The sequence below is a fragment of the Elephas maximus genome, chromosome 13 (genome assembly GCF_024166365.1).
Source record: "Elephas maximus indicus isolate mEleMax1 chromosome 13, mEleMax1 primary haplotype, whole genome shotgun sequence".
Lineage (NCBI taxonomy): Eukaryota > Metazoa > Chordata > Mammalia > Proboscidea > Elephantidae > Elephas > Elephas maximus.
The window spans coordinates 60,589,107-60,661,195 of NC_064831.1; positions in this window are offsets into that span (position 1 = coordinate 60,589,107).

Sequence of the window (72,089 nt, forward strand, 5' to 3'; positions counted from 1 at the left end):
GCACATTTCACTGTATTATCTTTCCAAGTTTACAGATGGGGAAACAGAGATGCAGAGGTGATTTCAACTCATAGCAACCCCGTGTGTTACAGAGTAGAACCGCTCCACAGGGTTTTCTTTATGGAAGCAGATTGCCAGGCTTCTTCCACAGTGCTGCTGCGTGAGTTCAAACCTCCAAACTTTCCATTAGTAGTCAAGTGCGAACCATTTGTGCCTTAGGGGCTGCAAACCCTTCAGGACCCAAAGGGCTGAAGTGATGACTAGCAAAGAGTGGCTGACCTTTGGGGTCAAGGGGAACATTTCCAGAACTACCTTCCGAGTCCTCAGGATGGTCTCCCTGCTCCTCCTCTTGCCCTGTGAGCTGCTTTCCACTATCAGTTCTATTCTTATCAACTACTGGTTATGCAGTGTCACTCCTCTGCCCAACGCCCTCCAAAGGCTCTGCATCACACCCTTTCCCGGTCCCACATGGCCCTCCACCATGTGGCCCTGGCCTGTCTCTCTCAGCTCCTGCTTGCTCCTCTCCAGTCACGCAGGCCTCCCTGCTGCGCCTTGAACAGATGACTTCATTGACTGCTCAGAGGCTACGCGCCAGCTGTTCCTCATGCTGGAACTGCTCCTGCCCACCTCCTTGGAAAGGCTTTCCTTGAGCCCACTGACGTTCTCCCTTCCCTCTCCCCTCTCCCGTTTTCTGTTGCCAGCCCTGCTTTATTTTTCTTCATGGCACCTATCACACTCGACACTGATTGGCACGATAGATTTGTCCCTCTGTTTGTTGTTTGTCTCCCCACTAGAAGATGAAAGCACTGTGAGCTCATTGCTGGATCCCTGATGTCTAGCACAGTGCCTGGTTACAATCGATATTCTGGAGACAGTGTACTGGACTCCTGCAGGCTTTGTTTCTAAGCTCAAGTTGCTGCTAGGATAGTGGCATTTCAGGCACCTAGATAACAGGCAGGGCTAGGGGGGAGGGAACCCAGCAGTGCTTCCTCCTCTTCTTCTGTCTCCTCCTCATCTTTTTCATTGAGGTGAAGGTCACTTAACATAAAATTAACCATTGTAAAGTACTCGATCCAGTGGAATTAGTGCACTCACAGTGCTGGGCGACCCTCACCTCTATCAAGTTCTAACTCATCTTCATCACCCCAGAAGGAGCCCCCCATCCATTAAGCAGTCACTACCATTTTCCCCACATCCCCAGCCCCCAGCAAATGCTAATCTGCTTTCTGTCTCTATGGGTTCGCCTACTCTGGGTAAAAAAATCGAATCATGCAGTATGTGGTCTTTTGTGTCTGGCTTCTTTCGCTTAGCATAGTGTTTTTGAGGTTCACCCATATTATAGCAAGTATCAACACTTCATTCCTTTTTATGGCTGAAGAATATTCCCCAGCAGTTCTTCTTCATCAGTGTGGAAGGCAATGGTCCATTACCTAAGCAGGGCGTTCTCTGAGGTTAGCAGGTGGATACAGAATGTGTGACATGAATTCAAAGAGAAAAGGAAGGGAGGGAGCAAGGAAGGAAGGAAGGAGAGAGACGGGGAAGGAAAGAGATGTGAGGAAGGTTAAGGGAGGGAGGAAGGAAGGAGAGGTGGGGAAGTGTGGGAAGAAGGAAGGAGGAAGGGAGGAAGGAAAGAGGGAGGAAGGAAGGGAGAGAAGGAAAGAAGGGAGGGAGGGAAGAAGGAAGGAAGGAGGGAGAGAGGAGAGAGACAGGGCTCAGTGCAGGCAGCTTTCAAGCCATGAAGGCACTCTTGTGATACTCAAGGATCAGGAACCAGCAGACCCCTGAGTTAGGTGGTCCCCAAATGGACATGAGGACTCAGAATCACAGATTTTGTCTGCCCAATTTTCCCATCACTTCTTTTTGTTCTTTCTCACTGTTCTTTGACAAGGCTGCCCTGGCCCAGGCTTGCTGTCCTGGGAGTAATATGGAAGTCCATCCAGCCCCCAAACTTTGGAGAGGCCCTTTCTCCTTCCCTGGGAACAGTTCTGCAGGGCGCAGATCAGGAATGCTGCTGGGTCCCTCTGCGGGGGCCACAGGGGGCCTGCGCCCCACTCCCTGCTCAGCTGCTGTGGGGGCTTTGGCTCCACACTTCACTGGGGATTAAGGAGACAGGCCAGGGCAGATGTGCCTTCCACAGTCGGAAGGGGCTGGGGGTGGGCCTGCAGCCCCTCTCTCTCCCTCCCTCCCTCCCTCCCTCCCTCTCTCCCTCCCTCCCTTCCTCCACAGGCTGGGGCTTCTAAAAAAAAAAAAAAAAAAAACGACTAAGGGGAGGTTTAATTGAATACAGAGACCTTGTTTCCCCTGGAGTTTGGAGAGCTGGTCCTCCACACCTGGGGCTGAGCTTATGACAAACCAAGGAGCCCGACCAATTGAAATATTGACTCATGTCAGGGTCAGAAGGCTTCTGATGTCCTGAGTTTGTTTTCCTTGAATGGTTTTAGAAATTACAGATTCCCTTCCAACTAAAACTGGTTTGCTAAACGTCTTTTTCTTCTCTCCTCCATGTTTTGTTTTGAACCTTGGTTTGGTAAGCAGTTCACAAAAGCTATTCAGGTTGGGGTTCGGTTCAAGGATCAGCAGCTGCATGCAGTTAGTTCTGGTCTAGGATGCGTGGTTCAGACCAGTCTGAGGCTTTGGTTCAGAGAGAGAAGACAAAGCTGGCTCTTAGAGTGAAGGCTGGGGCACACCACTGCCCCCGCCACCCGCGGCCCCTGCCTGCGCTGCATTTACGCCAGGCGCCTCAGCCCTACAACCCCAGTGACTCTCCTGAGGGCAACACTCTTTGATTGATTCTGAAACTGTGACAGTAAAACGGTTAATAAAAACCCGATAGATCTCTACAGAGGTGCTTTCCACGCGGCCCGGCCCCTCTTAAATGAGGGCTATTCATCACCCTGGCACAGCCGCCTAGCCCAGAGCGCCTCACACCAAGGTGGGGGGGTTGTGTAACCAATGCCAGGCTCCTGCAGAGACCCCCCACTTCCCCTCTGTCTGCCTTTAGCCTCGCTGTAGTCGGAAATGTCTGCCTCCGGTGTTCCAGCTTCCCCTTTCTGCAAGGCAGCGCCTCTCAAAGTGTGGTCCTGAACAAGCAGGGCCTCACCACCTGGGAACCTGTTAGAAATGCAAATTCATGGGCTCCACTCCTGTTGGTGGGGGCCAGCTCTCTTTGCTTTAATGAGAAATGATTCAGTAGTAGAATTCTCACCTTCCATGTGGGAAACCCAGGTTCAATTCCCGGCCAGTGCACCTGATACACAGCCACCACCCTTCTGTCAGTGGAGGCTTGCATGTTGCTGTGATGCCGAACAGGTTTCAGTGGAGCTTTCAGACTAAGACAGACTAGGAAGAAAGGCCTGGCAATCTATTTCCAAAAATCAGTCAATGAAAACCCTATGGGTCACAAAGGTCTGATCTGCAACCAGCAATAGGGATGGCGCAGGACTGGGCAGCATTTCCATCTGTTGTGCATGAGGTCACCATGGGTTGGTGGCCAAATGGACAATAGCTGGCAGCAGCAGCAGTGGGAATTTTCTGATGCAAGGTCAGGTTTAAGGACCTCTGCTTGACAAGGCTACCTCTACTTTCTGATACAAGGTCAGGTTTAAGGACCTCTGCTCGACAAGGCTACCTCTACGCTCCCTGTCTTTAGACACCTGGTTTCAAACTTCCTATTTTCTCTCTGTCCAAAATAAAAACATCTGACAAATTCAGATAATAAACACTAAGGCCTAAAATTTCATCCTGTGTTGAACAGAGGATAAAATAACTGATTCTCCAACACTGGAGATTCATGTATCAGCCTGACAAGGGTCTTTTGGGGGCTGAGCTGGAGTAAAGGAGTACTCTCTATACCAAGTCCTCCTGCTGAGTCAGAGAAGCGGGACAGGAGAGGCAGAAAAGCGTAATGGTTAAGTGCTCTACAGTCAGAATGCCTGGGTTCAGGTCCTAGCTTGGCCTTGTACTAGCTGTGTGACCTTGAGCAAGTCGTTTCACCTCTCTGTGCTATTTGCTCCCTCATCTGAAGACTGGGAATAATAATAGGACCTATCTCAGGGGATTATTGTGAGGATTAAGCCAGTTAATACAGGTAGAGTTCTTAGGTCAGTGCCCTGGCGCTCTATGAGGGACCACTAGGGGCGCTCTAGAGCACTCAGCCACTGCCCTTAAGGCTGGCTCCAAACCTCTGCACATTGCCAGCACTCCAGGGATCCTGTCCTTGCAGAAAACCCAAGGCATAGGCTTGAGGCTGGTGGTGTGGCTTCATCGCCACCCGTTTGACACTGAATGAGCTAGCAGGTCCAGAATTCATTGGTCTGATTCCCTGTGGTTACCAAGGTGGTGGCCTAAAAGCAGATCTGCCTCCTCTCTCAACTCACAGGAGGAGAAGGGAGAGTGGCAATTCAGGCACCCTGGCAACAGGAAGGGAAACCAGCAGCACTTCTTTTGTTTTTGTATTGAGGTAAAATTCATATAACATAAAACTAGCCATTTTAATGTGAATAATTCAGTGACGCTTAGTATATCTACAATGTTGTGAAACCCAGCGTGTTTATCACTCCAAAAGGAAACCCCATGCCCGTTAAGCAGCCGCCTCTCCCTCTTGTCCCCTCCACCCAGCCTCTGGCAACCACTAACCTGCTTTCTGCCTCCGTGGATTTGCCTATATTCCATTTCCATATTAAAGGAGTCATTCAATATGTGGTCTTTTGTGTCTGGTTTCTTTCCCTCAGCACAATGTTTTAAATGTTCATATTGTAGTAAGTGTCAGTACTTCCTTCTCTTTTATGGCTGAATAATATTCCCCAGCAGTGGTTAATCAACATGGGAGGCAATGGCCTGGTTCATCTCTGAGTGGGAGAGCAGAGGGCAGCTGAGAAGCAAAAATGGACACGAAGAAGAAATAGTGTAGATAACAAATGGAAACGAAGAGAAAGGACATGGAGAAAGAAAAGAAGGAGGCCTGAAGGAAGAAGGAGAAGGCACAGGAGAAGACACGGAGGCAGGGGACATGGGGAGGAATTAGGAAGGATGAGAAAATGACTCCAAAGATGTGCCTTTTCGGTTGTCACCTGTTCCTCAGCAGCCTGTTAATTAGCCAAGTCATGTCTGAGCAAAAGCCCAGCCTGGCAGCGTATCCTTAGAAAGACACAGGTGACTTCATCTACACCTACTGCTTATACCTAAAGGTGGCCACCCTGCCTCAGGCCTGACCAGAGAGTGGGGGAGTAGCCAGCTGACTGCTCCCGAACTTAAGGCTCTGACTGTGAGTCCCACTGAGGAAGCTGGGCCAGGCACTCGGAGCCACTGGCCAGCTCGCTCACGTCAGCAGTCAGCATGCTTCACGGGGAGGGCAGAAAGTGGTTGTGGGGTGGACTTCTCTCAGGACGAGCCAGTCTGGGACAGCACTGAGTCTTCCCTCCCACCTCGCGCTGGCTCTTACCAGGTGCTGGGAGGGCAGGAGGAGCCTGGGTTCTTTCTGCTCGGTCCCGCTGGCCTCTCCTCTGGGCTCTGCAGGTAACTCTGAGGGTTTCTGATGTCCAGGTCAGTGGCTCTGAGCCCTGCTGGCCTGGGGCTGTCGTGGGCGGCTCCACTGGAGGTTTTGCCTGCAGTTCAGGGGGGCAGGAGGTTCTGTACTTTGAACAAGACCAGGTCCTGGTGAGCATGCCCAGGAGTGCGAGCCACCAGGCAGGGCTGTGAAGAGTCCATTCACCAGGGCTGCTCATATACTAGGGACACAAGGGTTCCCAGGTAGGGTGCTCAGGAGGGCTGAAATCCCGGCACGCTCTGGTCACCAAACCTGGAGCAGGCTGCATCTTCCCAGAGGAAGGGACCCTTTCTCTGACCGGCACAAAGGTGCACTGTGGGGTGGTGGGACTCTGGATTCCAGTGGGATACGGATGCTGTGCTAATCTCCTGAAGAAATGGCTCCTGCTCCCCAAAACCCCTGCCACTCAGCACTTTGCAAAACACCTGTGCACGCCAGGCCTGGCACACACGTGTTTCTGTTTAGCCCATTTAGGTTTTATTTTTTTCCTTCAGTTTGAGTGCCTTCAGATGGATGTGTGCCCCCTTGTAGACCACAGCCCTTGCCTGCCCATCCTCGCCAGCCCTCCTGGCCCTGCAGGCCTGGAGTCTGACTCGGGTCCCAGAGGAACAAGCGTCCTTAGGGAACATCCTGAGGGAGAGGCCCTGCCTGCTCAAGGCTGGCAGCAAACCTCAGGGTCATGGTGCATGCTCTCTGAAGGGAGCCCTCTGGGGAGGAGGAGTCTGCAGGGAACAGAGAGAAGAGCTGAATGAGGAAGGAGAGGGCCAGGGAGCCAGGGGCAGGCCAGGGAGTGGGGATTAGTTCCTCACTGTGGAAGGAAACTGTCCAGAGGCCAGCAGGAATTTCAGTCTGGAGCCCAGGGCGATGAAGTGTCTGGAATCTTCGAACCTTTGAGACTCCCCTCCCCATTTGTTCTCTCTGTTCCCCTCTGGCTGTTCTACTGTAAGATCAGCAATAAAAACCCCAAAACACAAAGCCCTGGGTGTTTCTTTTCCCAGATCTGAGCCGAAGGAGGGAGGCTGGAATCCATTTGTATAAAGGGTGAAAGGAATGGTTTTGGTGCAGAAAGAAAGCAGATTGTAGCCCCAAAATAAAACAAAGATGATCAGTGTGGAGGCCAGCAGGCACTGAGCAGACAGGAACTGGGGCAGTGTGCCAAGGGTCCCTGTGCCTCTGGGCTCTGGGATGAGTGGGCACTGGCAGACACTAGAGGAGGGGGGCTGTCTCACCCCAGGCCTTTGCTCGCTCCGTCCCTCACACCTGACCCCATTACCCTCCGCGTCAGGTGCCCCATTCTGCAGGTCTCACACTCTGCTGGAGCGGGCCAGGCTGATGTGAGTCTGGGTGGTGGGTGATGTCTCGTCCCTGCTTGGCTCTCCTACTGCCTCTGCAAACAGCACCTGGAGGGAGAGGTAAGCCTGGCCCAGGCCCTCGCCGGCTGCTGCTCACCAGGTGGTTTTCACCGCTACCTAGACACACATGTTTCTATTCCAGCTATCCTTTTATTTGTAGTGTACATTTGAAAAATAAAATGAGTACATCAAACAGGGGTTTAATGGATTTACTGGCTAGGATGGGGCTAAGTTACAGAAGTTAGTGAATTCAAAGAAACATATTAGTAAATAACAGTACCTAGATTAAAACAAAAAAAAACACCCTGTCACCGTGGAGTCAATTCTGACTCACAGCGACCCTGTAGGACAGAGTAAAACCACCCCATAGCGTTTCTAAGAAGTGCCTCGTGGATTCAAACTGCTAACCTTTTGGTTAGCAGCCATAGCACTTAACCACTACGCCACCAGGGTACATAGTAAATAACAGTGGGTAAAGAAAGCCAAAAATTGTGGTGGATGCAAACAGCTGAAGTTTGGGAAACGCTGTGTTACCCCAGATGAGGGAAGGTCTCCCCAGTTTGACTGTGGGTCATTTGTCCTAATCCACTCTTTCCAGTACCTCACCCCAGGCTCAGCCCAGCAGACACTGAAAAAGACTTGGATTTAGTGCACACATCAAGGACACCAGGTGTCCCACTTAGCCTGGGGCAAAGTAGCTGCTCAGTGGGCCTGGTTTATGGACCCAGAAACCCCCACTCCCATGATTCTCCCCCTTAAGGGGTAGGTACACTAGAGGAAGGGGGATTCCTGAAGGGGCTCTGTGATCCTGCCTCCCAGGAAACACAACTGGAGAGAAACCACCTGAAACCCATTGCCGTGGAATCGATTCTGACTCATAGTGACCCTATAGGACAGAGTAGAGTTGCCCCATAGGGTTTCCAAGGTCGTTATCTTTACAGAAGCAGACTGTAGATTCAAATCACCAACCTATTGGTTAGCAGCACTGTGCAACCAGGCTCCTTAACTGGAGAGAGGAGCCTGCAAATGAAAAGAGGTTTCAGAGACATGCTCACTCTGGACAACTCGCTCCTTAAAAACAAAAAACAGTTGTCGTCAAGTTGATTCTGACCCATGGAGACCCCATGTGTTACAGAGGGTTTTCTGGAGAGAAACCACCTGAAACTGGAGAGAAACCACCCAAAACCCATTGCCGTGGAATCGATTCTGACTCATAGCAACCCTGTAAGACAGAGTAGGACTGCGCCATAGGGTTACAAAGGCCGTAATCTTTACGGAAGCAGACTGCCACATCTTTCTTCCTTGGAGCAGCTGGTGGGTTCAGACTGCTGACCTTCCGGCTGTCAGCTGAGCACTTAACCAGTGCACCACCAGGGCTCCTTTAGGTTAGTAGTTTAGTACAAACCACTTGTGCCACCCAGGGGGACACCCTTAGGAGCCAAGAAACCCGTAACCAGCTGGGGAATCCCCATCGAGCCCATTAGCCCCTCTGAGCCTCACACTCCTTCTCCATCAGGCGGGGATCAGATCCTTGTTTTGCTCTGAGTAGGGAATGAGATGGTGGGTGAGTTGCTACGGAAAGCCGAGGGTGCTGCAGCAAGAATTCTGGCTTCGCCACTTCTTGCGGCTGCCTGGAAGTCAGCCTCCCCTCTCCACACAGCAACCCGGGGGCTCTTGAGATTCCAGAGAGGGAAAACTCTGGAAAGGGGACAAATGGATGAGGAAACAGCCCCTAGAGCGCTTCTCAGCAAGCTCAGCTCTGAAAGGTAGACTGCCCACAATGCATTAGCTGGCTTTGTCAGGGAAATTGCTTTAGCCCAGCATCATTTTTTATGTGGCTGTTCAATAAAATAATTATTGATGGCCTCATCCATTTAAGTCACAACCAAAATAGCAGCCAGAATGGGGCAGTCCTATATTATATCACCAGAGCGAGAACTATCTTCTATCAATTCACAAATGCATTCACATTTAGGTGAAAAATTATGCCAGCTAGGATCAAATATATCAGAGGCTGGGAGTCAGGAGGGAGAGGGCTGGGGTCTGAGGGCTTCTCCATTTTTCATTAGTGAACCGGGTGGGAGGCCAGGGGGCAGCCCTCTGCCTGGGAGTGGACATCAGTGGAGGGAAAGGAAAGGAATGCCAGCCCCCAGTGGACACAAGGGAAGCTGGCCCCATCCCGGAGTCAGGCTGGCAAAGGGTAATGGCTTTTCCAGAAAGGAAAAATTAATATGTGTGAGTTAGACAGGAGATTCCGAAGAAAGGCCTGGCGACCTTTTTTTTAAAGAATTAGCCATTGAAAATCCTATGGAGCACAGTTCAATTCTGATACACATGAGGTCACCGTGAGTTGGAATGAGCTTGACAGCAGCTAGTTTGGCTTTTTACTGTGTGTCTGGAGTTCCTGCATGGTACAAACAGATAAAATACTCGGCTAACTGAAAGTTTGGAGGTTTGAGTCCACCCAGAGACACCTTGTAAGAAAGTCCAGGTGATCTACTTCCAAAAAGCCAATCTTTGAAAATCCTATGGAGTGCAGCTCTACCCTGATACACGGGGGGTTGCCATGAGTCCGAGGTGACTTAACGACAGCTGGTAACGGTAGACAGAAGATCGGCTCCCAGTTCCCCAGGTGTTAACAGCCGTGTGCCAATTATCCCTCAGCATCCAAGATGGTGGGACAGATGGAGGAGAGGAGAAAAGGGGGGAGTGGATAGGTAGAACCTGGGCGAGGCTAGAAGAACATCAGCAGTCTCATTCCACCCTCCCATAACCCGTGAGGCAGGTGGTAGCCTCCCCTCTGCTGACAAAGAGGGAATTTCACTTCCCCAAAGGTGCTAGCTTGTAGGTGGTAGAGCTGAACTTTTGCATCAGAGCTGCCTGATGCCAAGTTGTGTTCTACAAGAGTCTCCATATTTGCCTATTCTGGATATTTCCTATATATGGAATCATACAATATGTGGTCTTTTGTATCTAGTTTCTTTAACTTAGCACAATCTTTTCATGGTTCATCCATGTTGCAGCGTGTGTCAGTACCCCATTCCTCTTCACTGCCGAGTAACATTCCACTGTGTGGCTACACCACATTTTGCTTACCTGTCCGTTCATCAGTCGATGGACATTTTGGGTGTTTCTGCTTTTTGGCTATTTTGAATAGTGCTGCTAAGAACATTTGTGTACAAGTGTTCAATAAACTTATTCATTCAATATACTTATTGAAGGAGCCCTGGTGGCACAGTGATTAAGCACTCAGCTGCTAACCGAAAGGTTGGCAGTTCGAACCCACCGATCTGCCCCCGTAAAGATTACAGCTAAGAAAACCCTATGGGGCAGTATGACTCTGTCACATGGGGTCGCTGTGAGTTGAAAATCCACTCGACAGTACCCAGCAACAACAAGAAACTTACTGGTATATGTGTGTGAGTGGAGGAGGGGCGGAGCAGGGATTGTTGGCTTCTTTGTTAGGGAGTTCTGTTTGTTTGTGTTTTGGAGAGGAATGTGTTTTGCTGAGACACCAGCACTGCTTTTTGAAACTGAGAACTTAAGGGAATTGGGAAGAAATAAAGGAGAAATTGCCCCCTGGGTAGTGGAGGCAGCGGGGGCCTGGGTGGGCATGGGTGGGCTGTGGACACCCACATTGTTCTGCAGGGTTTTCTTCAGTGCTCCATCCACAGATGATGTCCCCAGCAAATATCTCGTCCTGGTTTGCTTTCCGTCTTCATCTCCCTACAGGAAGTCAGCTTGTATACTTTCACTGCACATGGACTTGCTCGCCCACTAATACATGTGCTAATACATGCTACAGCATGGATGGTTTCCAGTGATGACTCCAGAGAAGAAATTTCAGGGAACACCAAAGAGGGTCTTAGGGTCTGAGAATATCTCCCCTGAGGCCCCTAAAATCACACCACGTACAGCACTGTCTTCTCGGGTCTGTTCAGGGCCAGCCCGAGTCTTTAGTCAACAGACAAGGTCAAAAGGCTTCTGCATAGGAGGTGTAGATGGGAAACATTTGGACACAGAAATCTTAAATCTGTCTTCCAGGTATTTTACCACTCTCTTGCCTCTTTAATTAACAAGAAGCTGCTTCATTTGCATGATCTCACCTGTCAAGGCATTTTACTCACAGGGTTTATCTTAGAAAATGCTGGCTTGATGCACCAATAAACTCAGTTCTTCCTGGTCCTCAACACCCATCTTTCCCATTCCGTGGACTGTCAGCAGCCTTAACTGACACTATCTAGCTGCCGTGGAAAACAGTCTGGCACCTCCTCAATGAGTCAAACATAGAGTCGCCACATAACCCAGCAATTCCACTCCTAGGGAGATGCCCAGGAGAAATGAAAACATACATCCCCACAAAAATGTGTATGCAGGTCTTCACGGCAGCATGATTCACAATAGCCCAAAAGTAGAAACAGCCCAAATGTCCATCAACTGATGAATGGATAAACAACATGTGGTATACCCATACAATACATCAATACAGTGTATCGGTAGACTCTTAGAGTATTTGGAGCCCTGGGGGCGCAGTGGTTAAGAGCTTGGCAGTTCAAATCCACCAGCCACTCCTTTGAAACTCTATGGGGCAGTTCTACTCTGTCCTGTAGGGTTGCTGTGAGTCGGAATTGACTCCAGAGCAATAGTTTGGTTCATTATAGTATTTGACAGTAAAAAGAAACAAAGTACTAATATATGGTAGGGCATGGAGAAAACCATTAGAACATTTAGAACAACATTATTCTAAGTGAAAGACACCAGTCACAAAAGATCACATATTATATGATTGCATTTGTACGAAATGTCTAGAATAGGCAAATCTGTAGAGACAGAAAGTAGCTTAGGATTGCCGGGGAGAATGGGGAGGGCATAACCACTATGCTCCGCGGTTCTTTTGGGGGTAATGAAAGTGTTCTAAAATTGACTCTGGTGATAGTTGCACAGCTCTGTGAATATTTACAAACCATCGATTGGCTTGTACCCTTTAAGTGGGTCATTCCTAAGGCGTGTGAATTAGACCTCAATAAAGCTGTTCAAAAAATCAGCACTGTCTGTACTGTTTGCCCCTCCTGAGGGCAGCTTTTTAACCTGCCCTGTCACCCGTTCCCACTAAATCTGTTACCTAGTTAGTTTCCCATCCTTCGTTTACCCAACTTCTCCAAGGTGCAGCTGTCTGACCCACCCAACTCCACACGCATGTCCTGGCTCCCTGATTCACATATCTGGTCTCACCTGAGCTGAGCTGCCTCTGACTGGGGCCACATTAGGAGTGCTGCTACCTCGGGGTCCTGAGAACCCAGAGGACTCTCCCTGGGCAGATCTCCTCTGCCTGGGACCAGGGGCACTGCCCTGTGACCAGGGCCTCTCACACTGGCCTGCTCTCATCTTCCTAGTTGTACTAATATCATGGTGTACTAGACTAGCCAAGTGAGCTCTGGAGACAAATGTCCTGGGTTTACATCCTGTATCTGCCACTCACTAGCTATGTGACCTTGGGCAAGTTGTATAACCTCTCTGTGCCTCAGTTTCCTTATCTGTCAAAACTGAAAAATTCTTGTACCTACTTCATACAGTTGTTATGAAGATTAAAGGTAAAGGGCTAGACAGTATCTAAAACGCATTGCCAGTGAGTCTATCCTGACATAGTAACCCTACAGGACAGAGTCGAATTGTCCCTGTAGGGTTTCCAAGGAGTGACTGGTGGATTTGGACTCGAACTGCTGACCTTTCGGTTAGCAGCCCAGCTCTTAACCACTGTGCCACCAGGGCTTCAACGCCTAGCACATGGTAAATGCTACATGTGTTACTCTTATTGATACTATTATTATTCATCAGGGACACAACTAAATACATATTTTCTGGTACCAATAACTTTAATGAAAGGTCAGAGCTTTACTTAGGTAGACTTTTAGACTCACAAAGTGTGCCGAGGTGCGTACACTAATACATTAGAATATTTTGGCTGCTTTATTTGACAGAGGAAAAACTGGGAACAATCTCTCAGCAATGGTTGGTTATATATGTTGTTGTTATGTGCAGTCCAGTTGATTTCAACTCATAGCAACCCCATGTGACAGAGGAGAACTGCTCCATAGGGTTTTCCAGGCTGTACTCTTTATGGAAGCAGATCACCAGGTTTTTCTCCCACAGAGCTGCTGGGTGGGTTCAAACCACCAACATTTCAGTTAGCAGCAGAGCGCTTAACCATTGCATCACCAGGGGCTCCTTCTGGTTATAATAGGATTCATCAAATAAAATATGGAACTTCATACAATGGACTATTATGCAGCTATTAACAGAAAGAGGTAACTCTGAATGGCTGGATGTCAACAAACATACAGAAATACATAGACACATGAAGAAAGCAATGCTTAGCACACAGCTTACTTATTACTTATTACTTTTATACAAGTAATAAGTAAAATACATCATGCACAGACAGAAACACCAGTGCTATTAAGCTTCCTTTGTTTTTCCCTAGAAAGAAACTGTTGACAGAGGCTACCTAGGAGACAGAGACTGGACGGCCACGGGGAGACTTTAACATTTGCATACCTTTCTGAAAGAGGGTATCACTTTTTAATAAATGTATTATTTTCTAAATAATGTCAGTAGTGAAAGAGGGATTATCTGGGTAGGGGATTTGGATCATTAGTTTTCTTTTATATTAAACAACAATGACAACAAATACTCTTTTATAAAATGAACTCTGATTCCAAAGATACTATTCAAGTCCTGGGCCCATGGAGTTGCTCCTTCCTGGTCCCTAAAATGAAGAGGTTGAAGGCCCAGTTCTGCCCTGGTGAGGAGTGTCTGGGCAGAAGTCCTCCTCATCTGTAAATCTGCCCTACTGCCCGGCAAGTTATTGGTGGGACCCAAATCATGATGAAAACCCAGCCGTTAGCTTTTCACCTTCCCCTCCTATGCTCCATTCTAGAACCTTCCAGATGCCAAGTAAAAGTGCAAGGTCAAAGAAACTCCAGAGATGAAGCCATGGTGGGCACCCTTTGCTTACAAAACTGGATCATTTGAGCAGTTGTTAAGTGCCTTCTGTGTACAAGGCAGAGCTCTGGGCCCAGAGGCTCATGAGCTGAGACACAGACCCATCCTCGGGGAGCTCCCAGGCCAGGCATATACATAGTAACTCCAGAGCAGAGGTAAGCTCCACAAGGACCCAGATAAAGAGGAGGAGGCTCCTTCTGGCTGGGGGATCCGGGAAAGGTTCTTGGATGTGGTGAAAGAGGGTAGTATCTGAGCCTATAGAGATGTAAGAGAGGCTATTCCAGATGGAGACAACAGCAGGAGAGGAGGCTTAAGTTGGCAGAGAGAGAAGGAAGCCACCTCTGAGGTTGTCAGGGGGCTAGGAGAGGAGTTGGTCCAAACAGCATCACCCACTTCCTGGGCAGGAGTCCAGAACCCTTGAGCACCCCCGGAGCCTCCAAGTCTTGACATGCTCCTGGGGCTTACTCCTTCTGCTTCTCTCCATCCTGGGCCACACGTGGGGGCCAGAGCAGCTCTCCCCTAGGCCTCTGCCTCCTGATATTCAGAGCCCTGTCACTCACCGAAAGGTCGCCCATATCCCTCACTATTGCCCTCTTTTAGGGAAAGACCACTTGGGGACTTGCCCAAAGTGCCCACCCTCTGGAGCCAAAGGTTAGTGTCCTTAAGTCTTATCCATTGGAAAAGACCTCGTCTGTGAGTGAGAAGATGCCACAGGAAGTCAGGAGAACCCTTGTCCTGAGGGTCACAGCCTCAAACCCACAGGGCTCAGAAAGGGAAAGAGATGTGCCCATCCTCACACAGCTCGCCAGTGGACCAGCCATGGCTGGATCCAGTCCCTGTGCTCCTTACCCAGGCTTCTCCCGTGACCATCACTGACAGGGAGGGACCCTGAAAGACGTCCTTATCTGCCCGTCACGACCCCTATACCTCCACCGTTAGAGACACCCTCTTGTGGATAAGAGGTGACAGCCCCCACTGAATTTTAAGCAGGAAGACTGGAGTGGGGTGGGGACTACCCCCAGACTGTAGTCGCTTGGCAGCTCTGTGGTTTAATAACACTATCTTGCGTACCCATACGACCTGGCTGTTTACAGAGCACCTTCCCACACACGAGCACGTGCCTTCAGGAGATGGGACAAATGCCACCTCAAAGGCAGAGAAAGCTGGCAAGGGTTAGGTCTGAAGCCTGGGCCCGACAGGTGAAGAGGGCCCCAGGAGACAGGGGATAGCCCCAGGGCCTGGGCTGCCTTTGGGCCCCAGGGTGATGGGCTCAGCATAAAGGTCCCAAACCTGCACAGGTAAGTTGAGGTTGGGATGATTTAGGGTCAAGCGTTGGCTGCCAGGATCATATGACCAGCTTCTCCCCCCACCCTCCCTCGGAGGCATTCTAGCCCCAAGTCCAATTCCAGTCCTGGAGTCTCTGCCTTCAGAGATGCCCACGCTGGGGGAGCAGCCTCCATCCACCTAGGAGGACCCAGCTACACTCACCACCCAGCTCTCAGAGGTCACACCAGGTAAGCAAATGGCTCCCTGAAGTCGGGAGAGCTGAGAGCACCAGGACCAGGATGTAAACACAGCAATTGAACAAGCACCTATTTGCACAGCGCCCTCCCCCTCTGTGCAGGCGGGAGCCTGTGGCAAGACACTGCTGCAGCCATAAACCCAGCTGCCTGCAGCGCCAGGATCAGGCCTCTGATCCTCCAGGCCAGCCAGGTGTGTGAAGGTGCAATGCAGCTGTGGGGGTATTTCTTGACCTGCAGGGCAGCGGTGGGGAGGAGAAGTGTGAGAGTTCTCTATCCTTAGAAGGGCAAAGGGTCCCCGGTGAGCCCCAGACAGTACCCACTCGAGGATGAGCCCCCTCAAAACAGGCCTTGGAAGGAGGGATAGAAGTTTGGAGGGTAGGTGAGTCCACCAGTAGAGTCTACAGCCTTTAATTCCTCCATCGAAGAAGGCGATGAGAAGGACCCACGGGCAGGGTGGCCTGCAACGGAGAGAGTGGAAAGTTGCAGTGAGGCCCAGGCCTTAGCTCCCCCAGCCTGGAGAGGGAGGAGGAGGAAGGGAATCTTCCCTGACCACGTGGCCTCGCCTGTCTGCTGAACCTGCCTGCCCACCAGCACAGCATCGGGCCCTGGCCTGCCTTTCAGGTCAGGGAGCTGCATCCTGCTGGTACGGACAGTGGCCGGGAGCTGGGCAGAACATTTGGGGCAACCCCTGCCTTCTGCTTGGACGAGCCCCCTCATATGAGCATGCATGGGTACACACACATGCACATACATGTATTTATTCATTCATTCTAGAAATGTTTATTAAGTGCTTATTTTGCCCCTACGTGGCACAAATCGTTAATGCACTCGGCTGCTAACTGAAAGATTAGAGGTTCGAGTCTACCCAGAGGTGCCTTGGAAGAAAGGCCTGGCAATCTACTTCCCCAAAAGCAGCCACTGAAAACCCTATTGAACACAGGTCTACTCTGACACACATGGGGTCACCATGAGTCACAACTGTCTCAAGGGAAACTGTTTTCTTTTTTTCTAGCTGTATTTTACCCCAGGCCTTGTTTCAGGTATTGGGAATACAGCAGTGAAAAAAAAAAAAAAAAAAATTCCCTGCCTTCATAGAATTTACACTCCTAGCAGAAGAGGTGCTAATCAGAAAAGACACTCTCTGTTAATTCACTGTTCACCACTTCAATTCAGTCCACAAGCCACCAGTTTCCTATCTCACCCTTCTTTCTGCCCAGAACCCACTCGCAGGCCCTTCAGAGCTTGAAGTTCGAGCTAACCAGCCCCCACCTCAGCCTTCTCTCTCCCCTCCCGCCAAAAGGCACGTCTTTAACCCTTTTCTCCCCTCTTTTCATCCCCTGATCCTGCTCTCTGCACCACTTTGAAGTCTTTCTCTAGACCTTCCCTTCTCAGCAGGGAGCCCTGGAAAACAGGAGCTGAGCTGACCTTCAGGACTCACACCTGCCCCAGGACCTCAGGGAGGAACTCTGCCCCTTGCTGGCCAAGATGATGGGGTGGACTTTCTGAAGGGGGCATGGGGTGGCGAGGGCTGAGTTCACCTGTGAAGTCAGCCAAGCAAGTCTCTTGTGTCTGCACAAACTGTAGGAGCCACCTTCAAGCGAGTGCACCCCGCAGGCTCTGTGCTAAGTTGCTGTAAGCACTACCTCATTTAACGCTCACAACAACTGCATGTGGTAGGCACCATTATTGTAACTTCATTTCCCCAATAAGGACACAGAGCATGACGGGACTTCCCAAGGTCACAGAATAGCGAAGTAGCAAGGTCGGGATTAGAACCTGGCTCTGCCTGACCCCCAAGCTCATGTTTTTGACCCTGTCTCTGCTGCTTTCCCTGGACCCTACCTAGCCTTTCCCCCATGGGAACTTCTTTTGTGGTGACCAAGGGAGCCCACTAAACTTGTCACTGATAACAACTTAAGGTGCTCCCCTATACAGGTAGCTCCGAACTTACGATGTATTAAAGTTATGACGCACAGTATTTACGACTGTTCATTTTTTTGTTTTGTTTTGTTTTTGGTATATCTTATCGCTAGCAATATGTACTACATACAATGTTGCAGCGAGAAATTTGCTAATGTTATCGTTCTCATGCCAACCCCCAAACACAAATAAAGATCAGATTTATAAAGATATTGATAATAAAAGGGAATAATAAAAACTAAAAAAAAAAATGCAGTATTTGACTTCCTTCAGAACAGAGTTACCACGGAGTCATCAGAAGGGAACTCCATGGTAAGTTGGGGACTCCCTGGACTTCCAATAGCCAAATGTCTTTCTAGGCCAGATGATGTGTCTATGATGGGCAAGACTGCAGGCAGAAAATTCGTGAAGCAGCTCATTTTTACTTGCGAGCAGGGACAGCCCAGGGCTCCCATGGTCACCCCACACATGAGGGTGTCTCTACTGCTCACTCATGACCCAGCGCCCTCTCCCTGTCAAGGTTAAGCAATCAGACCCCTCTCTTCCCTTGTTCACTACTCACCCAGCTTGGCTCTGGAGAAAATGTTCTAGGCCTATTAATTATCACAGGATAATCAGCAAGTAGAAATCCAGACACAGATAAAATCAGCCCCTCCCCCCTGCTGCCCCCACATTCCCCTCCTGAGCTCCTGAAATCCTGGGATGTGCCATGTTCCCCACCGTCTCCACCCTGCAACCCCCACCACCACTACTCGGGCTGGTGCCAAAATGCCCAAAGGTAGGCTGGGCTGTGCTAGGGCCTACCAGGACCACAACAGGCATGTTGAGATTCCCAGTAGAAGGCCTGCTCCTGCCCACCCCACAGCTCTGAGACTCTTAATAAGCTGACTCCTGGTCCCCTCACCACCAGAGCTCAAACTGCCTGTCACCACCCCCCAACTCAGACTATACAAAACGCCCAGTAGGGTAAGGTCTCTTAATCAGGCACCCAGGTACCTAAGAATGGACTGGTGGCTTTCCTGTTGTTGTGATGCTGGAAGCTATGCCACTGGTATTTCAAATTACCAGCAGAATCACCCATGATGGACAGGTTTTGGCAGAACTTCCAGACTAAGACAGACTAGAAAGAAAGGCCTGGTGATCTACTTCTAAAAATTCGCCAAGGAAAACCTTATGGACCACAAGGTGGATACTTGAGTCTATGTTGGTACCTCCCTCCTGGAGGGGAGGTGAGAGGGCAGAGGGGGTTAGAAGCTGGCGAAATGGACACGAAAAGAGAGAGCAGAGGGAGGGATCAGGCTGCCTCATTAGTGGGAGAGCAATTGGGAGTATGTACCAAGGTGTATGTGAGTTTTTGTGTAAGAGGCTGACTTGATTTGCAAACTTTCACTTAAAGCGCAATAAAAATTAAAAAAAAAAATGTATACGGGGGAAAAAAACCCTCATGGATCACAGCAGAACATTGTTCAATTCGCTTGCTATGGACATGTCATCAAGAGGGATCAGTTGCTAGAGGATGACATCATATTTGGTGAAGTGGAGGACCTGCAAGGTCAAGGGAGACCCTCAGTGACAAGGATTGGTACAATAGCCCCAAAGATGGACTCGAACATGCTGGCAATTGTAAAGATGGCATAGGACCAGGCAACGTTTCCCTCTGTTGTACATAAGGTCACCATGAGCCATAGTCCACTCAACAACATCTGTCTGTCTATCTATCTAATATCGATCTAATTTCAAGACCTCTTGAAACAGTCGACAAAATTCTTTATACATGTACATACCTGCATTTATCTGGGAAGAATCCACAGTTTACAACAGATCTTAAAGAGCCCCAGAGCCCCAAAAGGGGTGCAAATCTCTGGACTAACGAGTCACAGAGACCACCCCCTACAACACTCGAGAAAACCCGAAGCATCCAGGAACTCTTCTAGTGCTTGTGACTACACAGAAAAAAAAAAAAAAAAAGGTAGGTTATAATTTAGTGGTTGGGAGCACCAGCCCTGCAGCAGGCAACCTGAGTTTCCATCCCAGCTCTGCTACTTTCTAACTCTATCGCCTCAGTTTCCCCATCTGAAAAATGAAATAACAGTCATGTCTGCCACATAGAGTTGCCATGAGTATTAAAATGAGAGAAAGAAACCAAACAAAGTACTAGGTACTATCCCTGGCCTATAGTACTGCCCAATAAGTGTTAGTTGCTATCGATTACCCCCTTAGGGGAGGAATCCCAGGCTCAGGGAGGCTAATTGACTCACCCAGGGTCATCCTTATGGCAGCTTTGAGCTGTGAGCCGGCAGCACAACAGGGACTGGGACAGAATTCCCAGAATGTCATCTGTCTGGTGCTGGACAGCCTGCAGTTGGTGGAGGCTGGGGTGAAGGGGGTCAACCGAGAGTACAGACAGACCTGCCGAGGGGGCTGGGGCAGAGGAGGATGAGTCCAGGCCCGCAGTCAGAAGAGTTGAGTTCTAATTCTGGCCCCATCCATGGCTTGGGCAAGCTCTCTTCCCTCTCCGGATGCCTGTGTCTGTCTATAAGATGCCAGGGAGTGGGGCTCTCATTTCGGAGGTGGGTACAGATGTTCAGCACAGCTGCAACAGTCTGCCTCTGGCGGGACACCCCTGCCTGCCCCAGAACCAAGGCCCAGTTTCCCAGATCCTGATGGTCATGAATGGGGCTGATTATAAAGACAGGCCAAAGAAATGGGCCCCAGGAGCAATCTGGGGGTTTCTGACCCATAGAAAGGGAACAGACCAATGAGGCTCAAAAGTCCCAGGTTCCGGGCAGGGATTTTCTGGGAGTCAGAAGCATTCCAAATGAAATGTGTGGCTGTGGAAAGCGGCCAGCACAAGAAGCATTCAAATGGAGGTTGGACGGCCACCTGCACAGGGACTTCAAGCGTGATCTCTAGGAGTTCGGCGAGATGACCACTAAGTCTCAGGTCCAGTGAAGCCATGAGCAGCCTGGCCAATGGGGGGCTTCAAGGGTCCACATGGCTGGCCTCCAGTGAGACTGAAGGACACAGCAGCTTGGTCTCTCCCATGGGTCACCACGTGGAGCAACCACAGCCTGGCCACTCCAGTGGACACATTTAAACCAATACTCAGGTCATGATATAAAGAAAGAAGCAGCACTATTGACTTAGGCTGAAGTCACAGCCAACAACCCCTGCCTTTCATGGCGACCAACAGAGAGGGTGTCCTCAGCATCCTCCACCCTCTCCACCCGCCTCCACGCTCCAGGCCTGGGAAAGCCCCAAGGATGGCTCTATAGCAGCCCAGCCCCACTCTGGAAACACAGTTCAGAGCTTGTGAGGCAGGCCCCAGCTGTGCTTCAGAAGGTCAGACGCCAGGCTGTGGGCCCAGCCCAGCTGCACACACCTGGATAAAGCTATGAGAACCTGGCACGCCATCACAGACGGGACTAGAAGGACTGGCTCTGCCCTCCAGGATGGCAGTGTGGCACAATGATGGTGCTGTCAGCCCAGAGCACAACAGCCAAGAAAAGACTCAAGACCCCTCCAGAGACCAGTGGTGAGACAGGCTGCTTCAGGGAGGCAGAAACAGAGAGAAGGAGGGAGGGAGGAGGGAAAAGAGGGATCACGGGGGGAAGGGAAGGAGGGAGGAAGGGAGAGAAGGGGGAAGAGAAGTAAAAAAAATGGAAGGAAAGAAGGGAGGGAAGGAGGAGAAAGGAAAGGGAGACTCTTCAAGCTCCTCCATCCCTCTCTCTTCCAAGCAAAATAGGCTTTTTCTTAAAAAAAAGAAAAGCAAAACAACTTCCCTTCTTTCCTTTCCTTTCTGAACAAGAGCTCTGTAACAGTAGAGGGCTGATCCGAAAATAACTATTTTGCCCTTAGACAGAGGCAGGTTTTAGCAGGAGAAGCTGAGATATTTTGAAAGCCACCCCCGAGGCAAGAAATTGTGCAGAAGGCAGCAATTGCCAACACTCGCCAAGAGGACTCAGGCTTCCTGGGAAAGGCGGGAAGAAGGGCTGGCTGTCAACACCCCATTCCTGGGAGGGTCTGCCCGCGAAAGCCAGGCCAGCTTCCCCAGTGTGGCGCGGGGGAGACAGAACATGGGAACACAGATGATCTTACATAACCGAAGCGGGACTGAACATTTTCAGCAAATTACCGCTGTTATGAGCTGTGCCATAAAATCGCCTCACAAGTGAATTCAGTTTTTCTTCCCTCCGTGCCCAATCAATTAGCACATGAGTAATACCAAGCCCATTAGGACAAACCGATGCCGGGGGAGTTATGTCATCTGCTATAGAAATGATTGCTTAATATACCAGTTGGCTCCGAGGAGCCCTTAGCCACACAATTGTGCCATAATCAATAGCACCAGTCAGATGACGCCGTTTCCAACCAGAGCACCGCTGGGCAGAGCAGGAGCACGGAGCCCAGAGAGCAGGTGCAGATGCCCGCCGAGTAGGCCGTCTCTACCCCTCCTTCCTCTCTTCAAAGCAAACAGGAAAAGCCTAATGGTGCCTAGGAGAAACCAAGAGACGCGGAGGGAGAAAGAGAAAAAGCCTCAGGGGACTCGTGGATATTCGCACCCAGGTACCTTGGGAAAGAAAGGTGATGAGACTTCATTTTTCCTCCCTATTTCTTAGCAACCACAAAATGGGCTTTCACAGGGAACATGCAAGGACTCCTGTAAGGTTAAAGGGGAGCCCTGGTGGCACAGTGGGTAAGCCCTCAGCAGCTAACCAAAAGGTTGGAGGTTCAAACCCAGAGGTGGCAGCCTGCTTCCATAAAGATTTACAGCCTATGAAACCTTATGGGGCAGTTCTACCCTGCTGTATAGGGTGGCTATGAGTCAGAATCGACTCGACAGCAATAGGTTTAACGGGTAAGGTTCAAACCCATACGGAGTTGAGCGCGTGGTTGATAAAGGCATGGGGGCGGGGAGGGCAGGGAAGTTTGAGGCCACCCAGAGCTACCTTGGAAAAAGGCCTGGTGGGGCACTTCTGAAAAATCAGCCATTGAAAAGCCTATGGAGCGCAGTTCTACTCTGACACTCATGGGGCCACCCTGAGTACGAGTCAACTGACCTGCAACTATTTACTGGTCTGGAGTGTGCGTATGCGTGTGCGCACCCACACATTGACACACATGCATGAACAAGGACAAGTACCTATGCCTACACGTATGTGCTTACATGTATGCCTATACATGGGTGGAGCCAGCATGGAGGCCTGTGGATGTGTGTATACATACGCTGGAGAATATATGTGTGCATATGAGTGTATATTTGTAGGTATGTACATATGCTCCAATAGCTCCTAGAAGGCAGCGATCCTGCGGGACCGGCCAGCTTGCCCTATCAATTTGTTCTATCACAATTCTGGGATGCGGAACCCAAAGGTAAGATGATGAAGAAGGGAAGCCAGAGAATCATAGCAGTCACGGATCTACAGCCTGGCCTCATGGAAGAGCCCTGGCTCTGGAGCTAGGCCATCCTTGGGTCTGGACCTTTACTTGAGTTCTGTGAGCCTCAGTTGCCTTGAGGAGCCCAGGTGGCACAATGGTTAAGTACTTGGCTGCTAACCGAGAGGCTGGTGGTTCGAACCCACCAGCCGCTCTGAGGGGAAAAGATGTGGCAATCTGCTTCTGTAAAGATGACAGCCTTGAAGACTGGGGCAGCTCTACCGTGAGCTCTGTGAGTCAGGATTGCATTGACTAAACAGCAAGAGTTTCAGCCGCCTCATCTGTAAAATGGAGACGTCAATCTGCTCCTCAGAATGTTGAGGTGAGGAGTAGTACGCAGAAAGCACTTAGCATGACCTGGCAGAGGAAACGTTCATATCCACTGAGCTAAAGCTGTTGTTATTAACCCTTGCACTCCTGACATCCCCTTGACTGCTTGCTCCAACCCCCCCCCCCCCCCCCCCCGCTCCAGGTCAGACCAAGGAAACCACTCCATTTCCCTTCCGGTTGCTCCGACAAGATTTGCCATATCTCCCTGAAAATAGGAAAATCCTAAGGGGATTAAATGTTTGCAGCCTGAGCCCCAGCCCCTTGGCCCAGGACTGACCGTTTCCCCCTACCTAGCAAGAGGGCTCCCTGACAGAGTAATTATTGGCACCTTGGTAGTCAGGAGATTTTGCTTTCAATCGGCTATGACCCCAGGGGGCAGAGAAAGAACTCTACACAGAAACGAAGCCAAGCTCAGATGGGGGCTTAGTTAGTGTGTCAGGTAAGTCCAGGGTCCAGCATCTCAGACATGTAGTGTGAGAGCCACCGACCTTGGAAATCCCACAGTGTAACCCTTCCTCCTTTATGTGGAAACTGAAGTCTTACCAAGGTCAGCCAGTAGGTAGAGCCGAGGCCAGCATCAGACCCAAGATGCGGGCCTAGAACTGGGTTTGGTTATCCCTCAAGATCTCACCCTCATAGCTGTCTCCAGCCCAGCGCCCCCACTCTCACCCCTTTGTCTAGCACAGAGAACCTCAGAAGCTTGGGCCCTTGGAGCCACTGCGAACTTTGGCCCCTGAGAATGCTGGGAAGTCGTCTACTCCTGGGTCTTTTCTTCCTCAGCTGAAAGACATCCCTTACCTCGGGTGCATCATTGTGTGGACTGAACAGGTGATAGGAGTGAGGCCTCACTCAGTGCCTGGAAGGCAATGGGTGTCCAAGAAGCACAGGCCCTCCTTCATGCGCACCAGCCATTGTGCTAAATAACTTAAATGTATTATGTCCCTTAACCCTAAAAGTAAGTAAACTCATGAAGTAGGTACAATCACAATTCTTCATAAGACAAGGTTGAGATCCTTGAGAGGGTAAGCCACTTGCCCAAGGTCACACAGGAAGAGGCCAGGCAAGGTCTGAGCCCGAGCAGTGTGTGTTCCAGAGCCTATGAGTGGGATCATTCTGCAGTCCATGACTACGGGAACTGTTTAGTGGGCTATAAAATGTTAAATGAATGGTATTTACCACACAGCTTCAAATGCTTCCCCAGAAAGGGACAAAGAAGCTAGTCCTACTGGGTGGCATCTTAGGTATGAGCTACAAGCCTCTGCCCAACTGTCAGACAAGATGAAATGCCTCTGATAATGAGAGAAGAAGGGCAACTCTGAGCCACCTCCTGAAGAGATTTGGAAACAGGAACCTTGGCATGGAATGCTGACCTAGCGCTGCCATTGCACTGGTGTTACCAAACCCTGGCTGACCCCAATGCAGTGAAGAAAGGGGAATCAGGGGTGTCCTGACCCAGGGATGGTGGTAAACCACCTGGATGGCAGGGAGAGGGTAGCTAGGTATAAGGCTGGATCCTGTCCATCCCCCGTAATAGCAGTGAGCAACAGAGGAGTTATGTACCGTGGATTGCCAAAAGAATGAACAAACCTGTCTTGGAAGAAGTACAACCAGAATGCCCCTTAGAAGCAAGGATGGCTAGACTACATCTCACATACTTAGGACATGTTATCAGGAGGGATTGGTCACTGGAGAAGGACATCATGTTTGGTAAAGTAGAGGGTCAGTGAAAAAGAAGAAGACCCTCAACAAGATGGACTGACACAGTGGCTGTAACAATGGGCACAAGAATAGCAACAGTTGTGAGGATGGCTCAGGAGGGGGCAGTGTTTTGTTCTGTTGCACATAGGGTCACCATGAGTCGGAATCAACTTGATGGCACCTAACAACAACAACTAAGAGAGGAGTTAGACGAGGTGGGTTAGGTAGAGATGGCAGAGATTCCTGCTCTCCTGGGAAAATTGTGATTTTATGGTATTTTGAATTCTAATGACTTCCAGCATGCCTTTATTCAAATGTAAATATAGAAATATCACCTAAAATAACAGACAAGAGATTATTGCCTTGTTCACTATAGTAGGCTTAATATGGCTCCCTAAAGATAGCCACATCCTAATCTCTGGAATCCGTGAATTTTACCTTACATGGCAAATAAATAAAGGCAAATGTGATTGAGAATCTTGGGGTGGGGGTATCGTCTGGGGTTATCTGGGTGGGCCCTAAATACAATCACAAGTGTCCTTGTAAGATATTTGACGCCACAGAAGAGGAGGCAATGAGACCACAGAGGCTGGGATGGGAATGATGTAGCCACAAGCCAAAGAATGCGTGGAGCCACCAGAAACTGGAAGAAGCAAAGAACAGGATCTCCCCTAGGGCCTTCAGAGGAGGCATGGTCCTTTGACACCAGGTGAAGATGGATTGGGGACAAGAGAGAATAGGACAAAGAGATTAGTTGATTTCAGGCTTCTGGCCTCTAGAACTGTGAGAGAATAAATTTCTATTGTCTGAAGCCACTTATTTTGTGGTGACTTGTTACAGTGGCCACAGGAAACTAATAAAGTCCCTCTTTGGATGGCCCCCGATACCACCAATCTTGTTATAGGGACCAATAGACGATACTTATGGAGCACTAAAGATATATAGAGCCCCTGGGCAGTGCAAATGGTTAACCACTTGGCTACTGGCCCCAAAATTTGGCAGTTCGAACTCACGCAGAGGCACTTGAAAAACAAGCCTGGGAATCTGCTACTGAAAACCCTGTGAAGCAGTTCTACCTTGCATACACGGAGTCGCCATGAATTGGAATTGACTTGATGGCAACTAACAAGAATAAACAACAAGGTGGCATAAGGCATGTTTTAGGCTCTGAGAGCAAAGATACATTAACCTGGTCCCTATCCCAGAGGTCTTAAAGCCCAGCAGGGCTGGATAGACTTACAAAATTCAGATTTATAACATTCAGAGAATGTAAGTGTCATTCTAGGACAAGGCATTTATGGAAGACATCTCCCAGGAAGAGGGGTTTGAAATGGGCTAGAAGGATAGATAGAATTTAGCTGGGTGGGGCATTCTGGGAAGAGAGAACAGCACGAATCCAGGTTCTAGGGAAGGAGGGCCCAAGTCATGCTCAGGTTGGATGTGAAGCTTACCTTGGCCACTGCAGAGCCTTATGGTAAAGAAGGGTCAAGCTGTGCAGGCTAAGGCGGGCAGGCAGTTGCAACCTTGCAGGTGGTGGGAAGCTCCTGGCTAGGGTCAGAAGATGCAGGGCCCGGTCCAGACTGCCCCTAACCAGCTGTTTGGTGGGGGAGCATCTCCTTCTCCTTCCCTTCTGGGGCCACATGGAGGAATTGCATCCAAGCGACATTCAGGGCCTGTTGCCACTGCTCACTAACTCAGAGGAGGAGTGACTTATATAACTGTGTATTTGGGAGAAGGAATTGGGTACTTGACTCTGTTCCCCTGGGTTCCCCTCTTCCCATAGATTCTGTGGTCTATGACATCTCTGCCATTCTGTGGTCACCAGGCAGGCCTGTGATCAGGTGGTTAGGCCTGTCTCATTTAAGCATGGAGTATAACAAGCCATTTGGCTGATCCATGGCCACATCCTTCAATCTGTTCTATCAAGAATAAAGGTAATAGTTTGATCTCCAGCTGCCCAACACTTTTGTCGCTCTCTCTCTCTTTCTCGATGAGTCCTAAACTCAAGGTGGTGAAGGAAGCTGTATATTTATTTGTTAGGGTTCCTGCAAACCCCAAGATGTGTAATCTCAGGCCTCAGTTTCCTCTTCTGTAAAATGAGAGACTTGGAAGACAATAACCTCAAATAACTTACCTGAGAGGCAGCATTTGTGGTAGGTGGAGCTTTAGACTGGAAGACGGAAATGCTGAATTCTAATGGCAGCGCTACCGCCAGCTGCCATGAGGTCGGTAAACTTTTTGAGCCTTGGTTTCCTTATCCATAAAATGGGCATAATGCCACTCACCCTACCTATATGACAGAATTATTATTAGAGAAAAATCAACCCTTCGCTCAAAGTAGGTGACTTAGTGGAGGAGGAAGAGCATGAACTTTGAAAAGAGACAGCCTTGAGTTCTAATCCTGACTCAGCAGCTCCTAAGTGGTTAGATTTTGAGCAATGTAGTTAGGTAGGTTTTCTGAGCTTGCTTCTTCATCTGGAAAATCAAACTTGCCCTAGGGGAATGCAATGACTAATGATGAACACCTACAATGAGTAAGGTTGTAGGAAGAATATGAAAATATCAGCTGTGTAGTAGCCAGCAGCCAAGATGGTCCCCAACGCCTCCTGGTATTTATACCCTTATGCAACCCCCTCACATGTTTAATAGGCTGATTTTTAAATAATAAAATTAATGGAAAAGACAGTATGAATTCCAAGGCTTGGCCATACAAGGCATTGATGTGTTCACCTTGCCCTCTTAGATCACTCACTGTGGGGAAAGTCAGCCACCGTGTCGTGAGGGTACTCAAGCAGCCCTGTGGAGCAGCCCATGTGGCAAGGAACTGAGGCCTCCTTTCCCGAGCCAGCGTCAATTTGCTAACCGTGTAAGACAGCCGTCTCAGAAATGAACTCTTCAGCACTGGCCAGCATCTTGACTGGAACCTCACAAGAGACACTGAGCCAGGGCCACCAGCTAAGCCACTCCTGAGTATCACCATACGAGTGCCTCACACACCTGGCTCTGTTAAACACAGAGTTCCAGCATTTATTGCTAAAGAAACACTACATGCCCCACACATTGCTAAACGCAGCGTGCGTGCAGTGCCTTAGTCGCTATGAGTCGGAATCAACCTGACAGCACACAACACTATACTGCATCCCCCACACCAACACACAGTCTTTCAGGATTCCTGACTCACAGAAACTGTGTGAGATAGTAAATGTTTATTGTTTTAAGTTGCAACGTTTTGGGGTGATTTGTTATACAGCAATAGGTAACGAATTCAGATGTGGTCTGTGCCCGTTCTAACCTGGTTTCAGGGGAAAGAAAAGTGCTCGTCGAGATGGGGCGAGGTGGCAGCATGAGACAGCGTGCAGTCGGAAAGCAGCCTATTAGAGTGTCATGAGCTTCTCTGTGCGCCAGACCCAGGGGACAGATAATAGGTGCTATTATTCCATCCCCAGGCCGCTGAGGCAATGGAGGAGAAATTATCCTGAAAAGCAGACCACACTCTCTGCCCACATGTCAGGGCTGTTATCAGAAGAAAGGAAAACACCCTATCTGGGCCTGAGAGCTTGACCCTGGGCCTTGCCACATTTGATGGGCACAGCTAAATGCCGGCCAGTGGCGGCTTCGTGCTCGCCTGGCACACAGAGTCTCAAAAACGCAGAGTCTTACCAGAAGAATTGCTTCACTGTGATTTTAAGAAGAGGGAAAAATGGGCTCCTTCGCTCTCCTAAAGGGCTGGCTGCTTTCTGATTTTCACAGCTAATGGGGCCAGAAATTGCCCGTGGTGAACGAGTGAGACCTGTTACCTGTGGGTGGAAATGGGTAATGAGAACTTAAATCCAGCCACATCCCTGGAGCACATTAGGGAGTCAACTTGCAAAAATGATTAGGTGGGTTTTAATATCCACCGACTGGATGGCTACCCATCTCCTGCATCGGCCTTGGACTCATTAACCTCGTGGTGCTCTGTGGGCAATCAATCGCTTGTGCTGGTGGAATGGCCTCTGTCCCAGACCTGTGGGGCCTCCCAGAACCAAGAGATTGGAAATAATTAAAATCCTACTTGGCATGGTGCAGCCAGCTCCCCTTAAGTGAAGTGCAGATAATCCTTCAGACTTTGCCTTAGCAAATAGTTCCAACTTTCCTATCCTACCGGGAAGTACCAGTTGCCATCAAGTTGACTCTGACTCACGGAGCCCCCATGTATGTTAGAGTTTTCCGTGGCTGATTTTTTGGAAGCAGGTGGCCAGGCCTTTCTTCTGAGGCACCTCTGGGTGGGCATGAACATCCAACATTTATGTTAGCAGCTGAGTGTGTTAACCGTTTGCACCACCCAGGGACTCGACCAGGATGGCAAGGCAATGGGAAAGGACTGGATCTGCATTCCACCTCCTTTTACCTCCTTACAGCAGAGATTCCAGTATGAGGCAGTGTGGCCCAGTGGGAGGAGCCCCAGACCCACAGTCTGAACACCAGAGGCCTGGGCTGGCTCAACTACCAGTGCCCATGTTATCAAGTCCAGACCCTCTGTGTATGGACAAGAGGACTCACTGGACCCAGTTCATTTCTGGTCTCTGTTATTGACAACCCATAGAACTTCTCCAAGGCTCCTCAGCATGTCCCAGATTAAGCGTCTCATGTGTCATCACCCAAAACTAGCCTTCTCCTCCCAGCCATGGAGTCTCTTTCCGTGCTCATCATTGCAGTTTATTCTCCACTGCATTTCTTCAGCAAGTCCTATCATTGCACCTTTGAAAATATTTAATCTGTCCCTACATCCCAGTCCCTGCTCTCTAGATATCCTTCCTCTGGCTTCTTCATGCCCATAAATCTTCCCTTAGACCCTGCTTTCAACACCTCATCCCTCTGCTCTAAGACTGGCAGAGCCTTCACCCAGCATTGGAAGGAAAAAAAAAAAACAGTTGCCAGGGAATCAACCCTAACTCATGGCGACCCCACGTGTGTCACAGTAGAAATGTGTTGCATAGAGTCCTCAATGGCTGAATTTTCAGAAGTAGATCACCAGGCCTTTCTTCCAGGGCATCTCTGGGTAGACTCGAACCTTCAGCCTTTTGTTTAGTAGCCGAGCATGCTAACCATTTGCACCACCAAAGGAGGCTTTCCATAAATGCCCTAAGCTGGCTTTACCTCTCACCTCCCAGACACATGGCCGCAGTCTCAATGGCCACTTCTCCTGTCCATCCAGCCCCACCCCCTCCCAGGCTCTCATCCCTCCTGTCCCCTGCTTCACATCGCCCCCCTTGCCTCGCATCTGCCCCCTGTTTAGCAGACCCTGCCCATCTCACTCAGGCTCTCTTCTCCCGGAAGCTGGCCCTGACCACTCTCCTCATCTGGTCCCTCCTGGCTGGGAACTCCAGCAGCACATACAAAGATGTGTACCCCAAAGTTTCACATGGACTTCTACTTGTTTGAGGGTCACTCACTTATTTTATTTTAATTATTATGTGTGGAAGCTCTGTGTCTACAGTCTGACGAGAACTTTGAGACTCCTGTCATCACTATCCCCTTGCAGGGCCAGGAGGAGCACCTGGTTCTGGGTAAATAGACAGCAAATGTTCCCTTTAATTTAATGACTTCAAATAGGGTCTCTGCCCTTGAGAATAGTCCTCAAGGAATATTCTACTAAATTTGTATTCATAGAATTTAGAGCTCAGAGGGGCCTGGGAGACCCTGTCCAAAGCTCTGCAGATGAAGAACTAAGCCCTGCCCTCCCCCAACCTCCATGGGGGGCCAGCCTGTAAGGTGAGAAGCAAGCGTTCCTTCTTCCTGGATCTCAGGCATGAGATAGAAGAAATGAAAAGAAAAAAGCATTAGCTGGGTGTCAGCAGAGCGCCACCATTTATTCGTTGTGTGACTTTGGGCAAGTCGCTTGACCTCCCTGGGCCTCGGTGAGGAAGCCAGACACGACGTTCTCCAAAGTGCACTTAGCCTTAAGTATACGTGTGTGGGGTGCATGTGTGTGTGTGTGTATATGTATAAGTATGTATACCTGTATTTGCATGCATGTGTGTATATATATGTGTGGTGTACACATATATATACATGTATATGTGTATATGTATGTACATATATATGTGTATACATGTATTTGCATGCATGTGTGTATATACGCATGTAGTGTGTGTATATATGTGTATGTGTGTACGTATATGTCTGTGTATATGTGCATATGCATGTATGTGTATATATGTATATGCATTTATGTGTATATGTATATGTGTACATATATGTGTGTGTATATATGTACATGTGTATGTGTTTATGTATGTATGTGTATATATGTATATACATGTGCATATGTGCGTATGTATTCATGCATGCATTTATATATGTATGTATATGTATATATGCCAGACCAAAAAAACTCATTGCTGTTGAGTCGATTCCAACTCATAGAGACTCTATAGGACAGAGTAGTACTGCCATATAGAGTCTCCAAGGCTGTAAATCTTTATGGAAGCAGATTGCCACATCTTTCTCCCTAGGAGAGGCTGCTGGGTTCAAACTCAGCCTTTCAGTAAGCAGCCAAGCACTTAACCACTGCATCACCAGGGCTCTTTGTATGTATATGTGTGTGTATAGATAGATAGACAGACAGACAGACAGATAGATAGATATGTATACATATATGTTATATATCTGTATGTATATATATCTATGTATGTATATCTTTGTTTATATTCGAGAAGCCCATCCATTTTACCCAAAGAGCTTCAGAGCCTTTTTAGGGTCGCATTGGGTCAGACTGAGCAGGGGTAGAAGAATGTCATCTTGCAGATAACCCCACAAGTCCCCCTGAATCTAAGCTGCTCAGAAGTGGCACCAATCCCACCTGTGGCCTTAAGTTCCCATACGCTGTTGCTGCCAGCTGCCCTTTTCTCTCACGCTGCCTTTCAGTCAGCCAGGCTAGTCCACACCAGTGCCAGACCGGGTACCTTGGCAAGCCCAGGCCATTCCAGGCCTTCCCTGAGACCTGGCAGGGAAGGGCTTTGGTGGGGCCAGGCTCCTTTCCAAACACAATCCTCATGGAGAGCTAACATGGGCTGACAGCTTGGAGGCTTTGTGATCACCTGGAGAGGCACTAGCTGACTGAGACTGACCCACAGCCAAACAGAGGGCAACCTCTGGCTGGCCAGGCTCCTCCCTTCAAAGTGGCCTCAGACGCTGCCACCCCATCAGAGTGAGAAAGCGATCCTGTGTGGCCTGCCTAGGTCACGGGCTTCCAGGATAGTACCCTTCTTGGAGACCTGCTAGTCTTGAACCAATCCCAGAGGGCTACAGGGTTGGTATGGATGGTGCCCTACTTGCAAGCATAAAGAGAAGCAAAAGTTCCTATGAACGCACAGGGAGAATGAGGCCCAGCAGCAAGCCCACCCACCCAGATGCCCCTCAAAAGCAAAGCTGGGCCGGCCTACAAGGCTGTGGTGGAGCCGCCTTCCAGTACCAAGGTAGATAAGAGGGCTCCTTTTCCTAGTTCATTTTGATAAAAATGGTGCCCATGATTAATGTATGGGGCGTTGTTGAGAAGGAGGCCACTGGATACTTTCTGAAACACAGCCCAACTTCCAGAAGCACAGAAGGCCTTTAATTATTGATCCTCAGGCGGGAAACTTACCTTCTTGGGAAGACGCAGGTCTGAGATGACTTCCTGGGAATGCCAGAGCTTTGCGAGTGAGGAGTGGTGTACAAGCTGCTACGCCCTCCCTCCTTCCCAGTCATTCCCACGAGGCAAAGCGTCAGGCCCAGGAGCAATGAGACCCCCACAGCCAAATTGTTATTATTACCATTGTTGCTATTAGGTGCGGGGGAGTCATTTTCAACTCATAGCAACCCCATGTGACAGAGTAGAACTGCCCCATAGGGTTTTCTTGGCTGTAATCTTAACGGGAGCAAATCACCAGGTCTTTTCTCCCAAGGAGCTGCTGGGTGGGTTTGAACTGTCAGCCTTTTGGCTAGCAGCCAAGTGCTTAACCGTGGCACATCCAGGGCTCAACCATTATATTCTGTTTAAAAGAGACCCCACCAAGGCAGCCAGCCTTCCTAGCCAGTGCCCCACTGAATTTCATTTGCTAGCAGGGCCAAAGCTTGGAGATGAAGAAAAACAGGGAAGCTGAGAAGGCGACAGATACCCCCTGGTCCTTATTTATGACGCAGAGTGTTGTGTTGTATATATAGGAAACTCTGGCCATAATTTGCTTATAAATAATTGACTTCTAGATTGAAATCCCTGGAGTGACTCTCAGTTTATTCACAGCGAGGCACTTCTGCCTGCGGTGCAAATGAGGCCCTTTCAAACCTGTCTTATCTCAACCCTGAATGTTATGAAGAGTGATTTTTTTTTCCCTTCATCCCCTGTAATAACCTTCAACTAACCTTTAAACCAGAGTGAATAATTTAAATCTTATTTTCATATCAATGGAGGAGTCAAGCCAAGCAATTATCTTTTATCTGTATACTCTGTCGTCAGAGCAGGGAGCCATAATCACGGCTTCCCAAGTGAGCCAGAGGAGAGTGAGGAAGTGAGAGATGGTATCTGAAGACATTAACGCAGCAATGAATTATTCAATAATGAGAACAAGATCTGTCATAACACACACACGCACACGCACACACACAGCGCTTTACATCTGCCCAGGGTTCCAGGGGGCCAAGGCTGGCAGTCTGGGGGAGGGGGTGACAAGGAGGGGGCCTGGGCTAAGCATGACAAATCGGCGGATCACCTGCTCAATTAGGACAGAGAGCAGGTGCGCGGGGCGCTTTCACGGAGCAGGATGGCACTGTTGTGGGCCAAGTAACAGGCGGATGGAAAACACCTAATTTGCGTGACCGAGATTTAGAGCGCCTCCAGCTATGATTTTGCTAAGGGGGAAGTGGAGTCGGCCAAAAAAAAAAACAGAGAGGGGGTGTGGAAAGGAGAAGGGAAGATGAGAAAAAATAAAAACCGAGAAGAGGCTGAAATTCCCCACGGTGCTCATTAAAATTCTACTGCACGCATTTCTTCCCCAGGTCCCCCTGGACGGCCCGTGATCATTTTTATTAATTCATAAAATATCACACCAGTGATTGAGGCTGATGATGAGTGGAGCCGACAAACACAAACGCTGGTGAAATATGGCAGCAGCTCCAATCGGGTGCCTCTGAGTGAAAACACAGAAGTCGCATGAAAATTTATCCTGCAACCTGGCCTGGAGTGGCTGGCCGGGCTGGCGGGGAGCCGTGTGGTCCACCACCTCCTGCTGCCCCAGCCATCGCCCTTGCTAAGACACCCAGTGACATCAGCAGACGTTTCCCATCCCCATCTTGTGGTTTACGGGAAATGTCTTCGTAGACGAGAGTGTCCTTTAACCTCCACTGTAAAATGGACTGTCAGGTGCTGGCAGGAGGCAGCGTGGTTTCCAGCGGCAGCTCAGCTCCTGGCTTGGCAGGGGGAGTGGCTCTGACACCAGCAGAGTCAAAAGCCAGGGTGCTCTTCAGGTTTACCCTGAGACCCTGGGGCTGCCCAAAAATTCAGTTCAGTGGTTGTGGGGGACCTCCGTCCCAGTGCCTTAGGTGTTCTCTCTCCTGTTTTCAGGTGAGGAAGCTTGTGGCTGGAAAAGTTAAATAATACGACCGAGGTCTCAAGGCTGGCAGGGACAGAGAAAAAGGCAGACTTTGCATTTAGTCAGAAGGCTTGTCCTCTCAGGCTTCCACTGTGATTGTCTCTTTCCTTCTGGTTTCTGATTTATTATTATTATTAATTGCTCTGTTCTTCATTTGTTTTGATATTTGAAGACATCTTACATACTTTGTGATACTAGGTGGAAAGACAGACTGAGCAAAACAAACAAACAAACAAACAAAATACATTGCCATCAAGTTGATCCTGACTCACAGCACCCTGGTGGCACAGTGGTTAAGTACTCGGCTGCTAACCAAAACTTTGAATCCATCAGCTGCTCCTTGGAAACCCCATGGACAGTTCTACTCTACCCTGTAGGGTCGTTATGAGTCAGAAGACAAACTAAGACAGTTTTTTTTCAACACTGGTCTTACCCCAGGGACCTACTGAACTAGAATCTCAGGGTGGTGAGGCCCAGGAATCTGCATTTTAACAAGCTTGCCAGATAAGCCTCATACACGTAGGCTTGAGAACCATTAACCTAAAGAGATTGTGGCTAAAAACTCTGGCTTCATTTTTGAATCATCAGGAGATCTTTTAAACAAACAAAAAATTCCCGAGGCCCTATCCCAGAGATCCAGATTCAGTTGCTCTGCGGTGGGGCCCAGGCACTGGTGTTTGTTAGAAAATTTCCAGGTGTTTCCCATGGACAGCCCGGGCTGACAAACACTTAAATATGATAATAAAACCAGTTGCAATTGAGTTGATTCCGACTCATTGTGACCACATGCGTGTCAGAGTAGACCTGCACTCCACAGGGTTTTCAATGGCTGTGATCTTTGGGAAGTAGATTGCCAGGCCTTTCTTCTGAGGCACATCTGGATGGATTTGAACGTTGGTTAGTAGCTGAGCACTTAACCATTTGTGGCACCCAGGGTATCCTCAAATATGATGATTTAAAAAAATGTTCTAATCGAGTCTCCCTGACTCTAACCCAGTTTCCATGAAATAAATATGCTTCCCCCTAATTCCTCACCATTTATCTAGTTCCACTAAACTAGACAGGAAAAAAGAGGCAGAATGATTTACTTTAAAACACACACACACGCAACTCAAGATCCCATTTATTTTAGACCTTAGGCAGAGTCCAGGCTAATTTGCATTCATAGATAAAATATTTCAGTTCTTAATTAGAAAATAGCAATGCTATCTACAATGCAGGAAGAAAAGTCTACTAAGGGCATATGTGCTAAACTCAAAATCCTTTTCTTCTCAATGGTTCCCGTAGACATCAAACTTGATCTGCACACATTTTGCACTTGTTGCATTTGTATGGCTTCTGCTGGGATCGTTTTATGACTCTGAACTCCCACATCCAGAGGAAGTGTATGAAGGCAGTTTTCGCCTCATGAGCTTGTTTTCAAAGTAAAGCCTTCTTTTTTTTTTTTTTTAATTGTGCTTTAGATGAAAATTTACAGAGTGAATTAGTTTCTCATTAAACAATATACTTATTATTTTGTGCCTTTGGTTGCGAACCCCACTATATGTCAACACTCTCCCCATTTCAACCTTAGTTTCCCCATTATCAGCTTTCCTGTCCCCTCCTACCTTCTCATCCTTGCCCCTGGGTTGGTGTGCCCATTTAGTCTCGTTTTGTTTTATGGGCCTGTCTAATCTTTGGCTGATGGGTGAACGTCAGGAATGACTTCAGTACTCAGTTAAAAAGGTGTCTGGGGCCCATACTTTTGGGGCTTCTCCAATCTCTGTCACACCGTAAGCCTGGTCTTTTTTAGTGAGTTAGAGTTTTGTTCTACATTTTTCTCCAGCCCTGTCCGGGACCCTCTACTCTGATCCCTGTCAGAGCAGTCGGCGGTGGTAGCCAGGCACCATCTTGTTGTGCTGGACTCAGTCTGGTGGAGGCTGTGGTAGTTGTGGTCCATTAGTCCTTTGGACTAAACGTTCCCTTGAGTCTTTGGTTTTCTTCATTCTCCCTTGCTCCAGATGGGGTGGGACCAGTGGATTATCTCAGATGGCCATTCACAAGCTTTTAAGACCCCAGACGCTACTCACCAAAGTAGGATGTAGAACAATTTCTTTATAAACTGTGTTATGCCAATTGAGCTAGGTGTTCCCCCGCGACCATGATCCCCAGCCCTCAGCCCAGTAATCTGGTCCCTCAGGGAGTTTGAATGTGTCTATGAAGTTTCCATGACCTTGTCTTGGTCAAGTTGTGCTGGCTTCCCCAGTACTGTGTACTATTTTAAAAGCCTTGTTTCTTTTGAGCAATGAGTTAATTTTTAGAGTTATTGGCAATGCGAACTGTAAAACTGATTGGGTTGCCTTCTTTGGTTTTGCCATTGGGGAAGCTCAGAGCCAAATTTGCAGCTTCCCTCAAGCAAGCAAATAATATACTATGTATAATAACTTTATGCCCGCCTTTATCCCTTTTTCTGCCTTAGGTTATAAGTACATAAATAAGGATAAAAAACAAATAAAATAAAGTAGAAGCTCCTTTTGGAACCTGTTGAACATTCATCTGTTATCTCCTGGACCAGAAGGTCGCAGACTCGAATGCCTTCAGGGACCTAGAAGGCGACATAAATGAAAGAAGCAGGCTGGGGAGACCCCAGTGAGGGGCTGTGAAAACTGGAAAACTGAGAGCACATGGCCCATGTGAAAACTTCTTCTTCTTCTTTTTTTTAATTTGTAAACCTTGTGTTGGCCAGGAAACCCTGGCGGCATAGCGGTTAAAATCTATGGCTGGTAACCGTAAAGGTCAGTAGTTCAAATTCACTAGGTGCTCCTTGGAAACCCTATGGGGCAGTTCTACTCTGTCCTATAGGGTTTCATTGAGTCGGAATTGACTCAGTGGCAATGGGGCAATGGGTTTGTGTTGGCCAAATGAAACACATCTGTAGCCAAACTTGGCCCACTGGCAGCCAGTGTGTCCAGACCACGAGGCGGATGCCTCAAGTTAATTATTCTAGAGTGAGAAGCGTAAGGGATACTTTCTCAGTTTTAGAAAAAGTGTCTATTCCAGCAGCCAATTCTCCATCTTCTTAATTTTCACTTCGGAATAAACTATTCCAGCCTAAATGGGAGGAATAATGTTAAATTCCTGATGGAAAGTAAGTTGGTGCTCAGGAAGTGTTTGATAAATGATCTATTGAAGAAGGCTCATCTTTTCTGCTCCCAAGATGATGTTCTTGAGTGCTTGCTAGGAGTTATTTCAAAAGCGATACATGCTCATTGTAGACAAAATAGAAATATGGAAACACACCAGAAAGAAAACACAAAAATACATATAGGTGAGATTTTTTTTTAAGCACTTAGCACCTCCAAGTATACATTTTAGTGATGTGTATGTATATGCATGGAGTGCATATGTTGTTGCTGTTGTGTGCCATTGAGTCAATTCTGACTCCTAGCAACCCAGTGTGACCCAATAGAGCTGCCCCATAAGGTTTCCTAGTCTGTAGTCTTCACAGGAGCAAATTGCCAGGTCTTTTCTCTCACAGAGCTGCTGCTGGGTTCAAACCGCCAACCTTTCAGTTAGCAGCCAGGTGCTTAACCACTGTGCCAACAAGGCTCCTTCTGCACTGCTTATACCTACTTTTATTTCCAACCTACATTCTTCAGACAACTTCTTTCTTCCAGGAGATAATTTATAATTTTCCTAAATTATTCTCTTAAACTCCTAGGAGATAAGGCAGAATAAATACAAAATCCTTCCCAATCTTTATTAATTAAATGAAAAAATTAAGTAAAAAAGGCAAAAAAATCAGACAAATGATTTATAAAATATTAGAACTTTCTGAAATTGAGAATAATAAGTCTATACTTAAAAGGGGAAATATGTAGAAAAAATAATATCCAGACATAGCTTGATGAAGTTACTGAACTTTTAAGATTAATACAAAAACCTTAAGGTTATTCTGGCTAAAAATATGTATCACCTTTAAGAAGGAAAATCAGGATGACCGCAAAACTCTCTTCAAAACATTCCATGCCAGAAACATTGTAAAAATATCCACTGAGTTTAGGAATGGGGGAGTAAACCCCAAATTATATACCCAGCAAAATTTGCTTTTGTGTGTAAAGACAAAAAAGTCCTTTTTCTCACACCAAAATTAACTAAAAGTGGATCATAGACCTAAATGCAAGAATTAAAACTATAAAAGTTTTAGGGGAAAATCTTTGTGACCTTGGAGTAGGCAAAGGTTTCTCAGATAAGACACAAAATCACAAACCATAAAAGACAAAAATTGGTGAAATTGGACTTTGTCAACATTTATAACTTCTGCTTTTTGAAAGACACCAATAAAAAATGAAAAGGGGAGATCCATGATGAGAAAAAATATTCACAGTATGTATATCTGACATACTCGTATTTAGGCTATGGAAAGAACATTTATAACTCAATAATAAAACAGACAACCTAACTAAAAATGAGCAAAATATTTGAACAGGTACTACCAAAAAATATACATGAAATCTCAATAAGCACGTGAGCAGTACTTATCATCATTAGCCCCAGGGAGATGCAAATTGAAACCTCAGGAGAAAGTCACTCTATGAAACAAACATAAACCTGATACCAAAACCAGACAAACACACCGCAAGAAAAGAAAACTACAGATCAGTATCTCTTATGAATATAGATGTAAAAATCCTGAACAAAATACTAGTGAACAGAACCCAACAGCATATTAAAAGAGTCATGCACCACAACCAAGTGAGTTTTATTCCACGAATATAGGGATGGTTCAACATTAGAAAAATCAATCAAAGTAATACACTACATTGATAAAACAAAGGAAAAGAACTACATGATCACCTCTATGGATGCAGAAAAAGCATTTGATAAAATCCAACACACTTTCTTGATGAAAACCCTAAAGAGATTGGAATAGGAGGGAGATTCCTCAATATGATTCAGTGCATATATGAAAAGCCAACAGTCTGCATTATGCTTAATGGAGAAAGCCGAGAGATTTCCCCCTGAACAAAGAAAGGGTGCCCACTCTCACCGCTTCTATTTGATATTGTTTTAGAAGTCCTAGCCAAAACAATAAGACAAGAAAAATAGATAAAATGCATCCAGGTTGGAAAAGAAAAAGTAAAATCATCTCTATTCTTGAATGATATGATTCTTTATACAGAAAATGTCAAAAAGTCCACAAGAAAACTAGTAGAGCTAATAGAGGAATCTAACAAAGCTGCAGGGTACAAGGTCAACAAACAAAAATCAGTTGGTTTCTATACAATGAGAAATCTGAAAGGGAAATGAGGGAGACAATTCCATTTACAATAGCAGATAAGTGAATAAAGTACCTAGGAATAAATCTAATGAGGGACATAAAGGACTTATACGATGAAAATTATAAAACACTGCTGAAAGAGATTAAAGAAGACTTAAATAAATGAAGAGAAGTTACAAGTTCATGGACTGAAAGACTTAATATTGTTAAGATGTCAATACTACTTACTCAAAGTGATCTGTAGGTTCAACATGATCCCAACCAAAATCCCCGCAACCTTCTTTACAGAAATGGAAAAACCAATCCTCAACTTTATATGGAATGGCAAAAGGGCCCCCACATAGCTAAAGCAATATCGAGAGAGAGGAACAAAGTAGGAAGACTCAAGCTTCCTGATTTTAAAACATATTATATAGCTACAGGAAAACCCGGTGGCGTAGTGGTTAAGAGTTCTGCTGCTAACCAAAAGGTTGGTAGTTCGAATCCTTGGAAACCCTATGGGTTTCTACGAGTAGGGTCTCTACGAGTCAGAATCAGCTCTATGGCAATGGGTTTACAGGTTTATATAGCCACAGTAATCAAAACAGCCTAGTCCTGGTATAAAAATAGGGATATAGACCAATGGTAATGGAATTCAGCATTCAGAAATAAACCCATACATCTGTGGTTAACTGATTTTTGGCAAGGGTGCTAAGTCCATTCTATGGGGAAGGAAGAGTCTCTTCAATAAATGCTATTGCAAAAATTGGATTTCCAAATGCAGAAAAATGAAACAGGATCCATGCCTCACGCCAAACACAAAAACAAATTAAAAATGGATTAAGGACCTAAATGTGCAAACTAAAACCATGAAGTTCTTAGGAGAAAATGTAGGGGTAATGCTATTGGGCCCAGCTTTTAACAATGGATTATCTAATATAATAAAAGAAGCACAAACAGTAAAAGACAAAATAAATAAATGGGACCTCATAAAAACTAAAAATTTTTGTTTTAATCAAAAGACTTTACCAATAAAGTGAAAAGATAAGCTACCAACTGGGAGAGTATCTTTGGAAACCATAAATTCAATAATAATCTAATACATACACGTAAAACTTTGTCAACTTAAAAACAAAAAGACAACCCAGTCATAAAATGGACAAAAGACTTGAATAGACATTTCACCAAAAAGGCATTCAAATGGCCACAAAACACATGAAAAAATGTTCATTGTCGTTAGTCATCAGAGAGATGCAAATCAAAACCACAATGAGATACTCCTGCTAGGAAGGCTAAGATAAAACAAAACAAAACCCCAGAAAATAACAAATGTTGGCAAGGATGTGGGGAAATTGAAACATTTATCCATTGCTGGTGGGAATGCAAAAGGGTATAGCTGTTGTGGAAAACTTTTTGGCAGTTCCTCGAAAAACTAAAAATAGAACTACCAGCAATTTCACTCCTAGGTATATACCCAAAAGACTTGAAAGCAGAGATTCAGACAGAGTCTGGTACACCAGTGTTCATTGCAGTACTATTCACAATAGCCAAAATGTGGAAACAATCTAAATGCCCATCAACAGATGAATGGATAAACAAAATGTGATACATATATACAATGGAATACTACTCAGCCAGTAGGAGAAATTAAGTCATGATACATGCTATAAATGGATGGAGCTGGAAGACATTATGCTGAGTGAAATAAGTCAATCACAAAAGGACAAATATTGTATGAGCTCACTTACATGAAAAGGCAAATGTACAGAAACTAGAGTTTGCCAGGGGTAGGAGAGAGGGGGAAGGAAGGTTAACAGTGATGGAAAAATTGCATTGATTAAAGGTAGGATTGCATAGCCGATTATTTGTAATTGCTATCAGTAAGTTGTACACCTGTAAAAAGTTGAATTGGCAAAAGATATATGTACAACAACAAAAAGAGTAGCTGCTGAGGCTGCTTATATGCAACAAAACACCTCAAGGGATTTGGCTCCTTGGTTTGGAGGTTTAGGGTCATGGTTTCATGGGACATCCCAGTTAATTGGCCTATTAAAGTGTTTACTGCTTCTGTTCTACCTTCTAGTCAGATGCGTAATGCTTGGAACCTTAAAAGCTTGCAAGTGGCCAGTCAAGGCACAACAATTGTTCTCTACTCACCTGGAGCAACAGAGGAAGAAGGGGAGTCCAGAATAGGAGGAGGATATGGAATGCGTGGCTAATTCCCTCCATGAACAACTCCTCCTTTGCCATGAGACCAGAAGAACTGGATGGTGCCCTGCTATCGTTACTGAACTTTTTAATCAAAGATTCTATAGAAGAATCATGATCAAAAGAAGGAAAATGCAGAACAGAATTTCAAATTCTCATGGGCTTCAAACTTTCTGGAGCCATGGAAGCTGGATGAACTCCTGAAACTATTGCTCTGAGATAATCTTTGAATCTTAAACCAAAAATATTCCCTGAAGTCTTCTTAAAACCAAACAGTAGTTTAGCTTAAGTAGTAAAAAAATGTATACTTTAAGCATTATGCTCTTTTAAGAACTATCTATATGGGATCAAATTGACAACAGCAATGTGAAAGATTAGATAGGAACCTTAGGGGGCAGTGAGTTTATGTTAATGGAGACGGAATGACTCAGAAAAGGAAGTTGAGAATGGTTGCACAATTCGAAAAATGTCATCAGTGTCACTAAATTGTACATGTACAAACTGTTGAATTGGTGTATGTTTTGCTATGCATATTCTCAAAAACAACAACAACAAAAAATCTATAGTAATACAGAAACTCTATCTGTGGTTGACTGGGTCAGGTCAGGGGGTAGGAGGAGATTAGCAGAAAAGGGGCACAAGGAACATTTAGAGGCGATGGAAATGATCCCTGTATTGGTTGTGGTAGTGTTTAAATGAATTTATATATTTTTTTCAAAAGTCAACAAGTGCATTTGAAATGTATGAAAAGATAACCATTTGTTTAGTGGGAAAAATAGGTCAATAGAAATGTAATATGGTTTTATTTGCATAGAAAGTGCATATGTGTTTGTAACTGGGAGGAAAAAAAAAAAAAGAATGTAAGGGTAGCCACCAGGTTATTCTGGGGATAATTCTTGGAAAGAAAATAAAGGTTGCAGAAATTGGAGACAGGGTGAGGACTCAGATCTCATACTTTTTCTTCACACATTTCAACCTTTTTTTATAATTAGTGTAATTTATTTTTATAATAAATTTCAAAACTAAAATCAGCTCATCCACTCATTTTGTCCCAATCCATGTCGTGACTCATCATTGCTCATGAGTACACACTCCTTAGCTTGGCAAGCAGGCTCTCCAGGCTCTGTTCAATGTAACAGTGCTAACAGTATTTATTGACCCATCCATCATCTGATTTAATCTTCACACCAGTCCTGTGAATATGGGTCCCTCTGGGCCATTACTAAACTTCCAGGACCTAGCTTTAGTGCCTAGAACAGGATAGGTGCTCAATAAATATTAAAAGAAAGTCCCTCCCCCATCACTTTCTTCTCCCCTGAAATTTAAACTACCAACATCAAGTCCCACTCTATCTCACTTTTAAGATGCACTTATTGTATGCACAACATTGTCTCAGGTGAGAGAACGGGAAGAAAGAATGGGACACAAAGATGAATAAGACATGGTCCCTGCCCTTGTGGCTATAGAAAACAAAGATCTCCTCATAGACCACACCACCCCAGGCATCTGCAAAATACAGCTAGGGAGCCAAGGGTATCGGCCAAGGTGACTTGAGTCAAGTGAGGCAGAACTTCCAGGTTAGCCTTGACTTCCTGCCTCTTCCTTGAGTTCCTCCCCTCCCTGTAGACCCTCTCTGCTTCCATAGCCATCAGGGTCTCTGAGTGCTCGACCTAAGCATCACACTGTTCCTCCTCTCTTTAGTACAAGGAATCACCAGAGCCCTTTATTTATTTATTTATTTATTTTCTATTTCAAAGCCTGGTACTAAATCTGGGATCTAAGAGATTTTTAACCCAGACACACTTTCAATTAGTGGAATGCATATCTGCTGCTGGTAATGACAGGAGGTGGTATCGTCACATACGGAGAACCTCTTTCTTCTGTACTCTCCGTGGAGATGAGGTTTATATGGCCACAGCATCTCACCCCACTAACTACCAGGGTTGAGTCAGCTGAACTGGTTGGTGGGACAGCTGTCCCTCACCTCCCACACTATTCTATGAGCCTTCTACCCAAAGCCTGACAGAAGAGGGCCAACAAACCCTTTAGCAGTTGGAGGCCTCATCCTCAGTTAAAAGGCTATGATGACTGGGCAGCTCTATTAAAACTTGCCGCTCCAATGATGCCCTTCGCCCAACAGAGAAGGAAAGGCTAGGAGCTTGGGTCCTCAGTTGCAAATGGTATCCTGAGCTGAGTTGGCTGCCAGCTTCTTCTAGGATCTTCCAAGCCTGCTTGGGCAGCTCTTCTGGGAATGAAACAAAGAAGACTAGAGGGAGCACCAAGAAAGCTCCAATAAACAAGTAGTGTAAGGAAATGCTGGTTATGTACACTGACACCTAAAAATCCAGAAGGAAGCCTTTTAGTGAATACAGCACTCTCAAATACTACCCAGGATTTTATTTAAACAAGTGATTCCTCCAGAAGTGTGGACTTCCAGGGCTTAGGGTGCTTAGGGCCAGGATGGAGGAAGAGCAGGGGGACTAGAAGGAAGCCATTGCTGAGGGAAGGATCCAGGCAGTTACCTCGGGCTGGCACAGGCTTAGCCACAGGAAACAAACAGAACCAACCTCCGGATGATGTTGGAACATTCAGAAGAACGCACGGGGGATGAGTGCCTCCTCCCCTGGAATCTGTTCCCTTTGGAAGCCTGCTATCCCTCCAGAAGACATCTCCACGCATGCCTGCAGAAGAGCGCTCTGCGTGAGGCATCTGTTTCCCATACAACAAAGACCCAACTGCCCACTCTTACCAGGCACCAACCTGGGCAGGTCTTTTTGAGCTCGCAACAATCTGTGGGGTTAGGACCATCATCATCTCCATTTATTAAATGAGAAACAGGGCTCAAAATGTTAAATAACATGCCCAAAATCACACAGCCATTGAGAGAAAGGCCATGAACCCAGATATATCCAGGAATGTTGGGTCCATTACGCCTCCCATGGTAGAAACGGACCTGGATGAGGAGTTACAAACCCCGTGAGGTTCACTTCCTCCAAGGGTACAAATGGGCAGACTAACAGCCCAGCCACATTCCAGCGGGGTTTGAGGGACATAAAATCAATGTACTTAGAAAGCGTGAAATGATGATACTTAATAAGGAAGGCAACAGCAGCACAGAACATCATCACTTCTTTTCTCACGTCAGCTTTTTATCATTATAAGGGACCCAAAGGTCCGAAAATTATGGGTTGGGGTTGGGGGTGCTTTTCTGATAGAATCGCAGAAGCATGAGTTCCATTCCCATTCGGCCCCAACCTGTTACATGTGTGACCTTAGCATAAGAGTTGTTACTGTGCCCATTGAGTTGATTCCAACTCATAGCGACCCTATAAGGCAGAGTAAAATGCCCCCATAGGATTTTCTAGACTGTCATCTTTACAGGAGCAGATAGACAGGTCTTTTCTCCTGTAGAGCAGCTGGTGGGTTGGAACCACCGACCCTTCAGTTAGCAGCCGAGTGTTGAACCATTGTGCCGCAAGCGTTCCTTAAGGTAAGACAGAGGAGGTGAAACTTAAGCTAGGCCTTAAAAGACAGAGAAAATTTGGGGAAGATGGGACAGGGATGTGACCAGAGCAAAGCCTAGAGTCAGCAAACCTCTCTGTTGAGGGTCTCTGTTCACAGAGCAAGACTGGCCCTGCCAAGAACACTGAGACTTTCTCCCCTTACCCCAAATGTTCACTCTACCACTGAAGTGACACCTGCTGTACCTTGCTGCGCAAGGTTTCTGCATCATCCTCACCTCCCGTCCCCAAGCAGAACTGGAGCATCACACAAAAAGCTGTCCCCATAGAGATGTGGTGACCAGTTTTCTAAATGCATTGGAGGCACAGGGAAACTATTCATGTTCGCAAATGGTTCCCAAGGAGCCTCTCAGTCGGACTTAGGGTGCCCACATCTGATTGGAGGCTGGGATGCATAGACATCTCCAACATGGAGGCAGATGGGGAGATGGAACATTCCAGACAGTTAGGACATGAAAGTGTCAGATCCAGGGCACGGCCTGCGCTTTCAAACAAGAGCCGACTTGGGCTCTCAGAGCAAACACGCCAAAGCAAAAGAAAGGAACTGCTCTCATCTTGTGAACACTCCCAGTCTCCCAGACATTCCCAGTTTCTTAAAGAAGGGTCTCAGTGCCAACTTAAATATTATATTTGGTTGGGAAAGAAGGAACTGGGAGCCCAGAATGGAAGTCTAATTATTCCACAAACATTGCTTATTTAAATAATATTTTAAAAAATATATCATGCTCGGTGGTGAAGAACGGCTAAATTATTGAATTCCCTGAAGCATCCTACAGGCTTTAAAGTGGCTCATGAAGTCCTATGAAAGAATGTAATAAATAGTTGAAAAGGAGGGCTAGCATTCACGTCAGAATGCCTCTACGAGCCAACGCTAAACATCTCCATGTAATCTTTCCACTTAAACCAATGATTAAACAGATTAAAGAGATGATTAAACAAATAAAGATTAATGAAACAAGTAAAATAATCAAATCTGTATGGGTGCATAAACGAATGATTCCAGACAATATTAGGACAAATTGTCTCAGACTCACAGCGAATGCGTCATTTCTGTCCTAACAGCTTTTGTTGGGCTCTCACTTGTATGTAATCAAAACATTTGTTTAAACTAAGATGGATGTGAGGCGCTAAGATGTCAGTTTCTTGAAAGAGAAAAATAAAACAAAAGAAATGTCTTCAGTAAAGAGACTGGCAACGTGAAAGGGGCTGTGTTACTGGGGAATCTGAGCTCTGTGTTAAATACAGATATGCTAAGGTTTAATGTGACTTTTTTTTTTTTAATAGGCTTGATTCAAACAATAAATATAAACAAGCTGAAAGAAGATGGAGATTTCTAAACTACTTGAGAATTTGAGAGAGAGCAGAAAAAACTGTTCAAATATCCTCCAGCATTTCAGAAATCCCTTTTTAATTATTGGTCATTGATATGCTAATTACAAAGTGTGCTTATCTATTCCTTCTCTCCCTGAGAGGCAAACTATGCTCTGTGTACCTTGGGAGAAGCAAAAATGTTATTTCTTAGCAAGTAAGCGCTATTCAGATTTTTTTTTTTTTTCATTAATTAAAACATAAAAGAAAAACCAAACCCGTTGCCATCAGGTTGATTCTGACTCATAGCCACCCTACTAGTGAGATTTTTTTCCTACTTAGGCGAGTTACTCAGTTTCAACCCTGCTGGCTGATTTTGGGATTCCAAATGACCACTTACTTGCAATTCCTGGCAAGTTGTTGCTGCGGTTGTTGGCTACGATCGTGTTGCCCCCGTGCCCCCAGATACACATACACTCTCTTGGTGACCTCATGCATAATAGGATCAGAACTTTGTGATCCACAGGGTTTTCACTGGCTGATTTTCAGAGGCAGATCTCCAGCCCATCTAAGACTGGAAACTCGATTAAAACCTGTTCTCAAGCCTCTACTGACAGACAGGTGGCGGCTGCACTTGAGGTACACTGGCTGGGAATCAAACCTGGGTCTCCTGCATGGAAGGTGAGAATTCTACCACTGAACCAACACTGCGCCCTCTAAGTCTAAATCTTTGTAATTCCTAGTGTAGCTCTTGGACCAGCAACATCCTTTTCACCTGGCAGATGGTTAGAAATGCGGGTTCTCAGGCCCCACTCCGGACCCGTCAAATCAGGATCTGCTTTTGGCCGTGATTCTCAGTAATGTTTAGGCCAAAGGAAAATTTTCTCTGCGTGCTGCCAAATGGATGAAGGAAGTTGTTGTTTGGTGCCATCGAGTCGGTTCCAACTCACAGCGACCCTATGCACAACAGAACAAAACACTGCCCGGTCCTGCACCATCCTCACAGTTGTCGCTATACTTGAGCCCATCGTTGCAGCCACTGTGTCAATCCATCTCCATGAAGGGAGAACAGGGCCTTATTCTTTCTTCAGGTAAGGCTCTGTCTGTAAGAAACGCCTTGAAAAAATTGTTTGGGAAAGAGTGGTTAACTGGGAGTCTGGTGCAGAACATCTCACTGTCAGATGGAGCGTTCTAACCCTGTGCCTGCACCCACTCACCCTGGCCTGTCTGCTGCCGCTGCTGTGTCAGTAAAGGACATGGCTGGAAATGTTAGATTGCAAGCAACAGAAATCAAACTAAACCAAAAAAACCCTGTTGCTGCCAAGTCGATTCCGACTCATGGCAGCCCCGTATGTCACAGAGCAGAACTGCACCAAATAGACAACAGATAAGTGGTACCTTTGGTGAAGGGTAAGAGAGTACACAATACTAGAAGCCGGCACAACCTGTACAAGGCAAGGTCATGGAAGTCCCAGAGACACATCCAAACTTCCCGAGGGACTAAATTGCTGGGCTGAGGACTGCGGGGATCATGGTCTCGGGGAACACCTAACTCAAGTGGCATAACATAGTTTATAAAGAAAATGGTCTACATTCTATTTTGGTGAGTAGCGTCTGGGGTCTGAAAAGCCTGTGAGTAGCCATGGAAGATATTCCGCTGGTCTCACCCCTTCACGAGCAAGGAAGAACGAAGAAAACTAAAGACACAAGGGAAAGATTAGTCCAAAGGACTAGTAAACTACAACTACCATGGCCTCCAGACTGAGTCCAGTACAACTAGATGGTTCCTGGCTACCACCACCAATCGCTCTGACAGGATCACGATGTAGGGTCCTGGACAGAGCTGGAGAAAAATGTAGACCAAAATTCTAACTCACAGAAAGGCACCAGGGTTACTGGCCTGACAGAGACTGGAGAAACCCTGAGAGTATGGCCCGCCCGGACACCCTTTTAGCTCAGTAATGAAGTCACTCCTGAGGTTCACCCTTCAGCCAAAGATTAGACAGGCCCATAAAACAAAATGAGGCTAAATGGGCACGCCAGCCCAGGGGCAAGGACGAGAAGGCAGGAGGGGAGGGAAAGCTGGTAATAGGGAACCCACGGTCAAGAAGGGAGAGTGTTGACAAGTCATGGGGTTGTTAAAACAATGTGGACTGTTTAATGAGAAACTAGTTTGTTCTATAAACCTTCATCTAAAGTACAAAAAAAAAAAAAAAGTGAACATCCTCAGGCCTTGCTCTCAGAAGGCAATGTGCTACCTGATGTAGTAAAGCCACCTGTGCAATGTCATGGATGCTAAAGTGATAGTGTGTCACCCTTCCGGGAAATACGTAGGTATTTTAACAGAAGCCTCCCAGAGGCAGTACCTGCTTCAGAAGGTGGAAACTGCAGGGTTTGTGACAGGCTAACAGGGGAGATATTTGGGGGTAGAATTGCCTTTGAGATTTCCTATTGTTGCTAGTTGCTGTCAAGTAGCTCCTGACTCATGGCAACCCCAGGCACAACAGAACGAAACTCTCTCCAGTCCCGAGCAGTCCCCGTGATGGGTTGCAGATGGAACCATTTTGATCCATAGGGTTTTCACCGGTTAATTTCCAGAAGTAGATCACCAGGCCGTACTTCCTTGCCTGCCGTAGTCTGAAAGCTCCACTGACACCTGTTTACCATGGATAACCCTGCTGGTATTTGACATACTGGTGGAATAGCTTCCAGCATCATGTAAACCACCACAGTACAGCAAACTGACAAATGAATGGGTGGTGGTAAGGAACAGTACCCTTCATTAAAGCCAAATCCGAAGGTGGCCAGGGAGGACTCCAGGTTGGACAAGGTGGCTGTGCTAAAGATTTCTCAGCTGTTCCCACACCATTTCAGATCCTTGAAGGATGCACTTTGATTTCTGCTACCTAGAGAGGTGCTCAAGCCTCCTTCAGAAATTACTGCTACTCTCATGCCCTGGAGATTGTAATGTTTTATGTTTTGCTTTAATGAGGGAGAGGCTTCCTTATACCATCGTGGAGTAGTAGCATATGAGGATTGTAAGGGATTCTAGAAAAAACTTCCCCATTATCGGGATGAGGACAGTGAGTCCAGAAGAACTTGTGCAAGATCACATTGCTAGTGAACAACAGGGCAAGGGATTCAGTTACAAAATCCTGGACAGTCTTCCCTTTGCATTGGCCAGCTGTGCTGTCTGACCCTCAACACAGGGCTTTAACCCAGCCACAGCCCACGTCTCTAGAAACTGCCTTTTGAAAGGGGCTCATAGTATCAGGTAGAGCCCTATCCTGCCCCACAACTCACTCCTAGTTATAGCCATTTCCCCTGTGTAGCATGAGGGAAGGTGCACTGGTGGTGCAAAGGCTGAGCGTTCAGCTGCTAACTGAAAGGCTGGTGATTCAGACCACCCAGCAGCTCCAAGGGAGAAAAGATTGAAGTTGTCAAGGATTTCATTTTACTTGGATCCACAATCAACAGCCATGGAAGCAGCAGTCAAGAAATCAAAAGACGCATTGCATTGGGCAAATCTGCTGCAAAGGACCTCTTCAAAGTGTTGAAGAGCAAAGGTGTCCCCTTGAAGACTAAGGAGTGCCTGATCCAAGCCATGGTGTTTTTAATTGCATCATATGCATGTGAAAGCTGGACAAGGAATAAGGAAGACCGAAGAAGAGTTGACGCCTTTGAATTGTAGTGTTGGCAAAGAATATTGAATATACCACGGACTGCCAAAAGAACGAACAAATCCGTCTTGGAAGAAGTGCGGCCAGAATGCTCCTTAGAGGCAAGGATGGCGAGACTACGTCTTACATACTTTGGACATGTTGTCAGAAGGGTTCAGTCCCTGGAGAAGGACATCATGCTTGGCAGAGTACAGGGTCAGTGGAAAAGAGGAAGACCCTCAACGAGGTGGATTGACACAGTGGCTGCAACAACGAGCTCAAGCATAACAACGATTGTAAGGATGGCGCAGGACTGGGCAGTATTTCGTTCTGTTGTGCATAGGGTCGCTATGAGTCAGAACCGACTCGACAGCACCTAACAGCAACAACAATCTGCTCACATAAAGATTACAGCCAAGAAAACCCTATGAGGCAGTTCTACTCTGTTACATGGGGTTGCTAGGAGTCAGAAATCGACTCCATGGCTCACACAAGCTTGAGGTTGGTGATGACAGTGTTTTTAAGTGATTTCCGTTACAATGAGCCAACTCAAAGGCCTGTGAATGTGCCAAGGTGAGGAAATCTCAACTGGACCTCAAAACCATGTCCTCATGACCTGGAAACAATGTCGGAGATTGGTAAATCCAATCTCCTTATTTTGCCAGTGAAGAAACCAAACTCGGAGATGGAAAGTGACTTTCCGAATGTCACACAGCCTGTGACAGATCCAGGCCTGAAATCTCAATTTGATTCCCCAAGTTTGGTGGTCCTTCCATCGCGTCATGCTGGAGAATGTTTCTGAACCCCAAATTGCTCAGCCTTTGCATCATCTCTGGCAAAGCTCTTTGGCAAACTGTCGCCCTTCCTTTGTCCTCAAAAACAACATCCTTCCACTCCACTTCACCATCCACCATTTGCTCTCCTAAAATTACTGCAGCCTCATTTGCTTATTTTAGCTACAATGGGTCTGAAATTTACACTCTGCTTCTATGAGCTGCCCAGAGCCAGAATCAATCCCCAGGCATGTCCATCTTAGAGTGGAGACCACAAAGCGCTGAGCAGTTATGGCCAAAAAAGTCAAGGAGGAAAGGATTTAGCAAGCTTCTGCCCTCTCTACATTTCCTGGGTCACTAAAGAAGCTGCTTCCATTAAGAATTCTCACTCGTTTGTAACCCAAGGAATAAATCAGGTGCTCAAGTGAACCATACTTCCAGGGTGGCCTCCCCATCAAGCATCAAGGAGTTGGCACTGTGGGCACCAATATTTATAGATCGGGTCAAGCAGTGACACATTAAGCATGTTCTAAGAAACGGAGGTCTTTGCATGCTTGACACCAGCCGGGGAAGAGATGGAACACTGGAGACCTGCAGAATCTCAAGCAGTCTTCAAGGGCCGGGAGGACAGCATGGGAGGGAGACCAGGAACTCCCAGGGGATTTTAAGCATCCATTTAGCTATCCAGTTGGTGTTGTTGTTAGTTGCCATCAAGGCTGTTCTGACTCATGGTGACTCCATGTGTGCAGAGTAGAACTGCTCCACAGAGTTTTCAAGACCATGACCTTTCAGAAGCAGATCACCAGGCTTGTCTTCCAAGGCGCCTTTGGGTGGGTTCGAACTCCCAACCTTTTGGCTAATAGTCAAGCACTTAATCATTTTCACCACCCAGGGACCCCAAGTTGCCCAGTAGTCCCTCTGATTTGAGGTGGTGGTTTGAATCGTGGGTGTTTCCATCAGCAAATAGCATGCCTTCCAGCTCCAATCCACCTTGGTACTTCTAAAGTGCCCAGGGTAGGACCTGGCACACAGCAGATACCTACCCAGTAAATACCTGCTGGAGGAGTTCATTAATGGGGCTAATGGCATCAGGCACTTTACAAATAAAGTGATATGGCACAATTGACATTGTACCAGGTGCTGTAGAGAGGGTACTGCCTGGTCCCTCCCGTCAAGAAGCAGGCAGTTTGGAGAAGGAAACCAGTGGCACACATGTGGTGTGGATGGTGGGTTTAATTTCTCATGTGCTTTCTCTTTTGCCTCCTCGGAGACAGCCTTCTTTGGTCCATCCCAGGAAACCCTCTGCTGATGAGAGATTGGACTTTCTTTTAAAAGGGATGCAGAAGGAAAGAGTGAGGCAATCTTACAAAATGCATCGGGATAGCAGTCTTGTATGCCAAGCTATTGTCTCAAAGAGAATTTTCTAAATTCTTCTATCTCTTTCAATAACATATCAGCAGTCAAGACTAGGGGATACAGCACACAGAATCCCCCCCAGTAAGTGAGCAAAATATGTGCCCTATTTGTCATTAAGGCTCAGCCAGGAGTTGGAGATAGAAAGGGGTTAGACATGATGAGTGCAAGCCCCCCAACCCCCTACTCCAGGGCCTGCTGCAGCTGGAAGTGCTGGAGGAGCAGACTGCTGGGACAGTGGGCCAGGCACAGGACTGGCTGATCCCCACTGCAGCTCCCGTGGGTATTGAGGACAGCCAAGAAGTACCACTGAGACCTGACCAAGGCCACGGTAATGGGTCACAATATTTACCTGCCACAATCTCTGACAGTGAATGTCCCCAGGGCCCATAATGCCCAATGGACAGAGTGCTGGAGGGCAAAGGACATTCTGCCCAGGGACTCAGACTTGTCCCCATCACCATGTGGATTTGTAAGCCGTCCTCTCTCATACACCTGGACCCTGTCTTAGGACATTCAGTCACTGAGTATTGTGACCCAAATGAATACAAAATTTCCCAATGGAGCTGTTGAAAATTCTCCGAGCCAACCATAGCAAATCATATGGGATCATTAGTTGATATTTTCCCCTCTGCTAACCAATATTGGGAGAAAGATCTGGTTAGTTATAGAAAAAATAAACCAGTTATATTTTCTTTGTTCCTCTAAATTGGTGGGTGAGTAATTGCCCAGCTCAGCCACATGAATATCTCCCAAGGCAGGGCAGGGAGTGATTATGGCCAAATAAATGGCAGGATGGAAATGCACAATTTCACATATCAGGGTGGTGAAGCCCAGGTGAAACTGTGCACTGCAGATTAGTAAGTAGGCACAATTAAGTCTGTGCATACCTTGCTTATTGGGCAATCCATCCCTGCTTTGGGGCTACCAGGGACCACGCTTTCTGCCTCATAAAGGGAAGAGCCCTGCCTCACAGAAGGAAGCAAAGAAAAGAGATAAATAGCCAGAGACAAAGTCCCAATGGCGTAATTCGTTCTTGGGGATCTTTCTGTGCCTGAGGTTACCTTTAGACTTCACAGTTTCATGAATCACTAGTTTCCTTTTTCCCTTCTCAAGCTACTTTGGGTTGAGTTTCATATCGTTACAACTAAAGGCAAGCCTTGCTCATATACGATGCCAACAAAGCTGCCTGGAACAGGTAGGTCAAAAACTGAACCTTGGAAGATGGGAGGTTTACTTGTTTGATGTTTAAGCTGGACAGAGAGGTGGAGCACCTAGACAATGGAGGAGAGAGAATGAATGCAGAATGTAAATAAAGGCAAGATCCATAGGTGTGCAGAGAGACCGAGGGCCAAAAGCCAGGCTAGGCCCAAGCTACCTAGACCGTGAACAGCAGCCAAAGGTGGGTTCTCCTTTTTCCTACAGGCAGTGGAAAGCCATGGAAGATGCTCAAGCAGGGCAATGCAATGTAGAAACAGTCTTGTGGGAGGACTATGCTGACTTTGAAACCAAAGATCTTATGCAAAGGAAACTCCTATTTCCTAGTGTTCTTTCTCCAAGTATTTCTTTACCTCAGTGTCTGCAGCCCCAACTAGAATGACCATGCTATCAGGGACCTTAAAGAACATTGAGTCCCACCCCTAGTTTTACAGAAAATGAAACCAAATCCCAGAGAGAGGTACGGCTTGTCCAAGATCACTAAACAAGCCAGTGGCGAGGCCAGGTAGCCATGTGCCTACCTCTTAACAGAAATGGCAGAATCTCTTTAGACTCTCTCTCTCCTAGGTTGGACTGGAGTCTTAGTGTCTATGCTAAGCTTTTACCGCTGCGGAACAAATGAGCAGAATTCAGTACCTGGAGACAGCACCTATTTATGAGCTCACAGTTCTGTAGATCAGAAGTCTGGCACAGCAGGATGGGTGCCCTGCTAAGTCCTTCATCGACTGAAATTAAGATGTTAGCCAGGCTGAGTTCTCATCTGGAATCTCTGGGTGAAAAGCCACGTCCAAGCCCATTCCTGTTTGCAGAATTCAGTTCCTCATGGTTAGAGGTGGATTTACCAATAAGCACGGTATGCGCTCGCTTGCATTGAGCAAGGTACGCACAGCTTTAGTTGTGTTGGCTTGCTAATCTGTAGTGCACAGTTTCACGTGGGTTTCACTGCATCTGCGACATGATGGGGGACAGGTGAAATTGTCCACTGCAGACTGGTGGGAAGGCATACTTGGGCCCGTGTATGTCTTGCTTATTAAGTAATCCAGCCCTGCTCATGGTCGTAGGACCGAGGTCCCGGTTTCCTTGCTGGCTGTCAGCTGGGGGCCATTCTTGGCTTCTAGAGGCCACCTGAGTTTCTTGCCACAAGGCACGCTCCATTGGCAAGCCAGAAATTGTGTTGACAATCCTTTTCATGGTTCACCTCTCTGACTTTCTCTTCTGCAACCAACTAGAGAAAACTCTTCACTTTTAACAGGCCTGTGTGGTCTGATCAGGCCCACGCCATAATCTCCCTACCTGAATGTCAATTTATTGTTGTTGACAGGTGTTATATTGAGCCGATTCTGCCTCATAGCAACCCCAGGTGACAGAGTAGCTGCCCCATAGGGTTTCCTAGGCTGTAATCTTTACGGAAGTAGATCACCAAGTCTTTCCCTGAGGAGCCGCTGGATGGGTTCGCACCACCAACCTTTCGGTTAGCTGCCAAGCGGTTAGCTGTTGAGCCACTAGGGCTCCTTGTCAACTTATTAGGGATCTTAATTACATCTTCAAAATCCCTTTGCAGTAATATCAATATTAGGATGTGATTGAGAGGGAGAAGGTGTGCGTATACCAGGGGTGGACAGTCTTGGGGGGCCAATTTGGAGTCCTGCCTCCATGACACCATAGTGGCCCTCTGGGAAGAGCCACTCATGAGGGAAGTCTGATAGCTTATTTCACTGAACTGGTGTGTGTGTTGGGCAGATGGGGACACATATATATGCAGAAGATAATACCACCACCCCAAGGAAAAAATAGAACTCAATGGTCAAAACAAGGGCCCCTGGAGCCAGTACACTGCCTAAGCATAGCAACCCACAACTGTGTGTCCATTGTGTGCTGATGTTTGTTCAGTTGACAACACTACCTGTGACCTACAAGTGACCCACACATAGCTACAGTGTGACCACTAGCACTTCCGCGGCAGCTTCTTCCATTGCTGATCCTGGATGTGCAATGTTGAACCATTAGCTGGCCTGGCCCATTCCCACCCTTCTCTTGCAACTAACTCATGGACCCAGAAAGGAGTTGTTCCACTCTTCACCCTCCTGAGCCAGCCTGGTCTGGTGACTCCACAGGCTCCAGGAATCCTCCAAGTATTGGTCCGTGCACCCTTCCTGAGGGACCGTGTGAAACACTGTGGGACTCAACACGCCCTGGGTCCCTGGCCTGGCTCATCTGGGCTAGTCCTCGTCCAGCCCAGCCAACCACCTTTGTGTTGGCAGGTTTGCCCGTGAGCCTGTGGTCAGTAATCAATAAGTGGTCAGCACTTGACTTGTTTAACCAATTCTTTTACAGAGAGCTTGGAAGAGTCAAGAGAAAGCATTTGCTCAAATACAGAAATCCAGAAGGAAACAAGGTGGAGGGCTGAACACACTGCTGTTCTAATTCTGACCTCTGACTTCCCTCCTTCCCACAAGAGCACTTGCTCTTTGGGGCACCCTGTTTTCAGCCACCCTGGGACCCACCGGTAGGAGCCACACAGCCTGGGAGCAGCAGCGACGGCCACATTGCCCCTTGCTCCTGAAGAGGCCTGACTGCTCTTCCCAGGCTCCAGCAGGTCGGCTCTGCTCCGAGCAGTTTGTTTTTTGAAAGTCTCATAAATTTCCAAGAAAACTTCTCCAGACAACTGTCACGAGGCTGCACCTGCCAAACAAACACAAACAGAGCTCTCCTCCACCAGATTAGTTACTTAATTAAGAAGAGAAAGAGACAAGGCACATAATGTGGAGATAATTACCCGTCTTGCCAAGTCTCCAAGTGTAGTGTGGCGCGCGCCGGCAAATTGCCGCACCGCCGCTAATACATATTCATCCGAAGTTGTAACTGCTGTGAACATTTTCCACACAGACAGCAATATGTTCAACCAACAATCTGAGCTCCTTCTCAGATTCCAGCGTCTTCCCACACCCTCACCCTGCCTGCCCAGGCTCCCTCCCTGGCTCTCTGTGAAGGAATTTGCTAAACAAAGCAAATAGCAAACCAGTCACAAGTGAAGATAAGTAAAACCATCTTCAGGGAATGCTTTTGGGACTGATCAATTCTGAGCCCCAAAATAAGGTGTTTGGGTTTTTTTTTTTTCTAACCTGTTGACTCATTTAGTTTAATTTCATTTAATTGAATCTCAAGAATTTATTGAGTATTTAGGAGCCCCTGGGTGGTTAAAAAAAAAAAATGCCCAGCTACTCATCAAAAAGGTTGACTGTTTGAATCCGCCTGGAGGTACCTTGGAAGAAAGCCCGGGTTATCAACTTCCAAAAGGTCATGGCTACTGAAAACCCTATGGGGTGCAGTTCTGCTCTGAAACTCATGGGGTCGCCATGTGTGAGAATTGACCCAACAGCAACTTGTTTGGGTTTTTATTGACTATTTACTGTGCTAGGAGCCCTGGTGGTGCAGTGGTTAAGAGCTCAGGCTGCTAACCAAAAGGTCAGTAGTTCAAATTCACCAGCTGCTCCTTGGAAACCCTATGGGGTGGTTCTACTCTGTCCTATAGGGCTGTTATGAGTCCTAATTGAAGTGACAGCAATGGGTTGTTTACCATGTTAGACCAAGTGCTGACCAAGTGCTATGGGGGTACAGAAGTGAGTAACCCCAAAAGACTCACAGTCTGGAGAGACGAGCTCTCCTCTGCGAGCTAGACAGGGCGGATATTAACTTAAGCACAGAGAGGTTAAGTGAACTGCCAAAAACCACACAGTAACTCAAGTGATGAATCTGAGCCTGGAACCTAGATTGTCTGGCTACATATCCTGTGTACAAAGCAGAGAAGGGGAACTTCAGCCTGAGACACAGAAGAGAATAGAATAAAGAACACATCCTGGGAAAGCACAGAAATGAGGGCTCTGCTCCCAGCTCTGCCACTTACTAGCTCTGCTATTTTGGGCAAGTCAATGAACTGCAAAATGTTATTAGTTTCTTCATTAATGAAATGGAGAGAGTGAGATCTAAGAAATACAAGTGCTGATAAGCTTAAATAAAATCTGATTCCTAAAACTGCTGTCTATAGCGCCTGGCACTTGGTAAGATACTCAAGAAATAATTGCACCCTTCCTTTGGCTAAGATGGAAGGACAAACTGAGCAGAAGAGAACAGGGCAAGAGAATCTATGACAAGTGGCAAGAGTCTGGGCGGCCTTGTGGAGGAGGTATGATTTGTGTAGATCTTGAATTGGGGTAAGATCTTAGTAGACAAAAATGGAAGCAAGGATATTTCAGGTACAGGCAATAACATGGAGATGAAAAGAGACTGGACCCATTCGGGAGAGAGAACTAAGGGCCAGGGGGTGTGCGGCCTTGAATGCCAGAGAGAGAAGAAGAAGCAAGAGCATTTGGAATACAGTTTGGAAAGTGGAGCTAAGTTTGGGCACTTCAATAGCAAGCTGAGAGTTGTATATTTGAAGGAGAAAGACCATGAAGAAGAGATACTCAGAGAAGAAGGAATTCGGCTTGATTACTGCCAGAACACGCTCAAGTGGTGGAGAAATTGGCAATGTTGTTGGTTTTGGTTTAAAGCACACTAGGCTGTCCTTCTTTGATGCCCCACGTCTCTCTCCTTCAGCCTCTGTCCTGGTTATCTAGTGCTGCTATAACAGAAATACCACAGTGGATGGCTCTTACAAAGAGAAGTTTATTTCCTCACAGTAAAGTAGGCTAAAAGTCCAAATTCAGGGCATCAGCTTCAGGGGAAGGCTTTCCTTCTCTGTCAGCCTTCTCATCAAACTTCTCCTGGACTAGGAGCTTCTCCATGCAGGGACCCTGGGTCCAAAGGATGCACTCTGCTCCAGGCACTGCTTTCTTGGTGGTATGAAGTCCCCTCTCACTGCTCGCTTCCCTTTCCTTTTATATCTTGAGAGATAAAAGGTGGTGCAGGCCACACCCCAGGGAAACTCCCTTTACATTGGATCAGTGATGTGGCCTGGGTAAGGGCAGTGTTACAATCCCACCCTAATCCTCTTTACATAAATCTACAATCACAAAATGGAGGACAGCCACCGGATACTGGGAATCATGGCCTAACCAAGTTGACACATATTTTTGGGAGACACAATTCAATCCGTGACAACCTTCCTTGTCCCAGGTCAGCGAAGGGAGCCAATGGGAGACCACGGCCAATTTCTAAGAAAGATGAATAAACGGACTCACTTCAAAGAAACTCAGAATTGCCAGGTTAGGCCTTCAGGACCCCAAAGGACAGTTTGGGGAGACGATGTTTGGCCTCTCTGGTGTAACGTTAAAGGGTCAGGACATAACGCTATTATCCCAGCTTCTCCTTGACCCTCTGGCAATGACTCCCTAAACCAGAGATAACAAATAACATTCAACTAGAACACTGGCTCCAATTGATTGAGACTGCCTAGAACAGAAAGTGTTAAAATGCTGTGAGGACCGTTTTGGTTCAGAGCAAAAGTGTGCCGGAATCAATTAGCAATGTCTGTCAAGGGCATGGTACGGAGGTGTAGCCACATGGGTACTTAATGTTTTTGGAAATGATCCCTGGGCCTTTGGCAAGGTTAAGCCTACATCAAATCTTGGATTATTTTTCCCCATTTCTGAGGGAGTAGGATCAAAAAAGAACACTAATAGTAGCTACCGTGTATTGAACACTAATAGAGTAAAGGGGAAATGGTTTTATTCTTAAATTACCCTCTCACGGCTAAGAATGAGGAATAGCACATTGCAGTGGTTCTTAACCTTCACTGTGCATCAGAATAACCCAGGAAGCTGTTTTTTTTTTTTTTAATTGTGTTAAAATATACATAACAAAACATTTGCCAATTAACAGTTTTTAATGTATAATTCAGTGACATTGATTACATTCTTCACGTTGTGCAACCGTTATCACTATCCTTTTCAAATTATTTCACCGCCATTAACATAAAAACTCAGTGCCCCCTAAGCAATAACTACCAAGGGAGCTTTGGAAATGACCTGGTTGCCCCCACCGAGATTTGGTTTCCGTTGTTGCGGGGTCGAGTCAGGCATTAGCATTATTCAAAGCTCCTGAGGTTGAGACCCTTTATGCCCATTTGGATACCAACTGGTGGAGCAACATGGATGCTCTCATTTAGATCCCATCCTGAAGTCCCTGTTCCTCAAATGTGGCCTTCTGAAACAACTGAGTCTTAGGCACAAGGCCCTCGCCCTTGCCCTGGAGGAGTGTAAAGCTCAGTTGGCAACATGAGGCAGAGACAAAGGAGAATGCCTTCTGCTGGTGTTGTCAGGGAGATAGGATCTGAGCTGGGCCTTGGGAGGACGGGCAGAATCTGGACAAAGTAACTTGCATAAGACAAAGCAGAGCATCATAAGACAAAGGCAGTGGCTGGAGGCTGGACGGAACAAAGGCCGCAGAAAGAAATTGTGGGAGAGGGAACCTGAAAGGTCAGAGACCCGGCCCCAAACCAAAACCCGTTGCCCTCAAGTCCATTCTGACTCATGGAGACCCCATGTGTGCATCAGAGTAGAACTACTCCATGGGGCTTTCTTGGCTGTAATCTTTACGGAAGCAGATTGCCAGGCCTTTCTTCCCAGGCACTGCTAGTTGGTTTCAAACCACCCACCTTTTGGATAGTAGTTGAGTGCAAACCATTTGTACCACCTGGGGCCCTGACCTGACCCAAGTGGCCCACAAAGAACTTGCTAAGAACCAAGGACATGAACCTGGGGGCCAAGTCCTGCCGAGTGTGAGCCCTTCCAGGTTTATCTGCCTGGATACCCTTCAAAAGGCCTCAGCCCACAAGCCCTTTTCAAGTCCCACATGCAGCCAGCTTCCAGCTTCAGGGTACTACCTTTTCCTTTTGACTTTCCTATTCAAACAAGTTATTCAAAACCAAATTTCCTTTATGCCTGCCAAGTCTTTCAATAAAGTTTAATTCCAAGAATTAGCTTCAGGGGCTTCCTTTAAATGACCTTCCTCTAAGAGTTAATGAGGGCCTCCCTCTTCAGAAGGAGCTCGAGGCTCCCTTGGCCAGAGTCGCTCTTCACCCAAGCCCCCAGGCCCCTCCCCTCCTGTGTGCGCTTCTGAGGCTGCCAAGAGTTTGTTGTTTCAACTTGGCACCTGCCCATGTTGCTTCTCTTGTCCCTTCCTGTCTCCCACCTGTTCACGGGGACTTCTAAATTAGTCATCTGTTGCCAAGGAAACGCTCTGCTTCCTCCAAGGTATGAATCCAGGGGGACTTGATTGCAGGGGAGGGGAGAGTAATTTACAGGGACTGGCTTGGTCCACACTTCCATAGATACCTGAATGGTGAAGGCTGGAGTGGTGTCTCAAGATGTGAGGCTCTCCTACCCCAAGCATGAGCATCACCTGAGAGGCTTGTTAAAATGCAGATTCCTGAGCCCCACCCTGACCTATTGAGTGGGCATCTCTAAGGAGCCCAGGAACTGCTTGTGGATCTGAGAAATTTGTGGCTGGGTAGGAGAGGTGTCTGGAAGTCAGAGAAAGTAATCTCAGGTGTCTCCGGTATACGGAATGTAGTCCTGGAGGGGTGTGGTATCTTCTTTAACTTGACCACAGATAAGAGTTTCCAACAGTCATGTCTTCATCACTTGACATTTTTAGGTGTGTGTGTGTGTGTGTGTGGTCCCTGGATGATGCAATTTGCACTGACTACTAACCTTAAGGTTGGCAGTTCAACCCCACCCAGTGGCACTGTGAAGGAAAGGCCTGGCAATTTGCTGTCATAAAGATTAAAAAAAAAAAAAACCCTATGGGGCCGTTCTACTCTGTAGACATGGGGTCGTCATGAGTCAGAATCAACTCAACGGCTATGAGTCATGTGTGTGTATCTGTGTGTGTGTATGTAGGTGTGTGTGACACAGAGATGGAGAAGCAGAAACCCAAAGACAAAATAATACAGAAAACCAGACTTGTGTTTTGGAATATTTTCTCTTGATAAACTTGATAAATTATTTCCCATTTTCAAGCAAGTAGCCTTGAACTCTCATAGTGAAAAGGACATTTCAAAGTTGTTAAAGAAAAATTCATATTTAATTAAATCTCTGTTCCTGGCAGAACCAGAAGAACTAAAAAAAATGGCAGAGGCCAGAATGGTTTACAGGTGAGAGCAAGTCCTCACAGCTTCAGCTGTTCCCTGGAGGACTGTGGAACTGTTCCCTATGGTCCGATGGACCAGGTGCTCGCTCTGTGTATGTATCAGTTCAGCACTGGGCCTCCTTTAGCTCAGCAACATATTTGAAACTGCTTTGGAAAACTGCTCTGTCGTATTCAAATATGGGGGATAATGATTAGATGTATTTGTTCTCTCAACTAACACAGCCCAAGCATCTACTCTAAGCCAGATGCTTACTAGACCTCCCTCATCTTGTGTAATCACTAGGGCAGGTGCTGTATTCTCATCCCCATTTTACAGATGAGGAAACAGAGCTGTAGGTAACCCGCCCAAGGTCACACAGGGAGAGGCAGAGTTCTGTGGACAAGAGAAGTCTCTCTCTCCACATTCTGATCCATTGGTGTGGTCTCTCCTTAACTTAAGCCAGGATTCTCCACCCTCATTACTGACTTACTGCCTGACTCTTGTGCGTCCAAAGGGGCACTGACATTTTCAAACCAATTCATTTTCATTTCTTTTGATTAAAATGCCTGCTGGTATATAAGCTTGGGGGACTGTTAGGAGGAGGAAGGCAATGGCGTGAAAAGCAGTAACCCCAATAACAAACGGCCCGGGATGGTCGGGCGCTGCTGCCCTGTGATACAGGGACTGACTACCTACCTGTCTCAGTCCCCCAACACATGTTCCCTAAACACTCCATCGCTGTGACTTCTGGGGTCCAACTGCTTTTACCATATTTTTATGCAAATAACGTGCACCTTCTACGTTTGCCAACCATGCACTCCTGCCCCCACGAGGTATTTTTTAAGTGCACTGTGCAATTATGAAAATACCTCACAGGGAGGGCGAAGCTGGCAGACAAACATAGAAGGTGAAAGTTACCTGCTTAAAAGTACGATAAATCCTTGCCTCTCCCACTTGCGAGCAGTGTGATCTTGGAAACGTTTCATAACTTCTCAGCCTCTATTTCTTCATCTGGAACATGGAGCTGCTAAAAACATCTACCTCTTTGAGTTATTGTGTGGATTAAAAGAGACAATGTGTGTGAAGAATTATAATGCCTGTGGTATGACTGTTATTTTTATGAGCTTGGAGAGGTTTGAGTGACTTGCCCAAGGTTACACAGCTGAAAAACAGTAGAGATGGATTTTAACTCTGCCCTGTCTAATTCCAGAGCTTTGCCTGAATGGTGCAAATGGTTAACGTGCTTGGTTGCTAACCGAAAAGTTGGAGATTTGAGTTCACCCCAGGCATCTTGGAAGAAGGGTCTGGCAATCTACTTCTCAAAAATCAGCCACTGAAAACTCTCCTGAGCATAGTTCTACTCTGACATACTTGGGGTCACCATGCATTGGAGTTGATTCAGGCCAACCGGTTTTTTTTTTTTTTTTTTAACTATCAGAGCTCCTTAGGGCAGTGAATCTCAAAAGGTGGTCCCTGGATAGCATTATCAGCATTATTGGAAATGCGAATTAAATACTCAGGCAGGCTCCATCCCAGACCTGCTGAATCAGAAGCTCTGGGGGTTGGGCCCAGTAATCTGTTTGAACAGTCTCCAGGGGATTCTGACACACCTCAAGTTTGAGAACCCCTGGTTCTCAGAACACCTTGAGAAGGTCCCTGGGTGGCACAGATGCTTTCAGCTTACTAACTGAAAGGCTGACGGTTTGAACTCACCCAGCGGCACCATGGAAGAAAGTTCTGGCAATCTGCTTCTGTAACGATTACAGCCAAGAAAACCCTATGGAACCATTCTACTCTGGAACGCGTGGGGTCGCTACGAGTCAGCGTCATCTTGACGGCAGTGGATATTTTTTTTTTTTAATAGGGAGATACAAGAGCACACTCACCCAGCCTCCACTACTACCTCTGCTCCTACCTGCCGGCGCCTTCCCTTAAAAACCAAAACCAAACCCACTGCCATCGAGTCGGTTCCAACTCATAACGACCATATAGAACAGAGTAGAACTGCCCCATAGAGTTTCCAAGGAGCAGCTGGTGGATTTGAACTGCTTACATTTTGGTTAGCAGCCGTAGCGCTTACCCACTATGCCACCAGGGTTTCTGCCCCTTCCCTTAGATACAACTTTAAAACTTTTCAAAGAACGCTCAGACAAAGCAAATCTGCGAGAGCGGAGAGGACGAGACACAAAGGAGCAATTAGAACCAGGGAGGAAGCTAGCAGCAACAGGAGGGTAGTTGTTTTGAGTGAATTTTTTAAAAAACAACAACACAAGGTGAGTCATCTCTTCACAAATTCATAAAACCTCCCTCCCACGCCTCCTTTCTCCCCGTACCCCCTCCCGTCCCAGTCCTAAAAAAAGGCCACAGAACGATGCCTTGCTGCGCAGGTTGTGAACTTCATCCCACCCATTTCTCCAGTCCACACAACCTGGCATCTTGAGGAGTGGGGAGGGTCAACAGCTGCTGCCATGAGACCCAGAGAAGGAAAAAGAGAGACTTTCCACTTTCCCAAGCTAGACTAGGAGGCAAAGCCTGTGGGTTCCACCACAGGACCATTAGAGCTAGATCACCACTAGGGTGAGGCAAGTGAGGAATGCAGGGCAAAACACTGAGGAAACACTTACCGCCCAGGCCTGAGAGTGGGTGCCTCCTAAAAGCTTGCACCTTAAGACGCACAAAGAACCAAACCCATTGCTACCAAGTCGATTCCAACCCACGGTGGCACAATGTGCAACAGAGAAGAGCTGCTCCGTAGGGTTTTCCTGGTGTAATCTTTACGGAAGCTGCTCTCCAGGCCTTTCTTCTGAAGCGCCAACAGGTGAGTTTGAACCGCCAGCCTTCTGGTTACTGTTATGTTGTTGGTAGGTGCTGTTGAGTTGGTTCCAAGTCATAGCGACACTATGTACAACAGAATGTAACACTGCCCAATTCTGTGCCATCCTCACGATTGTTGCCATGTTTGAGCGCATCGTTGCAGCCACTGTGTCAATCCATCTCATTGAGGGTCTTCCTCTTTTTCATTGACCCTCTGCTTTACCAAGCATGATGTCCTTCTCCAGGGACTAGTCCCTCCTGATAACATGTCCAAAGTATGTGAGACGAAGTCTCAGCATCCTCACTTCTAAGGGGCATTCTGGCTGTACAGATTTGTTCATTCTTCTGGCAGTCCATGGTATATTCAATGTTCTTTGCCAACACAGTAATTCAAAGGTGTCAATTCTTCTTTGGTCTTCCTTATTCGTTGTCCAGCTTTCACATGCATATGACGCAATTGAAAATACCATGGCTTGGGTCCACCCAACCCACTGCTGCCGATTCACTCATAGCAACCCTATGGGACGGAGTAGAACTTCCCCATAGAGTTTCCAAGGAGAGCCTGGCGGACTTGAACTGCAGCCGTAGCACTTAACCACTTAACCACTACGCCACCAGGTTTTCGCTTGGGTCAGGGGCGCTTCAGTCCTCAAGGTGACATCTTTGCTTTTAACACTTTAAAGGGGTCTTTTGGTACAGATTTGTCTAATCCAATATGTCATTTGATTTCTTGATTTCTGCTTCCATGGGCATTGATTGTGGATCCAGGTAAAACCAAATGCTTGACATCTTCAGCTTTTTCTTCCTTTATCATGATGTTGCTTATTGGTCCAGTTGTGAGGATTTTTGTTTTCTTTATGTTGAGGTGTAGTCTTTGATCTTCATCAGTGTTTTAAGTCCTCTTTTTTTCACTTTTCAGCAAGCAAGATTGTGTCATCTGCATATCGCAGGCTGTTAATGAGTCTTCCTCCAATCCTGATCCCCCGTTCTTCTTCATCTAGTCTGGCTTCTCGAATTATTTGCTCAGCATAGAGATTGAATAAGTATGGTGAAATGATACAACCCTGAAGCGCACCTTTCATGACTTTAAACCACACAATATCCCCTTGTTCTATTTGAACAATAGCTTCTTGATCTATGTAAAGGTTCCTCATGAGCACAATTAAGTGTTCCGGAATTCCCACTCTTTGCAATGTTATCCATAATTTGTTATGATCCACAGAGTTGAATGCCTCTGCATGGTCAATAAAACACAGGTAAACGTCTTTCTGGTATTCTCTGCTTTCAGGATCCATCTGACATCAGCAATGATATCCCTGGTTCCATATCCTCTTCTGAATCCAGCTTGAATTTCTGACAGTTCCCTGTCGATATAGTGCTGCAAACACTTTTGAATGATCTTCAGCAAAATTTTACTTGAACGTAATATTAACGATATTGTTTGATAGTTTTCACCTTCTGTTGGATCCCCTTTCTTGGGAATAGGCATAAATATGGATCCTTTCCACTTGGTTGTCCAGGTAGCTGTCCTCCAAATTTCTTGCATAGATGAGTGAGCGCTTTCAGCATTGTGTCTGTTTGTTGAAATGTCTCAACTGATATTTCCTCAATTCCTGGAGCCTTGTATTTCACTAATGTCTTCAGTGCAGCTTGGACTTCTTCCTTCAGTACCATCAGTTCTTGATCGTATGCTACATCCTGAAATGGTTGAATGTCAACCAATTCTTTTTGGCACACTGACTCTGTGTATTCCTTCCACCTTCTTTTGGTGCTTCCTGAGTTGTTCAATTTTTTTCCCATAGAATCCTTCAATATTGCAACTCAAGGCTTGATTTTTTTTTTTTTTTTTTCAGTTCTTTCAGCTTGAGAAACACTAAGCATGTTCTTCCCTTTTGGTTTTCTAACTCCAGTTCTTCACACATTTCATTGTAATACTTCACTTTGTCTTCTCGAAATGCCCTTTGGAATCTTCTGTTCAGCTCTTTTGCTTCATGTCTTCCATTTGCTTTAGCTGTTCTATGTTCAAGAGCAAGTTTCAGAGTCTTTTCTGATATCCGTTTTTATCTTTTTTTTTTTTCCTTTTCTGTCTTTTTAATGACCTTTTGCTTTCTTCACGTATGATGTCCTTGATGTCATCCCACAACTTGTCTGGTTGTCAGTCATTTGTGTTCAGTGCATCAAATCTATTCTTGAGATGGTCTCTAAATTCAGGTGGGATATACTCAAGGTTGTACTTTGGCTCCTGTGGACTCACTTAAATTTTGTTCAGCTTCATCCTGAAGTTGCATATGAGCAACTGATGGTCTGTTCTGCAGTCAGGCCCTAGCCTTATTCTGACTGGTGATGCCGTGCTTCTCCATCACCTCTTTCCACAGATGTAGTCAGTTTGGTTCCTGTGTATTCCATCCAGCAAGGTCCATGTGTATAGTCACCGTTTATGTTGTTGAAAAAAGGTATTTCCAGTGAAGAAGTCATCAGTCTTGCAAAATTCTATCATGCGATCTCCAGCATCATTTCTATCACCAAGGCCTTATTTCCCAACTATCGATCCTTCTTCTTTGTTTTCAGCTTTCACGTTCCAATCCCCAGTAATTATCAGTGCTTCTTGATGACATGTTTGGTCAATTTCAGATGGCAAAAGCTGGTAAAAAAATCTTCAATTTCTTCATCTTTGGCCTTAGTGCTTGGTAGACTATTACAAACCATTTGTGCCACCCAGGTTGCACCCCAGGTGCCTCGTTTCTCTCATCCTACTCCGCACCCTGTCTAAAGGTCAGCTCGTGCCTTAACATGGAGGCTTTGCTTTCCCCTGAATGAGTCACCTGAGTCAGGACCATCACTTCATTCTTTTATTTGAAAGAGGCATCTGCACAATAGACAAGCAAAAGCTCAGAACCCTCTAACACCTGCTTGCCAGCGGCCCCGCTGTGGGCAGGAAGCAGTTCCCCCGCAACCAAGGCTGGTGGTACAGTGCCCTGGGGACTCCTGCCCAGCCCTCCCAGCTGCTGGGAGGCAGTGCCCGCTGTGCCAGCTGCTGGGCTGGCCTCTGGGAAGCTCAGAGCTGCACAGGCTTGGAGCGGCAGTGGCAGCAGGTGGGAGCCCCACCGGAGAAGGCAATGAAACTCGCAGCCGTAAACAAGTTTATTATTGTTGTTAACTTGGGAAATAGACGTCTCAAGCACTAATAAAACACTGTGTTTTCTGCCTTTATGTCCGGGAGCCAGCGTGTTTCCCAGCACCAAGGCTGCTGGAGCCCGTGTGACCCACGACTGCCACGTGCACATGTGGTAGCTGGGGTTGGGTGGCCCCCTCCTCTATCAGCCCCAGACCTCAGAGAAGCCCAGCCTCACCTGGCTCTTTTAGGAGGTGTCAGGAGAGGGAGGCACAGGAGAGGGGAATCTCGCCTTTTATGAAGGAAAACACGCAGAGACATGGAAATATGAAAATAGCAGCATTATTGGTGCTTCTCTGCTCTTGGGCACAGACATGTGTGTGTGTGTATGTGTGTGTGTGTGCTGAATGCCCTCCTGCCCTTACGAAATGAGCTTCAGATGGGACATCAGGATGACAGGTAAGCTACTGGGCCTCAGTTTCAGAGCCTGGAACGGGGGAAGTACTGGGTTGAATAGTGTCCCCATAATTCGTGTCCACCTGGAACCTCAGAACGTGACCTTATATAGAAACAGCGTCTTTGCAGATGTGATTAGTTAAGAAGAAGTCAAGCTGGGTAAGGATGGGCCTAAATCCAATGACTGGTGCCTTATAAGAAGAAAGATACAGAGACAGACACACACAAGGAAGAAGCCTGTGCGAACAGGGAGGCAGAGATTGGGGTGACGTGTCTACAAGCTGCAGAACTGCAAGGATTGCCGGCAACCACCAGAAGCTTGGAGAGAGCCACAGGGCTGATTCTCCCTCAGAACCTCCAGAAGGAACGATGTAATATCTTGGCTACGGACTTGTAGCTCTCAGAACTTCAAGAGAATAAATTTCTAATGTTTCAGGCCTTCCCCTTCAAGCCCCAGTTTGTGGTGATTTGATACGACACCCCAGGACATTAATACAAAGGGTGAGGTAAAGACTGCAAGGGCCTTTGGAGCCCTGGTGACACAGTGGTTAAGAGTATGGCTGCTAACCAAAAGGTTGGCAATTCAAATCCACCAGCAGCTCCTTGGAAACTCTATGGGGCAGTTGTACTCTGTCCTATAGGGTCACTGTGAGCCTGAACCAACTCAGTGGCACAGGGTTTTTGGTTGCAGCTCTGACATTTTATGAGTCCGTGGGTGGATTCTGAGATGCCTGAGGACAGGGTCTCCTCAGGGCCTTCCTGCTGGTCTTCGGCCAAGTCTGCCTTTGCCAAATTCAGGTGAACCTCAGGCTCTTTACTGGGCATGGGTCATGTTCTGGTCAGGCCAATGCTAACTGCTGTGCCAAATAAACTTGAAGTCATCAGGCGCTTATCACAAAACAAGTTTATTTCTTGCTCATGTAACGAATGGTTACTGTGTTTCTGGTTGATGGGCAGTTATCCTCCACATGGTGATTCTGAGACCCAGCTCTACCCATCTTGTGGGTCTGCCCTCTCCTAGGGCCTCACAGACCTCTCTGGTATACAGCTGGCAGATAAGGTAGGAAGGAAGGAAAAGAGAAGGCACAATGGCTTCTTTAAACTCTGGAAGGCTCACACCCCACTGGAGAGAACTAGTCACATGGCCCCATGGAATTACGAGAGAGCCTTGAAGATGGAGTCCCTGCCTAAGTATGCCCTCACCTGTGGATGGGGGCAACATGAATTTCTGGTGGACAGCTGGTGGTCTGTGCCATGGGTCACAAGGCTTAGCCTTTTGGAGGGCTGAGCAAAAAATTCAAGGTCACAGACCCCTTCCCACCGGGCTTCGTCTGGCTGGCCCCAATCCTGGCACCTGTCCCCCAGAGGGTATGGTTGTCACCAGAGGGCTGGTGGCAAAGAGAATGATGGGTGACCCTACACAGATGCTTCAATTTCCTCAACTGAAAAATAGCCTTACTAAGAGTACCCACTTCCTCAGGCTGACATGAGGTTTAAATGGGATGGCCCACATGTATCAGCATATGGTACTGCACCAGTGGCCATTGAGTCAATCCTGACTCATGGTGACCTCATGTGTGTTTGAGTAGAACTGTGCTCCATAGGGTTTTCAATGGCTAATTTTTTGGAAATACATTGCCAGGCCTTTCTTCCAAAGCACCTCTGGGTGGATTTGAACCACCAACTTTACAGTTAGCGGCCAAGCATATTAACTGTTTATGCCACTCAGGGACTCCACGATACTACACCTGAAAACCTAACCCAACCCGTTGCCTTCAAGTTGTTTCCAACTCAGAGCTACGAGTTGGTTCTACACAGTAAGTATTAATTAATAAAGATGGGATTGTTAGGGTGGGTGCGAGAAGGAGGTTAGTGCTGTCCTCTGTCCTAAGAGATATCCCCAAATCCAAGGCTGTGACCCTCATGTCTGGCCCAGCCACAGCCTTATAAGCGAGAACTCTGTGTGTGTGCTTGGTTTGAAATTACTCAAGCAAAAACAAACTGATACAAAACACCTTCCCTCAGACTATGAATGTGTACATGTAAGCACACAGAAGAGAGAAACAAACAAATAGACTTTTTTAGAGAAAGAAATGCAGCTTTAGCTCTAGATGCTTATGTACTATATTTAGCATAAGCTTGGCACAATCATGTACTGCCTTACATTATTTGAGGGTGTAAGTAAGTATTTCAATTTCAAAAACAATTGCCCTGCTAGGAGTTTTGAGAGGAAGAGAGAAATTAGAGATGAGAAATAAGAGGTGTTGGGGAGAGACAGCTGGGTATGGGCCATTTAAGTAGGAAGGGCCTGTCCCCTGTAATAAATACTGGCGTCACAGCTGGAACAGCTCCAGGGATGCTGCAGTGGTCAGGGAGCACATGGGTCTGGTTCCCCTGTTGTTGTTGTTGGGTGCCATCAAGTCGATTCCAACTCATAGGCTGGCTTCCGGTCAGACAGTCTGGCTTTCCAATCCTCACTGGGCTACTTCAGAACTTAGTGACCCTCCACAGTTGTGGGAATTAGAATTAATCTGTGCAAAGGGTCTGACACCTGGTGGGCCCTCCACAAGCTGCTTTAAGCTCCTCTGCTCTCAGGGGCTGCTCATGTGTTCTGCTGGACACACACACACACACACACACACACACCCCAAATCCACTGCCATTGAGTCCAACTCATAAGATAGAACTGCCGTTTAGGGTTTCCAAGGCTTTAAATCTTTTCCCCCATGGAGCGCCTGATGAGTTCGAACTGCCAACCTTCTGGTTAGTAGCCAAGCTCCTTGCTAGACACACAGTAAGTGCTTAAATACATTGTCGAATCCCATCAGTAATGCTGCTGGTCCTTCCCCTCCTCACCTTCTTCTCCTCCTTTGCCTCTTTTCTTTTTTCTTTTCTTCCTTTTCCTCTTCCTTCCACTCTTTCCCTCTCTACCCAGGCGGCTGAGACATTCCGCATGCAAAGAACATTCTTCTCTTTACACTTGACTGAATTCTTCTGCAAAGAACCAAAATCCAAAAAACCAAACTTGTTGTGTCGATTTCGACTCATAGGGACCCTAGAGGAGAGAGTAGAACTGCCCCATAGGGTTTCCAACGAGCGCCTTGTGGGTTCGAACTGCCGGCATTTTGGTTAGCAGATGAACTCTTAACCACTACACCATCAGGGTTTCCAAAGTACAGCGTTACCCAAAACAAGGAAAACCCTCAATGAGATGTATTGACGCAATGACCACAATGATGGACTCAAACATACCAACAATCCTGAAGACAGTGCAGGACCAGGCAACGTTTCATTATGTTATGCATTATGTCATGAGTCAGAACCAACTTGAGGGCAACTAACAACAACGACCTGAGGAAACTTGCTTGACAGGAGCCAGAATGGTGTTTGTGTCCACTCCTCTACCCAACAGGATGGAAAGAACACAGATGGGTGCCACACGGGCCTGAGTTCAAATCCCAACTTGGCCACTTACTCACCATAACTTTGGGCAAGTTGTGTAACTTCTCTGAGCCTCGGGTTCCCCATGTGCAAAGTGGAGGCAATGCCTACCAGATATAATTGGATGAAACAAGACAACAGTTGAGAGTGCCACGCCTTTTAAATCGTACGTATTAAATAACAGCTCATTTCCTTTTCCACGCGTTGTTATTTCAAGGATCTGGGCAGCTGTGCAGCCCCACTTCTGTGGTCCACTCTTGAATTTCTACCCTTAAAACGTTATCCCTTAAATCTTTGATCCTTGTAAAAATACAAACGCCATTGGGAGAAAACTCAAAAGGACAGTGCATGGTGGGAAAAGTACGGAGCAAGAGAAATGGGAAGAAGCTAAAAGCTTACTCATATTTATATACTCTGAGGCTGGATTGAGTTCTAATTC